This window comes from Pteronotus mesoamericanus, unplaced genomic scaffold (assembly GCF_021234165.1).
Source record: "Pteronotus mesoamericanus isolate MK-2021 breed Mesoamerican mustached bat unplaced genomic scaffold, CSHL_Meso_final contig_20, whole genome shotgun sequence".
Lineage (NCBI taxonomy): Eukaryota > Metazoa > Chordata > Mammalia > Chiroptera > Mormoopidae > Pteronotus > Pteronotus mesoamericanus.
Window position 1 is genome coordinate 2,766,501 of NW_026555085.1, and position 71,927 is coordinate 2,838,427.

The 71,927-nt window shown below is 39.6% G+C and overlaps 3 protein-coding genes across 6 annotated transcripts in view; 1 reads left to right on the forward strand and 2 right to left on the reverse strand.

Annotated features, from left to right (window-relative positions):
• Window positions 1-6,459: 6,459 nt before the first annotated feature.
• On the reverse strand, window positions 6,460-22,473 carry BTNL2 (butyrophilin like 2). Of its 4 annotated transcripts, none has more exons than XM_054569167.1 (9): window positions 22,204-22,473; window positions 19,400-19,483; window positions 17,466-17,816; window positions 15,537-15,818; window positions 14,501-14,521; window positions 10,213-10,553; window positions 8,925-9,186; window positions 8,101-8,196; window positions 6,460-7,513 (listed from the first exon to the last, which is right to left on the reverse strand). In XM_054569167.1, exons 2-9 carry the CDS (start codon window positions 19,476-19,478, stop codon window positions 7,353-7,355), a joined length of 1,593 nt encoding a protein of 530 aa, XP_054425142.1. In that variant the 5' UTR covers window positions 19,479-19,483; window positions 22,204-22,473; the 3' UTR covers window positions 6,460-7,352. The 4 variants fall into 4 exon arrangements, with proteins under 4 accessions (XP_054425142.1, XP_054425141.1, XP_054425144.1 ...); XM_054569166.1 differs by having other exon boundaries at window positions 8,925-9,206; window positions 10,206-10,553; XM_054569168.1 differs by having other exon boundaries at window positions 7,383-7,513; window positions 10,206-10,553.
• A 12,117-nt stretch (window positions 22,474-34,590) lies between these two features.
• On the forward strand, window positions 34,591-40,708 carry LOC129067350 (HLA class II histocompatibility antigen, DR alpha chain). Its single transcript, XM_054569171.1, has 5 exons — window positions 34,591-34,735; window positions 37,011-37,256; window positions 37,706-37,987; window positions 38,247-38,412; window positions 39,082-40,708. The coding sequence occupies exons 1-4, from the start codon at window positions 34,654-34,656 to the stop codon at window positions 38,399-38,401; spliced, it is 765 nt and encodes a 254-aa protein (XP_054425146.1). The 5' UTR covers window positions 34,591-34,653; the 3' UTR covers window positions 38,402-38,412; window positions 39,082-40,708.
• Window positions 40,709-65,534: 24,826 nt separating this feature from the next.
• The window catches only part of LOC129067351 (DLA class II histocompatibility antigen, DR-1 beta chain), an 11,152-nt gene continuing 4,759 nt past the window's right edge, over window positions 65,535-71,927 (reverse strand). Inside the window, exons 2-6 of the mRNA XM_054569172.1 lie at window positions 69,731-70,000; window positions 67,149-67,430; window positions 66,338-66,448; window positions 65,858-65,881; window positions 65,535-65,571 (exon numbers count right to left, since the gene is read on the reverse strand). Coding sequence (XP_054425147.1) covers window positions 65,558-65,571; window positions 65,858-65,881; window positions 66,338-66,448; window positions 67,149-67,430; window positions 69,731-70,000 — 701 coding nt within the window. The 3' untranslated portion in view covers window positions 65,535-65,557. The remainder of the gene's footprint in view (window positions 65,572-65,857; window positions 65,882-66,337; window positions 66,449-67,148; window positions 67,431-69,730; window positions 70,001-71,927) is intronic.

Sequence of the window (71,927 nt, forward strand, 5' to 3'; positions counted from 1 at the left end):
TCTTCCCTATGTTCTCCTTTAGGTCTTTAATGGTGTTGTGACTTACATTTAAGTCTTTTATCCATCTTGACTTTACTTTTGTGTGTGGTGTAAGTTGGTGGTCAAGTTTCATTTTTTTCGCATGTAGCTGTCCAGCTCTCCCAACATCATTTGTTGAAGAGGCTATTTTTACTCCACTTCACGCTTCTGGCTCCTTTGTCAAATATTAATTGACCATAAAGACATGAGTTTATTTCTGGGCTCTCTATTCTGTTCCACTGATCTATGTGTCTGTTCTTATGCCAATACTAGACTGTTTTGATGATAGTGGCCTTATAATATAGTTTGATATCAGGTATTGTGATCCCTCCTATTTGTTCTTTCTCAAAATTGCTAAGGCTATTTGGGGTTGTTGATGGTTCCATATAAATTTTTGAAATGTTTGTCTATATCTGTGAAATATGTCATTTTAATAAGGAATGCATTCAATCTATAAATTGCTTTGGATAGTATGGACATTTTGATGATGTTAATTCTTCCAATCCATGAACACAATATATGCTTCCATTTATTTGTGTATTTCTTAATTCCTTCTTTCAGTATTGTGTAGTTTTCTGAGTACAAGTATTTTAACTGCTTTGTAAGGTTTATTCCTAGGTATTTATACTTTTCTTGTTGCTATAGCAAGTGGGATTTTTTTCCCTGATTTCTGCTTCTGATATTTCATTGTTGGTGTATAAAAAATGCCTTTGATTTCTGAATACTGACTTTGTTTCCCACTCTTTTGCCAATTCACTTATTAGGCTGAGTAGTTTTTCAGTGGAGTCTATAGAGTTTTCTAAGTACACTATCCTGTCACTTTCAGACAATGATAATACTACATCCTTCTTTCCAATTTGGATGCCTTTTATTTTTTTCTTGTCTGATTGCTGTGGCAAGATTTTCCAATGCTATGCTGAATAGAAGTGGTGAAAGCAGACACCCTTGTCTTGTGCCTGATCTAAAATTTAGTTATTGTCCATCGAGTATGATGTTGGATGTAGGTTTCTCGTATATGGCCATTCTCGCTGTACTCCCACTTGGCTGAGTGTTTTTGTCATAGATGGGTGCTATACTTATCAAATGCTTTTTCTGCATCTATTGATAAGATCATGTGATTTTTGTCTTTCCTTTTGTTTATGTGATGTATTATTTTTATTGATTTGAGAATATTGTACTCTCCTTATGTCTCTGGGATGAATCCCACTTGATCATGGTGCATGATCATTTTAATGTATTGCTGGATGTGGTTTGCCAATATTTTGTTGAGGGTTTTAGTGTCTTTGTTCATCAGCCATATTAGCCTGTAGCTTTCTTTCTTTGTTGTGTCTTTATCTGATTTTGGGATTAAGATGATGCTGGCCTCATAAAAAGAGTTTGGGAGTCTTCCCTCTTCTTGGATTTTTTGAAATAGTCTGAGAAGGAAAAGGGTTAGCTCTTCCTTAAATGTTTTGTAAAATTCTCCTGTGAAACCATCCAGTACAGGGCTTCTGTGTGCCAGGAGTTTTCTGATTACTGCTTCAATTTCACCAGCTGTTATCAGTGTGTTCAGGTTTTCTGTTTCTTCTTGATTTAGTTTTGGAATACTATGTTTTTCTAGAAATTTGTCCATTTCACCCAGGTTTTCAAATTTCTTGTCATATAGTTGTTTGTAGAAATTTCTTATAATCATTTTTATTTCTGTGCTATCAGTTATTATCACTTCATTCATTTCTGATTTTATTTATTTGGGTCCTCTCTTTTTTTTTTTTTTCCTGTGGGGTCTGGATAAAGGCTTGTCGATTTTATCTTTTCAAAGAACCAGCTCCTGATTTATTGATACTTTGAATTGTTCTTTTAATCTCTGTGTCATTTAATTCTGCTTTGATCTTGGTTATTTCTTTCCTTCTGCTCTGCTCGTTTGTTGCTGTTCCTCCCATTCTTATAGCTATAGGGTTAGGTTGTTTATTTGAGATTTTTCCGTCTTTTTTAAATAGGCCTGTATTGCTATGACCTTCTCTCTTAGGACCACATTTTCTGTGTCCCACAGGTTTTGGACTGCTGTGTGTTCATTTTCATTTGTTTTCAGAAACTTTTTTTATTTCTTCCTTGATCACATTATTAACCTATTCATTGTTTAATAGCATGCTATTCAATCTCCATGAATATGAATGTTTTTGAGTTTTTTTCCTTGAGGTTGGTTTCTTGTTTCAGACCATTGTGGTCCAAGAAAATGTTTGTTATAATTTCAATTTTCTTGAATTTGTTGAGGCTTGTTTTCTGTCCTATCATGTGGTCTATCTTTGAAAATATTCCATGTGCATTTGGAAAGAATTTTGCTTCTTTGGGATGAAAGTTTGTATATAGATATCAGTCAAGTCCATTTGATCTAGGGCATTGTTCAGTGCCACAATATTCTTGTTGATATTTCGTTTGGAAGATCTATCCACTGTTGACAGTAGGGTGCTAAAATCCCCTATTATCAGTGTGTTGCTGTCTATATCTTTCTTGAAGTCCTCCAAGATTTTCCTTACATATTTGGGTGCTCCTATGCTGGGTGCATATAGGTTTACAATGTTAATGTATTCTTGATGGAGTCTTCCCTTGAGTATTATGAAGTGTCCTTCTGTGTCTCTTTTTATGGCCTTTGTTTTGAAATCTATTTTGTTTAAGTATTGCTATGCCAGCTTTCTTTTTATCCTATCCATTTGCTTGGAATATTTTTTTCCAACCCTTCACTTTCAGTCTGTGCAAGTCTTTTGTTCTGCTGTGGGTCTCTTGTAGGCAGCACATGTGTGGGTCATATTTTTTTATCCACTCAGCTACCCCTTGTCTTTTGATTAGAGCATTTAATCCATTTTCATTTAAGGCTGTTATTGATAGGTTCTTATTCATTGCCATTTTTTCCCTTTTGTACCTGTGTTCCTCTCTCATTCTTTTTCTTCATCTTCTTAAAGCAGTTCCTTTAGCATATCTTGAAATGCTAATTTTATGGAGGTGTATTCTTTTAGCTTTCCTTTGTCTGGGAAAGTCCTTATTTTGCCTTCCATTTTACTTGAGAGCCTTGCTGGGTAGAGCAGTCTTGGTTTCAGGCCTTTGCTTTTCATTACTTGGAATATTTCTTGACATTCCCTTCTGGCTTGTAGTGGTCCTGTGGAGAGATCAGCTGCTAGCCTTATCGGGGTTCTCTTATATGTTACTTCCTGTCTCCTTTGCTGCCTTTAAGATTTTCTTTGTTTTGATTTTTGCCATTTTAATGATGATGTGTGTTGGAGTGGGCCTCTTTGGGTTCATCTTGATTGGGACTCTCTGTGTTTCCCAGACTTGTGTGACTTTTTCTCTCCTGCAATTAGGGAAATTTTCCATCATTACTTTTTCAAATAGGTTTTCTATCCCTTGCTCCTCTTTTTCTCCTTGTGGTATCTCTGTGATATGGATATTATTATGTTTCATGTTTTCCTACAGATATCTTAGCCCCTCTTCATCCTTTTTGCATCTTTTTTCCTTTTCTTTTTTTTCTGGGAATTTTTTTCTACCTTGTCCTCCAGCTAGCTGATTTGATCCTCTGCTTCACCTAGCCAGCTTTTGATCCCTTTTATTGTGTTCTTCCTTCTACAAGATAAATTGTATTCTCTTTCATTTCCTCTTTGTTCTTTTTGATAGTTTCTATGTCCTTTCACATGCTGATGTAGTTTGCATTAAGTTTCTTGTAGTTTCCCTATCATTTTTGGTAATTCTCACTGAGCTCATTGAGCTTCCTTCTAACCATTGTTTTGAATTCAATATTTGATAGTTTACTAACCTCTATTTCATTTAGCACTATTTCTGAGGATTCCTCCTTTCTTTTAGATTGGGGGTTGTTTCTTAGTCTTCTCATTATTTGTGAGACTCTTTTTGTTTGTCTGCTTCTTAAAATGATTTGCTTGGACTCCCTGATTTTGTAGTATGAACTTCTACGGTAGGAGACCTGTGAGATTCAGTAGTGCAATCTCTTTGACCTACTCAACTTGATGCTTTTGGAATGGCTGTTATGCCATATACATTGGTTTTCTGGATGTAATTGGGTTTTGATAGTTGTCGGGTCACTCTTCTATGGGTCCTTGCCTCCAGCTGGTTGAATCTGGGTCATTTTGCTCACCATATCTTGTATGTTGTTGTGCAGGTGCTGCTGGAACAAAACCACAATGCCCAGGAAAGAAACCCACACCTGCAAAAGTAACCTCTATCCACAATTCTTCTATGAATAGCAAATGAACCAGTAATTAATAAGGGTGTAAAAGATTCAGACTATTATAAGAAAGTAGAATTACTATGAGATGACCTACTGAAAGAAAAAATGATTTTGACAGGGTAGAGGAAGGAGCACTAATTAGAATAGGGAATTGGAGAAATGTGAAGAAAAAGTAAAATTTATACCATAAATAAAAAGGGAATGAAGAAGTCAGAATGAAGTAAGAGAGGGGAAGCATATAGTATTAGGTTTAAACAGAAATTAAAATAAAATAAAATAAAATAAACTGAAAGAAATAGGAAAATAAATAAACAAACAAATAAATAAATAAAGGAACCAAATTGGCAAGAAAGATTCACCGCAGCACTATCAACAACAAATGAGCTAAAGTTAATGTAGGCAGGATGGGAATAAGAGAGAAAAAAGAAAGAAAGAAAAGCTTAAGAGATGTTGAGAGGAACAGAAAATGGTTTTGAGATGATAGAGGGAGAGGGAATACAAAGAGTGAGGAATGAAAACCAGGCTAATGCAGGGAAAAATTAAAATTTGAGATGAAAAGAAAAATAATAAAGAATAAAAGGAAAAATGACAGGATGAAAGGAAAAAAGAGAAAAACAGGCTAAGACAGGGCAAAATTAAAATTTGAGACAAAAAGGGAGTTGAAAAGGGGAATGGTAAAATTTGAGATTTGATATACAAAATTAGTGAAGATCTAGAGATAAAGTGGACAAAATGCAACAACAATTACCCTATCCACAACCAACTAGCAAATATTGCTAAAGGTGGAAAGGGAACGCAGGTATTTTAAGATTGGGAAAAAGAATGTGAGATAACCATTGACAAGAAAATTGGTTTTGAGAGACTGGACAGGGGAGAAAAAGTAAGAGTGCAGAGTGGAAACAAGTTGTGGCAAGAGAGAAAACAACATTTAAAATGAAAATAATAAGAGGAAAGAAGAAGATAAAATGGGGTAAAAGAAGGGAGGGGCAAAATATGTGAACTGAAATAAGCTATAGTATAAAGTCTAGTGACTTAATATGCACAAAGTTGAAAGCCAAGAAAAGAATGTTAAAGAGCTATGCAGGAAAGAAAGAATTGAAAATCATGGAGAAGACGACGGTGGATTTTGTCTCCTTAGCCTCTAGTATTTACCACTGTTTTTTCCTTCTGAATCTGCCTCTGATGATGTTAGATGGTTGTCCCATCTGGCATTAGGCAGCCTGTTTGAGACTGCCTAATGCCAGTCTACTAGCATCTACTTATCTGTGACTCCCTTCAGTTGTTAATCTAGTCACTCTGCATTCAGCAGTCAGGCTTAAGCACAACAGGGTGGGGCAGAATCCTTCATGGGACTAGGGCTATTGTTTCCCTTCAGGCTGCTGCCACTCAGAGGAGTGGTCTGCCTGAGCAGGATGGTTGCTGCCATACGGGGGAGGAGTCAGCACTGGGATCCCACCAGCTACTCTCTCAGTTCTCTCCCCAAAGTCTCTGTCCCTAGTCTCTCCTCTAACATCTCTAGCCCACTCTGCACCTCCCCTTTGTCAGAGGCCAGGGTAAGTGGATGCAAATGAAAATTTATGCATTGGCCCTTTAAATGGCTCTTTGCATCTCCAGCCTTCATCTGTCTCTGGCAGAGAGCAACCTTGCCACTTTTCACAGCTGGATGTTATCTGTATACTTTTCAGGCTCTGGTGCTCTAAGTTGGTGTCCCAGCTTGGAATTCAGACCCCACACTTTTCAGGGGAACCCAACTGACCACTTAAATATCCCTCCTGGTCTTCAGCTGCTGCCTGTGGGCACACAGCCAGGCCTCTCATGTCTCTTTCACACTCCCTACAAGTCACATTGTGCTGAAGCTGATTCCTCTGTCTGTCCATGGTTATAAGGTTTCTTTCTCGCTATTGTTCAGTTGTTTGTTCCAGGTGATTTCTTCACAATTTAGTTGTAATTCCAGACTGGTCCTTGGAGGGGGTTAGTGTAACTTCCACTCACTTCTCTGCCATCTTGGATCCTTCCAAGTAATTCTTTTTTTCACATTATTTCTTCTTCCACATGTAACTTTCCCTCTTCAATTCACTACATGTTACATGTATTGCTTATGTTTGTTTATTTTGTAATTATTAATTTTAAATTATATGTTTTATTTTGCTCTAAAAATAAAGTTGACATTTTCTTTTTTTAATTTTTTATTATGAAAATTTTACACATATACAAAAATACAGATTAGTTGAATAAACTCTCATGTACCCATCACCCAGTTTCATATACATGAAGTTAAATTTCCTCTTAGACCAGAATTTCTAAAAATTGTCTCTACTTCACATTTTCTGTTAACTTACTGAAAAATCCTGGAGCAGGGATTCCACACTTCTAGATTATGTATTAGCAATAGGTTTTTCTCGGTTAATTTGGCTATGTTTTTTCTTACTCTCTTTAAAATGTATTTATCATTTTCTCATGGCTACTTAAATAATTCATTGTGTTCTTTTTAAAGAAACCAATCAAGCACTGCATAATTCCTTGCATGCCCTTCTCTAGGCTAAATTGCATTTTCCATTGGATTTTCTAAGGGTCTTTGGCCATCATATATCAGACTGTGATCAGTAGGCAGAATATCAGAGAACTTGGGGTAAGTTAGATCTCTGAAGGGATCAGTCTCCAGGTCAGATTTGAAACGAGAGTGAGATTAAAGCACGCTTAATTTAGTATGATGGTCTCATGAGTCCCCTTTCAAGGCAAAAAGAGAAAAAAAGCTGAGACTTGGAATCTAATCCTGGTGTCCAGAATCTCAGGGAATGGTGTCAGGAGAAACTACATTAGGGGATCAAAGAATGAAGAGGAGGTGTAGAATTTCAGAGAAGAAAACTGAGGGAGAAGGTGAAGATAGATCACTTAGTCATGTTATAAAACAGGACATGTCCAAATACATAGTCAAGGGAGATTCTGACCCGTCCTGGAACCATCTTCAGGATATAAGGCTTGGAGAAGCGGTAACCATCTGGTACTCATGTCCATAGACACCCATTGCCCAAACTTGTTCTGTGGTGACACAGAAATGAATCATGGTATTGTCCTCGGCCTTAGCCAGAACCCATCCTGTCTTGTCCTCAGTCTCTACCTCCCACTACCACCTCCCTGATGTGAGCCCCCGGACCCGGAGCATGGAGCAGACAGATACATTTCTGTGGGATGTCTGGTTACATGACAGTCTATGGGTCTCATTCTTCTTTCCCTCAGAAATATTCAGTTCTCGGGGAGCTGCATTTGGATCCAGTGTCACATTCACTGTAGATAAAGAAAATCAATTCTGATAATAAGCAATACTATAGAAGTATTAAAAATAGTAATGTCATGAAATTAATATCCAAATGGACAAACAAAAGTTATAGTCATATAAGAAATTTAAGATGGAAGAACTTTCTAGAGCACAGAAAACAGCCTCTCTATCAATACCTGAGAAGTCTTTTATCACTAGTAAGTAAGTCACCATAGAGTTAAAGATCTCAGTGAAATTTTCATGCCAACAGAATCGCAGCTGTCTCAGCTCAGTCTTGAAAGCAAGGATGGCTACTCTATATTTTTCATCCATTCCCTTAACTAGATCACTCGAGAATGTGCACTAGCAGATCAAATCATTGTCTTTTAATCCCTTTGCTTCTATTATCACTGTAAACACTGATCTCATTCAGCGCAGATCCTGATTACAGGAATGTAAGTCATAGACTGTTACATCACTTATTAAATGTTCAGTGAATCATTGACACATGTGATTCCTGAAAAGTAACTGACTGCCACATGTGATTTCTAAGGGAAGTGCACAGTAGGGTTCCCATTGCAAAGTGTATTCCACAGTCTCTGTTTACTTAACTTACCATTTCTACAGCTCTTTCTCTTTATCAGGCCTACAGTTGCAAGAAGAAGCAATCCAAATATAAATAGGATCTTCCATGAAGAGGTCTTCCTGAAATCTAAAATGAAAACCCCCAAATCCCATTAAATTATGCAACTAGGAAAATTTCAAGATAATCCATTATATTTGAACATCTCCTGAACTGGAGAGGAGGATGAGAACTGGGCCTCAGGGAGGAGGTTGGTCTGTTTCTCCCTGCTCTGCAGAAGCTGAAGAGAGACTTGAAGTTTATGCTAACTTTATTGTTTTCTCCTTGCAGACAGTCAGACACACTCACAATAACACACATACTCACTCACATACTCAAACACATATTCACACACACACACATAGTTACGCACACAAATATATTCACACTCTAACACATTCATACACATACTTGCAGTCATACAGTCACATCCACATTCAAATAGTCACACACACACTCACATATACACATACAAACTCATACACAGTTATATACATATGCACAACTCACACTCATACAGAGACACACACATAAAATCACACAAGCACTCATTCACACCAAAATACACACTCTCACACACACATTCATACACACATTCACACATGCATTTCTCTTTCCTCTGTTTTCCAGTTATATTACCACAATCACTGGAAAAACGAAGGTGGTAAAGGATAATATTATCCAATCCATAGCCGTGAAGGCAGTGTTAAGGACAATTAGCTCTTAATCCAAAATAAAATCCACCATGAGAAAAGAAAAGTCATGGTTTGTCTTCATATTTATTTCCCAAAGCTGAGAGGAACACATGAATCACCAACCTGAGGAAGAAAAAGTTGCCATTTTCTCCTCTCCAAGAAGGGGGTTGCTGATGGAGCATGTCAAGTTCACAACAGAACTGTTCGGGACCAACAGAAATGTCTCCACATGGAACAGCCCATGGCTGCCTTGAGTCAGGACCTCGGAAAATGATGGAACTGTCATTCCTTCCATGTCCCTCCACTGCACACGGGGCTGCGGGAACCACCCTTCTGAGCTGCACATCAGCTGCATTTCTCCATCCTTCAGCTCCTCCATGGTGATCTGCGGAGAAGAACCCAGCCCTGGGGAAGAGAGATCAAGATACAAAACCTCCAATTTCTGCAAGTGGCAATTTGGTCAGTGAAGTCTCTGAGGAAAGGGAGATTCAGAGGCCTGGGGGCAGAGTGAGGCACACGGAGCAATTAGACTCCACTTTGGGATGAGACCGGCTAGAGAGGCTTTTGTTTTGTTTTATTGGCTCTTTAAAAAAAAAATATTTCTAAGATCACCCTGGGAGAGATTAAGGGATACAATCAATTTCAAATCTAATCTTTTTTTTCTATACCTGAGAACAAAATGGTGTTGACCAAGGCATAAATGATATGGCCAGGAAGTAAGTAAGTGAATCGGAGAATAGTCTCCAGGATTGAAATCTTGTAAGTACGTCCAATGGCAGAAAATGATGGTGTCCACTTAACTTCTCCACAGGTGCTCCTTTGGCTATTACCTAAAGGTATTCATTAATTTAGACACAAAATCAATGAGAGAACCAAGTAGAGTATACAAGATGTTGGCCTCTGTCTTCGATAGCATTTGCTAGCCTTGGAAAACCAATTGTCATTCACAAATATAGACAGTGGCAAAATATGAGGCAGGGAAAAATTTTGTCTGTCCTCTTCCTTCCTGCCCATTTTGTAAATATTTATTATTTTTGTTTAAATGTGAATCTAGTTTAGTCTTCAAAACATTACATTTCCTAGTAACTACACATTTCCCAGAGTTTTAATAACATTCTGGGAAATAGTCCTGTGTAAAGCTATAGAGTAAAATTCTCATATTCCACAAAATAGGTGGTCACTGTGGATATCCTGGGAAGGGTACAAATTCTGTAGCCAAACATTAAATCGGTTTATTTGAGTTTGTGGACTTTAAGTATCTACAGCAGTAGATACTGCACATCAGAGGGTTGAATATAAATCTGATGAGTGAATGGGCATTTAAAAAATATCAGACCCAGGAAGATTTTCCAGAACTACCATGTCAAGGCAGTAAGAACCAAAACGTCTCTTTGCAATCCATACCTACTACCTTCAGATCCAAACTGCTCTCCTGGTAGACACCGTCTTTTTCAAAAAGGCACCGGTACTGCCCGTCATCTGAAATGCTGGTGTTGCGTATGTGCAGGGTCAGTCTTCCCTCGCTGAGGGCATCAGTCACCAATGCTGTCCTCCCTTTATATTCTGCCATCTGTTCTTTCGACACATGGTCCCCATCCATATACACATAAACAGCAGGGTAGCGGTGGGATCGGACCCACCTCACCTCCATGCTCTGTGCATTAGCCTTGGGGGACAGGTAACAGGTTAATTGTATGTCTTCTCCCACTCTGACAAGAAGAGGCTGGGAAGGTCCAATCACTTTTAAGGAAGCTAGTAAATAAACACAGCAGACAAAAACACAATGAAAGACTCAGAATGGAGCAAATACTGTTACCAGCATGAACATCTCAAGTGGGATTTACAACCCACCAGCATCTAGGGGTAGCTCAAAGCTCAAGGACATCTTTTGTCCTTGACAAGGTCATCCTTTGGAGAGCGGTAAGTTTGGTGTAATCAGGATAGGGAGTGCCCCTGTTCAATGCAGAATCGTCTTGTCTTGTGTGTCAGCCTAAAAAAATCAATAACAGAACTCTCACCTGCCCCTAACTATAATAGTACTCATATTACAGCCCAATAAAATAATTTTGCAATTAAAATTCTTAGAATAAAGTTAATACTTTATCGCTTAAACTCTGCATGAACTAAAGCAACTATTACCAGTGTATGCCTCAGTTTCTTAAACTATAAAACAAATATATCACTATCAAAATCTTAAGGTTGTTCTGGAGTTAAACAAAATAATCTATATAAAGCTCTATGGATGACCATGAAGTATGAGCAGAGATATGTAGGCTGTGAGACCCGAGGGCATTGGAGAAAATCCTACCTCCTGCCTTGATGACGGGAAGGTGATGAAAATGAGTTCCTGTGTATCTTTAGTAATGAAATGTGAAGAATTCTTCCCCTGGTTTGATTTTGTAATACCTTATAAGTCAGATCCAGCCATCACTTCTCAGTTCCCTAAGGTCCCACAAACACGGGGCTCTAAACACACACCAGGTTCAATGTTCCCAGATGATTTTAAGATAAATAAGATCAAGAATTGGGGAGGCTGGCAAAACAGAACGCAACACAATGATGGATAGACAGATCTGCTCTTCCCATTATGGAGAATGGAGGAATTTGAAGGCTTTCCTGGGTCCAAGCTCTGTCACACCTCCAGCTCCCCACGGCCACGGCCAAGTCCAATTTCTTCTATTCTAAATTGAGAATCATCCTTTTCTACCAGATGGTCAGAATGCATACATTTATGATCATTTATAGTAGGAATACAGACATAAATTTGCATATTATCTGAATGGGAGTTAGTAACCAAAGGCAAAATGACCTCATTATGTAATTATTCGAAATTTGCTAGGTGCTTCTCGACAGAAAACTCGCTGTCAACACAATTCTACTTTTCAGATTATTTTCTTCTATTCTACCTAAAAGTTCATTCCCAGCTATTTCTAGCATTTTTTTTGCTTTGTCCTTCAATTGTACCTAAAACAATACTATCTCTATTCCATATGTATCTGTTAAAATCTAAAACTGAATATAAGGGTCATAAAAATGAACAAATAATTCCTGGAAGTAGTGAAGTGATCACATTGTAAGGTATAAATGTCAAATCACTCTATTGTACACCTGAAACTAATAAAACCAGTATAAGGTTGTATACCAACTATGCTTTATAATTTTTAAAATAAAAAATTATTTAGGGTTTATTTTGCTGCTATTTCTCCATCCATGTGTCTTAAAGTAAATTACTTAGTAAAACAGACTGTTTCCTTAGCTCTGTTACCCATGTGAGGATTCTTCCCCCATTTGTGACCCATGGTGTATGTCAAACTCAACACCCGGACAGGCACAGAGTAGTTAAGCGCTCTAATTGAATTTAATAGAAACCAAAGAAAGCAAAATAAGTGTTTGGGGATTAATTAATTAGGTGTGTTATAGACATATGAAACCTCTATTTTTCCAGAATTCAAGTGAAAATAAAGTTTAAAGTACTTGGAAAAATCCTGTAGCCCTCTTTGTTAATAACTGATGTTCTACTAGAATAAGAGCTCTTTGAGAATGACCCTACGCAATCTGTTCTATAGTGTTTTGTACACAGCCTCACACACAATTTGTGCTCATATTTGAGTATTGGATGTATTCTCCTGAAATGTCTCCTGAACACCCACTGAAAAGTTAAATCTTTTCTGGAGTGCGAAGTATAAGGACTTGTACACTAATTCCTTGACACCTGATAATTTCATCATCATCATGTATATTTGATTAAGTGGGCTATCTCATTCCCCAAATATGCTAAATTATATTATATAATACTATATTATGTTATGAACATTTTTAGAACCTGACATATTAAAGATTAAATTCAACATGTTCATTTTAAAGATGAGAAAAATAGGGACTAATGATTTACTTAAATCACACATAAATTATTAAGAACTTGCACTTGTAAGTCAGACATAGATTAGAAAGCAAACATCACAATTTTTGTTTTTTGGCAAAGTATATATGTCTCTAAGATTGTTTCCCAACAGTAAAATGAGGATAAATCTATTAATCTTTATAATTATCATAAGAAAAAAATTTCTGTAAAGCACTGAGCATAATGCCTGGCATATAATGGATATTTCAAAGAATTAGTCATTATTTTTCTAAACCAGTAACACTATTTGCCAGAGTGGGAACTGGAATTTCAGTCTCAGGACTCCCAAGAGCTCAGTTTGCCAGCAGCCCTTTGCCTCTGAGCTCTCATTCCCAAGAGTAACACAGAGGCTGCTGAGAAGCTCCTACCTCTTCAGTCACAACACACCCTTAGAACACCCGAGGGCATAGCCCTTGAACCCCTCCTGATGGGGAGCTTAGGGAACCTCCATCTGCACATCTTATTTTAGCATGTCGCAGAAGGTGAGCACAACTTAGGAGCAACACAACGATGGATTGCATTTTGTGTGCTGGGACTCCAGTGAACATGTCAAGTTGGTTCAGATAACTCAGAGGAATGACTCTTCACCTACAATCTTTCTAAAGATAGAGACATGTGTCAACCTGCCCCATTCCCTGGCGTGGCTTTCTGATCTGTAACTAACAAGCTCTGCTGGTTAAGATTTCTGTCTGATTGTGAGCAGATGTTGCCCCAGACAGAAAGGGATCCAACTTGGAAGGTAAGAGTCACAGGTGTGTAGCTCTCCTCAGATTGCGGAGTTACCTTTGAACTTCTTAAGGCCCTTCCCTTTATTTTTATGGTCCAATGGGGTCAAAAGTGTTACATTAAACTCTGGAAGATATTGGAGATTGTTTGCCACCCTGATATTCCTCAAAAACTCCTACACGGGCTAGGATGCGCGCTTAAGGTCATCGAATGTGCACACAGGTGCACGTACACACACATTCCTGTAACAGGTGACTTGAGGGAGCGCAGAGTATTGATGGAAGAGAAAAGAGTGATGCAAGTTTATATGCACCTGGGCGGGTCTCAGGCTGGTGGTCATGGGCTGGGAGAAGAGGTCACAGAAACGAGGAAGATGGAAAGGAGGCAAAGAAGAAATCAAAAGAGTTTCAAATATAAACTGGTTATTTTTAAACTATTTACGTTAGGTACAGTAAAATACCTGCAATCCAACTATTAAGTAAAAGAGAAAAACAAACAAACAAACAAACAAACAATCAAAAAATCACCATTCCAGGCAGCACAGGGTCCCAGGGTGGTCTGGGAAAGCAACCTCCCAGGAGTGAAGAGGTTAGGAGCACCGGGGTGAGGAGCAGTTGCAGAAACCATAGCAGAGCCAGTGGGTGGAGGTGGTGACTTCCAGTTGTCACTATGATACTTCCATCACTCACACTAAAAATGTTTTACAGGGGCCACCCCACCAGCTGTACTGTGCCATCTCTACACATTCCCACGGTGGCCCCCTTTCCTCCTGCCCAGCAAGCACAGACTATGTCTCTGCCCCTTACTGGTGTCCATCTGAGGCTCATTTAGCTTCCCGTAAACACTGGAAGTGACAGGCGGTACAGTGCAAATGTGCCTAAAGAAGGATGTGGAGTCCTGCACTTTGCCAGTTCCCTCTGGTACTAACTGAAGGTAGGACTTGGGAGAGTCAAGCCTGCAGTTCTCACGGTGATCCCACGGCATCTCAGTAGCTGAGCAGTTTTGCCTGGGAGCCTGTCTCTCTCCAGGCAGCACAGAGGTTGACCCACCCTGGTGCGGCATTGCTACTTACCAAGCTCATTCTGGAGTTTTTCTGGAAAAAGAATGAGAACAACATATTAGGTAAGCAATTTGTTCTAAGGGAAAGGAATAAAATATCTCACAAAAATAAAAGCAAGTCCTATATTTTATTGGAAATCTGGATTCATGTAAAAGAAATAAAACACAGAAAAATATTCTTTTCCAGCTGGTGGCTCAGCTGTTTTTCCTTTTCTCTGCACAACAAAATGTTCTCAGTTCTACCATCTCATAATACATATTCTTTTTATAAATGTATGGAAAGTATAAAATACATGAGCATAGAAAATTATCACCTATAATTCCAAACTGAGAAATAAAACATGTATGTGTATAGCTCATTTTAACATTAACATACAACATTAGTTCAATTTTTCAATATCCATTTATAGTAAGTATAACTATATACTTATATCCTTATATCTAAATGTATGTGGTATCAAAAAAAGAATCTTTACATGATTGGAAATGCCTATAGATAGATAGATAGTTATAATCTTTATCATTAAATACTCCATCATGAGGATATTTTTCAACCATTAAATTTTTTTGAAAATACTTTTTCATCAATGCTATAATAAATAGTAACATAAAACTCTTAACACTCCACTGTTGTACTGGATTGCTTTTGCTGCTCTTTATCAATGAAGCTACAATAAGGATCCCATTGTGTAAATAGTTGTCTCCATCTTTGATTATTTTTATATGATAAGTTCCCAGAAGTAATCAGCACAATACCTCATAAGAAAACATTACAGTTGAAAGAATGTAGCTTTATTTCCTTTACAATGTCATGCATACTTGTGAGTAAAGAAAATCTTGAACTTGGAAATAATTATAATACCATTAACAATAGCTATTCAATCAAAATACAGTGTATATATTTTCAGTCATAAGTGTTTTATAGTTTTTAATACAAATTACTAAATGTAGATAATTTTCTTGGTTAAGAAACTATTAGGTGCTGCGGAACAGTCTCTGGACCCATCCTGCTAATCTAAGCATCATGGTCCTAGAGGCAGAGCACTGACCTGGGATGGAGATGACTGAGCCCTTCTCCTCGTTGAGGATGGGGTTGTGGATGAAACAGGACACAGCCTCTGCAGGGGCGTTCCTGACCATGAGCGTGGCTTCCACATAGAACAAGCCATCTTCATCTTGGATATGATACTCAGAGAAAGTCAGCAGCTTCTGTCCCCTAATGTCTTCCCAATAAACCTGGGGCTCTGGGAACCAGCCTTCTGCAGTGCAAACAAGCTGGATTTCACCTTCCTCAGATCCCTCCATGTGGATGTGAGGGGCAGACCCCAGACCTATGGAGGGAGGACATAGCCCTGAGGCTCAGAGCCTGTGGAGGCACAAATCATACAGACTGAGATCCCAGTGACATTGCTCTGGGGAGAGATTAGAAGTTGAGAGATCTGGGGAGCAAAGACCATGCCCAGATCTTCCTTCCATTCAAATTGGAGTTTCCATACACTGTATTTGTTCCTGAGTCTGATCTTTAAATTTTAGCTGATGAGCAATATTTTTCTTTGGATCCAGACAGGATAATAAGAAAAAAGGACCTATGACATGTGGTTTATGTCTCTAGTACTATAAACAAAGATGTGTTATAATTTACTCATGAACCCACCCATGCCACAAACTGCCTTTTTCATCTTAATATTATTGTGTCAGGCACTTTGCCTGACATTTTGGATGATATCTTCACTCCAATTTAAACAGGATATTTAATATAAAGTCAGGCATCACCTCCATGGGGACTATTCTTTCTATTCTTTTTCTTGGTGGTTGTGATCTTGGGACCTTTATTAGATACCCAGGGCATGTATAATGAGACGCTCCGTGAGGAGTTCCTGTATCTAAATATTCCACTCAGTGGAAAAACGTGTTTGAGAATCCTAGTTTTATACAATGTTGAAGATCTTTCTCATCAACACGGCTCTCAAACCTAAACAAAGGAGACCATACTTTCCCTAAATGGCAATGCTGTCTCTATTGTTCCTTCCACTAAAGGCTTGAAAAAATGTATGGTTTATTTTCAAATGACCCTGACAGTGAAATGCCTTAATATGTGCCCCACCCCCTCCACTCCACGCCTCAGGAACACATGGATTCTTTCATCCATCTTAAATAACTTTGAATATAATAACAATAATATGAGTGTTTAAAAAAATATATTAGGAAACAGCCTCATGGAGAAGTAAAAAGTAAGCAGTATCAGCAAGATACTTCTTTGTCTCCACAGAACTATTTGCCTGAGTTTCCTCTCAGTATGTGAAGGAGTTATTCCTACCAGGGAACCATCTGATCATTTATACTGTTCAGATATTTGTTCTTACTTAAAACAGATCCTTTCTTCAGGGATCCCTTTCTTCCCTTCTTCCTACTTTGCTAATACAAAACCGACATGCAGAACCTGCCATCCACAGTGAGTCCCCAACTCATTGAACACAAGTATATATGATAATCTCCACAGAAGCATAAAGTTCTTAACCACTTTAGCCCCATCACTAGCTTTCTAACTGAAGGCATTACACAAGGGACAAAGTGTTCACATCTCAGTTACTGCATATTTGATGTTAGGTAGAGAACAATCAATTGCATTGCAATACAGATGCTGGGCAGTCAGACAGACTCACTTAGTGATGGACTTGCCCTTACACATCAGCCTATGTGGCACAAATTCTTGTCTCAACAAACTTGCTAATGACCCCATGTCGTGGATTTATGATAATGGTCAAGAATAGTCAAAACCATATAAGTTATATTTGGGAATATTGCTTATGTGAGCTTTAGAGATTTCAGAACTACTTGCTCTTGGATGAATCCAGCTGGATGATTGGGCACTAGGAATTGCCTTGATGATTGAAGAGAGTTCTTTAACTGGTAATAAATTTACCACAAATTAATAGACTTTTCCTTCCAAGATCCTATGTTTTTTCCCAGATGTTTACCTGCTACTTTGATCAGCAAGCTGGTTTCTCCACGAGAGTTCCCCTCTTGGAAACTGCACCAGTATTGCCCATCATCGGATGGTCTGATGTTGTACATCTTCAGAGCTACAGTTCCCTCAGCAAGGTCATCCTCTACCCACTGCACTCGGCCCCTGTAGTCCTCCGTCTGCATCTCGGTCACCTCAGCTCCATCCCGGTATACAAACAGCACGTCCGCACTTGGCTCCCAGCGGTACCACCTCACCTCCATGTGCACCGCGGTTCTCTTGGGGAGGAGCTGACATGTTAGCTGGGCATCTTCCCCCACCCTGGCCAGGATGGGGTGAGCAGGACCAATCACTCTAAAGTCAACTACAAAAGAATGAAAAAGAGGTACCAGGGAAGGCCAACTGGAAGATTAATAAGCTTGCTTTGGATGGCTCAACCTGGTGATTCACAAATTTGGCTGTTACAGAGACAATTTTGTGTACTGAAAATAACACGCAGTTCAAAAACATGAGTGCCTGGGCCAAGTCTGTCACCAGCTATGTGATCTGGGGGCAAATACATTATTTTCAGTGAGATATGAGATTTCTAATCTCAATTTCTTCATCTTTAAGATACTAAAACTATCATTTCTGGGCTGTTTTTATTCTCAAGTTAATGCATAAAGCCATGTTTTCATTGGGAATTTCATTTATTATTTCTACTTTACAGTGATGTATTTTAGTGATTTTTCTTTATATTGTTAATGACTGACATTGCTATTAGTTTTCTTAAAATTTAGGCAATAAATTTATTCAAAAGGTTTTTCAGCTTTTCAGGGTTGCTCTTGCTCTCCCTTTCCTTTTTGGCCTGGAGCAAGCGGGGTTCCTGTTACTTGGGCTATTGTACAAGGCAGTTTTTTCCAAGGACATTTTCTGGCAATTAAGGGAAGTGATTTGTCTAGAGAGTTTCAGCCTTCCAATCAGATTTTGAGTTTTGTCTGATTTCTTCATTGTTATCTGCAAATTGAAAAGATATTTAATAATTCTGTTTGTTGTTATGTTTAATAATTTCATATGCCACACATATCTTTTTCAGCCAAAAATGCTGTGATGATTTTGTGCAGATCCAATCCTCCTCAGAAGGAATCCCACCTTGCTTACTTGTTCAATATCAAGTAGATGCTGTTCGAAAGGTTGCTATAGAACTCAAGTGGAGTCTGTTTTCATTCTTCACTGATGGACTCTAATTACAGAGCTAGAACTGGTCATACCATCTGGTTGACTGCTTTCACAGATGAACTAAATGCATTCCCCAGAGGGGAGGGAGCCTCACCCCTTCACATACTTCGTGGTGCACCCTGTCTGGAGTCCATGGCTTCTGATGCTGTGTCCTGTGTGCTTCCCACTTTGACACGCTGCATTTTCCTTTGGGCTTGGATACTACCACTGACACTGAATTTTCATAATCCTTCCTCAGAGGACAATATTTTGACCAAAGAAATTCAGCTACTAAGATTTCCAAGTTCACTTACTAGAAGTCCCTCCTGCTAGCTTTACATTCCCAAGTGTTTTTATGCTATTTAATATATGGTACAAAGCATTATTCTAGCCCCCAAAGTGCTGTCCTGCACAGAAGCAAGAGAATTAATGAATGCTTTAATGTGCTCCAGGTGGATTCAAGTATTTTCCATGTAAAGCCTCATTTAATCTTAAAGCTCATGCTAACCTATGAGATGTAGGTATGTTGTTATTTTTATTATAAAGATGAGGAAACTAAGGCAGGCGCTACTCAAGCAACTGTCCAAAGATAACACAGCTGGAAGTGGAGGGGCTCTTTTTGGAGCACAGATGTTTGAGCTCCTAGTCCCCACTCTTGATAGTATACTACTCTTTTGAATTAAACCTCTGCACCCAGACTGGGTCTCTGGGACATTCGGGTTTACAGTGGAGCAGGGGAGGGCATCCTACCTGACTGCTTCATGGTGAGCAGTATGAAGAAGAAGGAGGCAACTGCACCAGACAGGCTGTATCCCGGAAAATCCACCATCCTCCCTGGAGCAAACCCAAGAGAAAACATGACTGTACCTAAGTGAGGCAGCAACACTGATGTATTGACCATTCCATCGTTCCCAGTGATTATGCAGTCATAACAAGACATCAACATCCACCCCTCCATGAGCAAACAGTGAAATGGACTTGGCTCCACTTCTCACAGTCATTGAGCATTTCTGATCCCTTCGCCAATGTGTGGTACTAAACTTAATGTTTAGGCCTAAAGGGAGATCTCTGATTGAAATGAAAAGTTTTCATGGGCTAAAGGGACAATATTGTTTACATATTAAAAAAAAAACTCCTTAGTTACATCAATTCTGAGCATGCAGACTTCATAAAGCAGAAGTCAAATATTTTTTTCTCGCCCTCCTCCTAGCCCTCCTGCAAATCCCTTCATCACTAGAGATTCCTAGATGTAGAGGAAGGAGCAGGAGAGCTCTGACCCTTATGCTGCTTCCAGGAAGCCCTCGTCAGTGCCTGGGGAGAAGCCAGAGGCAAAGGGACGCCTTGGAAAACAAAAGAAAGGAGTGGAAATGGTGCTGCACAAAGAGGTGACCAAGGGAGCAACCCTAAATGGCCTTTCAGTATCATTTTGAAGAGGCATAGGAATAAATAAAAGAAATAGCCCAACCAGCAGAAATGGGCAAACTCAGCATGCCTGCTAAACCTGCATTGCAGAAATGTTTTTTTTTTCAGCAGTGAAAATGTTTTAAAGCTACCAGAACAAAACAGAATACTTGCTTTCATTTTGAAAACTAAAAAATTGAGAATGAAAGAAGTCTAAGACTTACTCTAAAAAGACTTGCTTCACATCAACTAGATGAATGTGCTCAGGAGCAATGATAAGTCAGTTGCTATTTCTCTTTCCCCAGAAACTAATGCCAGCAAGATTTTAACAGGGCAGGGAAATCCACAGTCACCTGAATCACATGGTTTAGGAGATTATTTTACTCTATTACGACTTTGATTTTTTAAGTGACGCTTACTGTCATCAAAATATCTCTAAGGAAAATGATATAAGCCCAGTCACAATGCCTAGATCTGACAGAGTCCTAAAATATGTACAGGAAAATGAGACTGAGCTTCTTTACCATGTATGTGTTACTCCCCAGAGACTGAAGGAAATTGCTGATGCCTCCTGGATGCCCCTTGAGATAAGCAGAAACATTCTCTACAAGCAGAATTTCTCATTCTCTGAGAAAGGGCAAAGAGAGCCCACAAAGCCCACGCCAAGAACCATGGCTGGTTGTATGATCTGAGAAGGACCCACGCTTGCTACAAACAAGTTTATAGGTTGTGTACCTTTAGGTCTGTTACATTAAAGCAGCAGGGGAACCTACAAATGCACTCTAGCAAAAATTTGCCTAAATCAATGAGGCTTTTGAAGAAAGTTGTGAAAATACATCTTAACCTTCACTGGTGCTCAGACAGAGATTTGTGCATGAGTATAAAGGAGCAGAAGTACTGCCTTGGACCAGGGTTCCCAATGGGGAAGAGGGCGACTTTGACCTTGGAGGACACTTGGCAATGTCTGTAGATATTGTTGGTTGTCACCCTGAGGGAAGAAACATCTAATAGGTGATAGCTGGGATGTTGATAACCATCCCACAAAGCACAGGAAATCTGAACAGCCCAAAATTATCAAGTAGTGCCAAGGAAAAACATTGCTGTAAATCATCTTCTGTCCACATGATGAAAATCTTTGGCACATTTTTTATACATAAATAACTAACTGGACTTAAATTGTAAATTTAAATTATAACATTTTAATTGTAAGCTTTTTGACATCTCTATTTTACCATTTGAATGTAGGCCATGAATCTTCTAAAACTGCCATTGATGTTAAATATGGTCAACTTTGATATTGTCAAGAGACATGTTCTAACATGTATACGTGTCACCAAATTATGAAAACCCATGTTTCACTTATCTTTTTGGTGAAGTACAAGTGTTAAGCTGCTGTGATAAGTGCTGGTTTATGCTTAGGAATTAGGTGAATGACAATTCTGAATATCAAGGTCTGTTCATACGGTATTAAAATTCACACCAAGGAAAGATACAAAATTACCACATGTCAGGTGTCACTAGAGGGTTATTTTTTTAAAAAAACAAAACAAAACAAAAAAAAAAACCCACCAAAAACTCTTAGTACTTAAATTTAAAATGCTAAGTAACCACAGTAATTATCTGGTGAGGATTAAATCAGTTAATTAAGTTTGGAGTTTATATATCTATGTAACTTAAAAATAGATACAGCTTATCACATGTTAAAAACAACACATTTTTATAGTGACAAAGCAAAGTTCTAAGAGACAAGGTGACCTTGTGTTTCCTTCTGTGACTGAAGAATTTCCTCTTTGATGGAGATGACTATTCCTCACATTTTGCAGCTGTATCATCAGCATGTGACAGACAAGGCAACCAAGGCTCAGAGACACAAACACACATCATGTATGAAAATGATCAATGTGATCCTGGTTTTCTGAGTGTTGATCTTGTGCCCTCCCTCACCCAGTTGCTTCACAGCAATATTGTGAGACTCACATAAGTGCTTTGAAAAATATGAAGTGGAGGAGGAGCATAGAATACAAGTGGGAAGCATTCTAACAGGTGACAGTTGCCCAGGCAGATGCTCACTGTCTACATGTCCTACTTCCTCATCTTAATCGACTTCCCCACTTTGTTTAGTGTCCTCCACTGGGACTCTGCAAACCACTTACCTCTCTCCCTCTCTCCTTCAGGAGGAAACTGGGCTGGTGGGTGTTCTCACTGGAGCTCAGGTGGACCCTTCATCCACACAGCCAGTGTCCAAAGGCTGAGAGCTCTGGCACAGCCAGATGGGGTGGAGGTGACCCTGGTCCCCTAGCTTCAGTGAGGGAAGATATATGCTGCCTCACCGACGCTGAAGGGAGAGCCAAGTCCCCAAGGCCCGTTCTGAAAGTCAGTTTCTAATCAGAATAGTGTGTTCCTCCCACCACTGCTGTCCTCTGAAAAGTGAAACTGACAACGAGTGGACTTTGACTGAGTTTAGTTTTGATAGCGGCGGAAGTGACTAAAAGCCAGCAGAGAGCCAAGCAAGCAGCATCGTTCCCTCTTGGACCCCTCCCCGACACACAGTGTCAAAACGCAGTGATTTGGCTCGCCCTGCCCTGGCGAATACCCAAGGCCCTGCCCCTTCCAATGTAAGAGGCGTGCTAAGACAAAGAAATATGGCCTAAATGAAAGAACAGATGGAAGCTCCAAAAATAGAACTAAGCAATGCAGAGATAGCCAATCTATCAGATGCACAGTTCAAAACTCTGGTAATCTGGATGCTCCTGAATTGCTTGAGAATGGTGACAAAATGGAGGAAAAAGTGAAAGCTACACAAAGTGAAATAAAAAAATATACAGGGAACCAACAGTAAAGGGAAGAAAATCAGGACTAAAATCAACAATTGGGAGCAAGAAGAAGAGATAAACATTCAACCAGAACCGAATGAAGAAACAAGAATTCAAAAAAATGAGGGGAGGCTTAGGAACTTCTGGGACAACTTTAAACATTCCAACATCTGAATCATAGGGGTGCCAGAAGGAGAAAAGGAAGAGCAAGAAATTGAAAACTTATTTGAAAAAATAATGAAGGAAAACTTCCTTAATCTGGTCAAAGAAATAGACTTCCAGGAGATCCAGGAAGCTCAGAGAGTCCCAAAGAAGATGGACCCAAGGAAGCACACACCAAGGCACATCATAATTACATTACCCAAGATTAAAGATAAGGAGACAATCTTAAAAGCAGCAAGAGAAAAGGAGACAGTTACCTACTAAGGAGTTCCCATAAGACTATCAGCTGATTTCTCAAAAGGAACCTTACAAGCAAGATGGGGCTGGCAAGAAGTATTCAAAGTCATGAAAGACAAGGACCTCCATCCAAGATTACTCTATCCAGCAAAGCTATCATTTAGAATGGAAGGGCAGGCAAAGTGCTTCCCAGATAAGGTCAAGTTAAAGGAGTTCATCATCACCAAGCTCTTATCATAAGAAATGTTACAGGGACTTATCTAAGAAAAAGAAGAAGATCAAAAATTTTGAACCCTAGAAGGACAACAAACTCACAACTATCAACATCTGAAACTAAAAAACCAAACAAAAACAAACTAAACAAACAAATAGAACAGGAATAGAATCATAGAAATGGAGATCATAAGGGAAGGGAAGGGGAAAGAATGGGGGAAAAGGTACAGGGAATAAGCAGCATAAATAGCAGGTACAAAATAGGCAGGGGGAGATTAAGAATAGTATAAGAAATGGAGAAGCCAAAGAACTTATATGTATGAGCCATGGACATGAACTAAGAGGTGGGGGAATGCTGGGGGTAGGGGCAGTACAGGGTGGAGGGGAATAAAGGGGAAGAAAAAAATGGGACAACTGGAATAGCATAATCAATGAAATATATACTGAAAAAAAACCCCTCAGTGAGCTACCACTTCACCCTGGTCATAATGTCCATCATAAATAAGTCAACAAGCAACAAGTGCTGGCAAGGTTGTGGAGAAAAGGGAGCCCTAGCACACTGTCAGTGGGAATGTAGACTGGTGCAACTGTGGAAAACAGTATGGAATTTCCTCAAAAAACTAAAAATGGAACTGCCTTTTGACCTAGCAATTCCACTGCTGGGATTATACTCTAAGAATCTTGAAACACCAATTCAAAAGAACTTATGCACCCCAATGTTCATAGCAGAGTTATTTACAATAGTCAAGTTCTGGAAACAGCCTAAGTGCCCATCAGTAAGTGGATACATTAAAAAACTGTGGTACATTTACAAAATGGAATAAAACAGTAGGGAGATTCCTTTGCTGGGTGTATGAACAATAGAAGACAAAATAGCAAACTTACAGGGTAGGAGTCTAGTGTGGGAAAATCTGGGAAAAGGATCCGATTGTAAAATGACACAAAACCTGGTGGATCCAGGAAAGGATAGAATAGAGGGAGCACCCAGCACAAGCCTGTGAAAACTTAGGAAGGAGACTGGTGCATTTGAAAGAAAGCCTGCTTTCTCCTAAGCCCAAGAAAATACAGGGAAGCTTAACAAGAAAGGGTTTTGCGTGCTCTCTCTCTGCAGCAGCCATGTGGGCCTGAGTGCAGCGCCAGTCATGGCCTGGGCACCATCATGCCTTGGCATGCAGATGGGGAAACGAGACACAGGGAAGCGCAGCCTGGAACAGAGGCTGCGCTGGACTACCAGGGCCCAAGGTGATGACGTTGCAGTTCTGGGTCCTGACCTACCTGATGGACACTTGTGCTTACCAGGCTCAGGACTTCTTCCCCAGCAAAATAGAGCTGGGCCACCTGTTGGTGGATGAGACATCAGTCCTTTGTTTTTGCTCCAGAAAATCTTGCTACTACACTTCAAATTTGTTTTATGCATGTATGCTTGAAATGTGTGTCTTGTGATACCATTAAAGAACCCTATTTAATTCAGCAACAATATGGGATAAAAACAGACACACAGATAAATGGAACAGAATAGAGAGCCCAGGAATAAACTCACAACTATGTGGTTAATTAATCTGTGACAGTGGAGGTAAGAATATACAATGGAATAAAGGCCGTCTATTCAATAAATGGTATTGGAAAAACTGAATAGATACCTGCAAAAACAACAACAACAACAAAAAGAAACCAGAATACTTTTTTACACTATATATAAAAGTAAACTCAAAAGGAATTAAAGACCTAAATTTAAAACCTGAAATCATAAAACCTCTAGAAGAAAACACAAGCAAGAAACTCTTTGACATTGCTTTTAGCAACATTTTTTGAATACATCTCTCCAGGCAAGAGAAACAAAAGAAAAAATGCACAAATGGAACTACATCAAACTAAAAAGATTTTTCACAGTACATGAAACCATACCCAAAAGGAAGAAACAACTTATTGAATGGGAGGAGATATTCACCAATGATATATCTTACAAGGGGTTAATACTCAAACTATATAAGGAACTCATACAAATTAACATAAAAAAATAGTCTGATTTAAAAATTAGCATAGGACCCAAACAGACATTTTTCCAAAGAAGACATACATATCCCAACAGACATGTGAAAAGATGTTCAACATCATTAATTATCAGGGAAATGACTATCAAAACCATAATGAGATATCACCTCACCTCTGACAGAATGGCAATCATCAATAAATCAACAAAAAGGTGTTGGTGAGGACGTGGAGTAAAGGTAAGCCTTGTGCACTATTGGTGAGAACACAGATTGGGACAACCTGTTTTTATACTATGAAAAACAGTATAGAGGTTCCTCAAAAAATTAAAATTAGGACTATAATATGACCCAGCAATTCCACTTCTGGGTATTTATCCAAAGAAATTCAAAATACTAATTCAAAAGATATACGCACCCTTATATTCATCGCAGCATTATTTGCAATAGCCAAGATATGGAAGCAACCTGAGTGTCCCCCTACAGATGAATGGATAAAGATTATGTGGTACAATGAAATATTACTCAGCCATAAAAGGAATGAAATCTTGCCATTTTCAGCAACACGGACCTAGAGGATATTGTGCTAATTGAAATAAGTCAAACAGAGGAGGACAAATGCCATATGATTTCACTTATATGTGGAATCTAAACAACAAAATGAACAAAGACAACAGAAACAAAGTTGTAGATACAGAGAACAAACTGATGGTTACCATATGGGAGGGGGATGAGAGCGCTGGGTGAAAATGGCGAAGGGACTGAGAAGTACAAATAGGCAATTACAAAAATAGTCGTGGGGATGTAAAGCACATCATAGGGAATATAGTCAATAATATTGTAATTTTATGTATGGTATCTGGTGGGTACTAGATTATTGGCGTGATTACTTCATGAGTTACATGAATGTCTAATAATTATGTTGTGCCCTTGAAACAAATATGATATTGTATGCCAACTGTAATAAAAAATAAATAAAACTAGAAATAAATCCATAATAAAAGAATTAAATTCATTGACCACAAGAGGGAAGCTTAGTCCCACTTTTACTATGTGTTAGGAAAAAAACAGGAAAGATGTTTCATGAGAACCTTTGAAATACTTACACATAAACACATTTAACAAGACAAGACAACTGTCAGCCCTACCTGAGGCCGCATTCTGGCTGAAGGGGCTTCAGTGTTCTGAGTGGACTCACTCTTGGACTCTATATATAATTACTGCTACAGAGTTAGAGGCTAGATTTAGATGACCAGTTTCCACTTTCAAAACTTGACCAAAAGACTAAATTTCTTTAAAATTCAGATTCCTCAGAATAATAAAATACAATTATTATCTAGTGAATAAAATAGTAAGATTTAATATGATATCTGTTATTAGTAGTATTTTTTAATTGGTGAGGGAAAAAAATGTACTAAAAAGAATTTTAGTGAAAATTACAATCCTCTGACCTATTTCTCACCTTTCTTCTACCTTAAGAGTTTCATAGTTCAAAAGCAACCTCAGAATCCAAAATATGCTGTTATTCTCTATCATCACTCTTGGTTATCCTAAAACACCTTATTGCCTTGACCACTCCTCATGTGTCTTCCTATCTGCTCTTTAGCTGCCCTTTCTCCCCGGTTCTGCTGGCGCTCTGCCGCGGTTTCCCGTCACACCCCCACACTGGACCCATGCTATATTCAAGGCCGCCGAGAGTCACCTTCTCCTCCTGACTTCTGAGTCTTTGTGAAAATCTCCTTCATTTGTTCAGGACATGCAGATTTAAAATCTTAATTATTTCATTACTTTTTAAATTATTTTCTACCACTTTCTTTGTCCTAATCCAGTTAGCAGACCTAGTGATTTAGTCTTCACATTTCTTCTTATCCACACTCTTGTCTTTTTTTGTTGTTGTTGTTCAAGTGCAGTTGTCTCCATTTTCCCACCACCGCTTTCCTGCACCCCACCCACCCTTACCTCCCACCCTTACTCCTTTTCCCCCTTAGCTTTGCACATGGGTCCTTTATACACGTTCTTTGATGATCCTTCCCTTTCTTTCCCGTTATCCCCCTCCCCCTCCCCTCTGGTTACTACTGCTCAACTATGAATGGTTTGTATCTTTAGAACCCAGCTCCTTGGCACTGATTGCTAACCAAATACATTAAATAACCATCTTCAAGCTGTCAATGTCTCATCCTCTGTCGCACTGCTGCAGCTATAGGGGCTTGCTGCCTCCGCAGGGGAGCGCCGCAGAGAGCGCAGCACACCCTGAAACCTGAGGGAAACTGTCTGGGGCCAGCTGAGGTGGGAGCAGGGCTCTGAAACCCTCAGAGCCCGTCCTGGGGTTGTCACGGATGAGGGGGATAAAACACAAAACGTTGCAAACACTTCCCTGTTTGCCGGAAGAGCAGACAGGGGCACTTCCCTCTTACCGGAGAAGGCCGTAGCACATCCCTCTAATGGGGAAGGCCCTGTTGTCCTTTGTTCCAAGGCTTTTATTGAAAATCTTATCAGTGGGGTATGTAAACAGGATAACAGGAAAGCCTACGTACACTCGTTACATTTGCAAGATAAGTTTCACAGAGATTAGATACCTTTAGGAAAACAATTGACAGAAATCACTGATTTATGTGGGTCTGAGAGGAGTTTAGAATCAACAATAGAGACTATAGATGGGGGGAAGTAGACTTAAAGGTGTCTTAAAGATATAGGGTAAAAGGTGTAAATAAAGCAAATGTCTTAACAATGTAAGAGGTGTAAATAATGTGAATGTCCTTCACAGCATGAGCTGACCAGAGATCTGAGGGAGGAACAGAGCACACTCTCAAGAATTTTCTTTTAGGCCTGATTACCCTGGGACCCTCCAGATCTGATTTAGGGTTGCTTTTTGTGCACTGTTTCAAGACTGAGCCAGGCAAGGGGAGGGAGCCAGCAAGGGATAAGGAGACTGCTTCTCAGCTGCAATGAGGACTCTGGCCATGTCCAAGCCAAGTCAAGAGGTGCAGGGACCTTTATGCCCTTTCTCTGTGTCCCCCAATTTCTTGTCTGCTGCTGAAATTGGCCAACACCTGTCTTAGGTTGTTTACCTCAGCGCGAGGCAACTTACCCGTCATTGGCAATTTGATCATCCATGGCAGAGCAGAGAGGCCTGCTTTCCCCAGGCCTCCTGATTATTTCCCGCCTTGGGGCCCTCCAGCCTTTCCGCAGGGTTACAGCTTCTGAAACCAGGCCGAGCATTTCCCAACAATCCTCCATTACATCCACTAGAATAGAGTAAATGTAAAAGAGGACTGTATTATACACATTTTTAACAATCTTCAGAAATGAGCAGAGATCTTGCTCAATGCATAGACATTTCAAATGATGCTGCCCAGACCCAGAGAGTGGAGGCAGGAACTACCATTTTAGGGTCTGGACATGGTCAGTTCTTAAAACTCCAGCCCCTAAATTCCTCCTAGAAAGCCTTCTACTTTCCTCTGAAAGAATAATCTTCAATGCTAAGCAGTTTTATGTGACATCTACCCCACAAGAGCAAGTATCTTTTAGAAGTACACTGTGACTTTAATGCCAAATGCTTCGATAGAACACAGAATTGATTGATGCCCCAAATGCCATTTTTACTTTTGGAACAAAAAGAAGATAACTTTAAAAGAGTTGAAAGAAACAGATTTATTTTTTACCAGAGAGACCCCTTTGTAAAGCTTAATTGAAGAAAAGCCAAGTGAAATGCTTAGTCTTCTCTATTACCCTGGAAAAAACTGGACTAAGGAACAGCTACATTGCTAGATATATGTTCGTTTATTTCACTGTAATATAGTTATGTCTTTGTGAGACTGACACACAATGACTGTGATTTATACTTCTTACTATATAATGTTTAATGTGTATCCTCTTTCTTCAGTTTCACCTAAGGGACCATTAATACAGATATATCTGTAGACTTGTAAGCTGTCCTTTACCTCCTTTGTAGAATTTACAACAGGGAAAATGTGCGTATTATTCTCTCTCCACTGACTAGAAGATGTTCTTAGACTATAGGGGGAGCAGGTTTGTGATCCCTTTGGATACACGTGCTCTCTACTATTAATTCTACCTCTACCCCCAAAGCATGTAGAAAAGAGACTAACTTACTTGCCTGGAACTTAGTGAAATTATTTTCTAGGGGACCTAAGAGTTTTCTTTACCTTCCATAAAGTCAGGTGCCTGATGACAATGCAATTTGTTCCTGATGCTCATCAGCAGACCTAGAGGTCAGGGTGGGTGGAGGAGTTGATGGCAGATCCTGGGAAGTGTGGCTGTGCGGGGAGTGGTCTACATACACAGAGACGTTTTCACTTATGTTTTTCAATTTTTTACTGAATTTGTTGGGATGGCATTGGTTAATAGCATCATATAGGTTTCAAGTGCACATTTCTACTGTGTGCCCATCACCCAAATTCAGACCATCTTCCATCCCCATATATTAGGCCTCCTCCATCTTCCACCCCCACCCCCACCCCCTTCCTTCTGGTAACCACCACCCTGCTGTCTATGTCCATGAATTTCAGTTTTATATGTTACATACGAGTGAAGTCACATGGTTCTTAGCTTTTTCTGATTTATTTCATTTAGCATAACATTCTCAAGGTCCATCTATGTTGTCACAAATGGCAACATTCCATCTTTTCTTGTGGCTGAGTAGTATCCATTGTATATATGTACACCTAGAGTTTTGGGGCACAAAGGATGTTTGAGTGTTTCCTATGCACCAGATTTAGGCCATGAGGGAGTCTTAAGAGCCTACAGAAGCTCACAAGAAAGGAAAGCTCTGCTTTGAACATCAGCCAGGCCCAGAACATGAGGAAGAAGTAACACTAAACTCATTCCTGCCTGCAAAACTCCCCAGCAGGGGGAATAAATGTGTTTATCCTAAATTAAACTGGCACTTTTAATTGTTACATTGTGCTAAGTAATCTAATAGCCAGATTAAGATATGTTTGTGCAATTTAAAGGAATTAAAGGATGGCCTGTTAATTAAAATTGAGCAACTTTCCTGTGGTATGCTACAATTCCTGGACAATGACAGGGGAATAATTCCTCCAATTCTCATTGAAAGGGGCTAGAGCAGACACATGAATTTCAGCTCAATCAAAAATTTCATTAGTGCTTATCCAACCTACTAGTTATTTCCATATACTTCAGATGTTCTAAAATACAACAACAACAAAAACAGTACCTTAAATATAGAGTATGATCAAATAGCATTTAATAAAAGTTGATAAGTAAGCAAAAATTATATAATTTGATTCATTGGAAATAGACTTTTCCAATTCTCTTTCTCCAACTAATATACACAAATGGGGTATTCATGAAATACATCTATATTCTATTAAATCATTCAGACCCAGATGAGAACCCACACTTCACAGCTCATGTGATAGAGCATCATATTTAAGGATGCGGTTTCTGGACTATATCTTCACATGGATAGTGACTAAAATCATTCCCTAATCCCAGGAGAAGAGCTGAAAGGAAGAATCAGTCACAGGCGAGGGCAGGCACATTTGCAAAAGATGAAAAAACTTTGCATTGGAATGCCTGCCCTCTATTCTGAGGATTTGTGCTGCCTTCCGAGTGGCATAGATAATTAAGGAAGTTGAAAGTAGCTCTGAAGTTGCCAGAATGTTTAAAGAATGGGAGGATGTGCTGAGTGACTCAAACTGTTAATTGGCCATGGGCCTCCTAACATGCCCATGTTAGGCAATAGGGGCTAACTATTGAAGGCAACAACTCTTAGACTCCTTGGATGATTTTCCAAATTAATCTTTTCCTTCACAGTCTCTCAGTTATTAAGTTAAACTGTGCTTCTTAGAACAAGCAATAAAATTGGGTATTATAGAACATGATTATAGCTGCTCAAGTTATAGCAATAGAATCTGTGCTTGGCTGGTAGAGAGATGTGCTGAGATGTAGATTCAGTTTCCAAATACTCACACACAGCACAGCAAACATAACAATGAGTGTTTGTGTTTGTATATATATAAATATGCAAATATATGTATATATGTATATATAAAAAACTACCCAAACAAAGAAGGATGATTTTAATCTCTGTGCAAAGAAAACGGATTAAACAAAGAAAACAGATTGTTCCATCTTTTTTTAAAAAAGATTTTATTTATGTATTTTTAGAGAGAGGAGAGGGAATGGAGGAGAGGGAGAGAAACATCACTGTGTGGTTGCCTCTGGTGTTTCCCCAACTGGGGACTTGCAACCCAGGCATGTGCCCTGACTAGGAATCAAACTGGTGACCCTTTGGTTCACAGCCTGGCACTCAATCCACGGAGCCACACTGCCAGGGCTATACAGGCCTTTAGAGTACTAGCTTTCTGGTACAGGTGAAGAGAGAATGAATCAAACTCTCAAACTGTCATCCTCCCAGGTTGAAAGTGAGCCCAAACACCATGGAGCCCTTTGTTCACACACAGGCATGTTAGGAGGCCCATTAACCCACCACTCTAGCACATTTGTTGACATCAACAGTTGGCAGTTTTCAATCTGATAGAGACTTATTTCAGTAGACTAGCTTCTCTGCCTCCTCTCAGGATTGGTAGGAGAAATGATACAGAACAAAGAAAGTTTCTTATCTGGGGATTTGGGAAAGAAGTGCCTAGATCAAAACCCCTCCAGCGGGAAAAATATCAATACGATTCTTATTGCTAGAGGGAAGAAAAAATGGCAGGGAAGGGAGTCTGGAAGAAGGGACTGGGGATTCTCAGAATTCCAACCGCACAGACTTGAAGTAATGAGGTCTCAGGCTTCACCAAGGTCCAGTGTGAAAGCTCTCATTTCCAAGGCCTAACCTTTAATCCAAATGTTATTTTCTCAGGTTCTAAATGTGGTGCTGTGGGGGGAACCAAAGCGAGCTATGGTATATATATAGATCTAGATCAAAATAACATAGGTATAGTATTTGCATTTAGTCTTTTAAAAAAATTTCATTCATTTCTATGGTCTTGTCTGTATTTTTGGAAATAGATTTAAGAATATTATATTTCTTAGATTCTCCTTTCCCCAGGCTTCTAAATGGGGCCAACATTCTGCCACAGTATTATGAGATTTGGGAGGTGGCAGGTAGGCCTAAGTCATCTCATATGGTGGGCACTAAGGCTTCCCAGACAGGGGTCTTGGCCAATCACCTTGTGTTCTGGGAGCATTCCTTTCCTTGGGACTCTAGAGGGGCTGTGACATCAGCAGTGGCTTCTGATCTCTCAAAGGTATGGGTCTGCGCTGACTTGTTCTCCTCCAGAATTCTAACAGCATTAAGGTGCAATTTCCTATAACAGGAAAGAATTGTAATAAAGAGTCCTGTGAGAGTGTCTATTGGGATTTCTATTTCCTGACTGAACTTTGATTTTACAGTGGCTCTTCACCATCTATGTCACCAAGAATAGCTCATTCAGGAGCCCTCAGAAACTTCCTCAAACACGCAGGAGAGAATAGTGTTCAAATAGGAACTACTTTACTATCACAGAGAAAAGGAACTGAAAGTCTTTTTAAAAATCTCCCAAATTTAGAAATCTCAAGAGGAAAACCAATCAGTGTTTTAGGACTAAACACTGTCATAAGTTGCCAAGCAACACCTTGGGTTGAAGATACTATTACAACATATAAAATATTTTTCTGTAAACAATCTCTGATTGCCATATATTTTTAAGCTCCTTATAAAAATGAGGCATTATGGCAGCAAGGGCAGGCATGGAAAAAGTATCCATGTTTTTTCCTCTGAATGGGGAGATGACAAAGCCTAAATCACAGAATCAGACTCACAACAGAGACTGACACTGTTGGGCTTTCCTCTGGCCCATTCCCAGGCCTCCAGGAAATGTATTCCTTAATGATTATAGAACAGAACTGTGCTGTGGGACTCCTCCAAGTGACCTAGAAGGCAGTGTCAGAGAATGTTCAAAGCCCAGATGTCATCAGATAACCAGTAATGCACAGGGCGTTTGCCCTCATGATTTCTGAACGCGGTTAAAGGGCAGGATAAGACCTCAGCACAACAGTGTGGGAAATCCACCCTGAGTGTATGGATTATAACTGATATTAAAAGTGAACTCGTCATCTGATGGGCTGCCTCATTGCTATGCTTTCTCCATTGAAAGTATTTGAATTCCATACCTTTCTATATGTGGTTTAATTTTCCTTTATATTGCACTATGTTTTTTAAAATATGAGGATCATAAGGTCTTAACTTTCAGGATTCTCAATAGTAAACATCAAAATTAATTCTTTGTATTGGAATTTCCATAATCCTATGACATGCTGAAGTAAGAGTAAAGCCCTCCTGCAGGTCAGCCTCTAGCATTCCTAGTAAAATAGCTCTGGCCAATTTACTTCAGCCTATTCATCAGCTCAAGCTCTCAAATAAGGTGTGTCCCCAAAAGTCTACTCCAATCTCTGATCATATTTAAGATGGTAGACATTAGTAAAAGGTATCCCCTTAACAGTTCATTGTCTCTGGTAACCACTACCCATTTCCAAAGGAGTAGCTTTCCATGCCTCTTCACTTTGTGGAGTGTTGACACTCAGAGTTTCCCCTTCAGTGTTCCCTAAGGATAGTACAGTGCCTGGGGTCCTCTTGGACTCAGTTGGCCATCTTGGAGTCCAGGACACTGGAGGAGAAGCCCAAAGCAATGGGAAGCTCCTGAAATGAAGCTCTGTCACCCAGTATTGCCAAGATTCAAGTATTTTCTACAGCCTGGTAATTTACCTTTTTTTTTTTAGAGGATTTGTTGTCCCTTGGAAGAAACTCTCCAGCTGTCATAGCACAGAGGCATGATCTGTTATCAGCTCTCACTTTAGGTTGTTCCACTGATTATACTCTCACTAATGTGCTCCAGGTATATCCCTTTCTAAAACTTGGATTGAGATGGAAGAGTTGAGTGATTGCCTAACATTCTCAAAAACTCCTTTTTTGTTGTTTGTGCTGTGCTTGTTTGATTAAGAACTTTACATTTTTATCTATCTCCTTTCTTAGGCCCCTTACAAGAGTCTTTTCCTTAGCAACAAAGGTGTCATCTGAAGACACTTTGCTGATTGGCTGTAGCTCAACTGATTTGAATTTTAATCAATCAGGCACCATCACACCCTACATTTTCTTTTCTTTTATTCTAGTCTATTCTACCCCACTGGAGCTCTACAGATCCCCATTAAAGCGCTCAAGAAAATGGTCATGACTGGAGTTCCAATGTTAGGATTTTTCATCACAGTTCTCCTGGTGAACCTTCAGGAATTGTGGGCTATCAAAGGTAAGTGCTGAGAGAATCATAACTAGGGACAATAAGCTCTGAGAGCATTAGAGGAATGAACAGTGGACATTTGAGGGACAATATATGGAGTGAAGGAACAGTTTGATCAGTATTCAGTGGACTACTGAAATCTAAAAGTATAATAAATAGTAGATTGAAGACTTCTGTTCTCACCACAGTTTAAAGTAAGTTAAAGTTACTTTAGAGGAGCAAAACTGAGTTTTATATTGGTCAATGACATTGACTTTGAGATAAGCCAGACTTAAGGGAGAAATATTTCCTAACAAGCATTAACAAGCTGCCTTCATGGGCTTTCATTTATTTTTTTTCTAGATAATTAATAAAATTTTAAAAATTCATAAAATTTCGTGAGGATTAAATGAGAAAAATATGAGACATTCTAAGCTGAATACATGGTAGCTATTCTTTGGCATGTGAATCCTGTCAGAATATTTTGAACAATGATATTTATTTTGGAGAACGCTAGAAAGGAAAGTCACCAAGATAAATTAATAATAAATAAATAAATAAATAAATAAACAATAATCTACCCAAAGGATGGGAAAGGATAGGTATGCTGATAGAACTTGCATTTAATTTACTGCCCCTTGGAACAGTGATAAGCCCTATATATTGGATCTTCAGTCACTATTACTTAATGATTTTTCCAAGAGAGTAGAAATGTGAGTAAGGAAGTAAAGAGTCTGATGTTCTCTGCCATCTCTAGAGCAAATATTGTGCTGTAATGAAGATGTGTTGTGAAAAAATATCTTTCACTCAAAGTGACCACCACAGAGGGTGACAGGTAGACTGGAAATAAGTGAAGCAATAACACAACTCCAAGATGCATGATGGCAATTGCACATTTTATATTTCTCAGAAAGGGCCATACATGCACATGAATACCTGGAAGGAGAGAGGCTCTTCCTTTGGCTTGGAAAGGGGCAATTAAATATTTGTGGGCGTGTGTACTTGCATGTGCACACATAGCTGCAAGTGCTAAATAAATCCCTGGCTTCGTCAATGTACAGTCAGACTTTCAAATCCCCCTCTCCTTTATACCACAGAGGCTGCATACTCTCCAACTGCAATTTTCTTATTTCAAATTGATTATTCCCTTGGTATAGATTATCCTCAGTATCAATCCTAATAGAATAGACTCTATAATGACTGTCTTAATGTAAGGAGCTTTATGATATAAGGGCTCATTGCCAAGAGGTATCCACAGGGTGGGTACAGATCCAGGAAAGTGGGTGCTCTACAACACTGCAAGGTCTCAATCTTAATTTGCTGGGTACCTCAGGCCCCAGTTATATTTTCCATGGGTCTACTCCATAAATACAAAGCAGTTTCTGGTATTTGTCTTTCACTGATTGGCTTGTTTCACTTAGCATGAAATACTATATAATCTCATACTATATAATACTACATAATCTAATGAAGAAAATAAACTAATGAGGCAAAATAGAACTAGAGGCATAGAATCACAGAACAGACTGACAGTGTTAAGAAGGGAGGAGTCGGGGGACTATTTGAAAGAAAGTGAAGGGATTAGTCAAGAAACATATATGAAGGATGGACCATGGACACGGACAATGGGGGTGGGGACTGATTATGGAAGTGGGAGAAGGGCTGGGTAGAGGGAAGGCAAAGGGGGAAATAATTGGAACAACTGTAAAACATTAAAATAATAAATAAATAAATAAATAAATAATTTTTGACCCTAAAGGGCTTTTTATAGGCCTGTTGATATACTAAGAAATTACTTACCTTATCTAATTTAATCTTAAAAATAAATCCATGGAAGAAGCAAAACCACAGAAGAAAATAACAGAAAAACTACATATAAGTAGGTGAAGTAATCTGGTCAATTCACTAGGTAAGTAAGTTGCTAAATAAGAATTCAAAATTCGCTTTGATTTCAAAGTTCAGAACCCAACCTATTAGGAGCTGCTACTGGATTTCTAAAGTGGGAATCATTCCTCAGCTAGTAACATGGAGACAAACCACAGCTTCAGGAGACTCTGGGTTTTCAGCCCCCATTTCCTTCAACCCACCATCTCTAACACTGCCCCTAATTTCTCCCCTCCAATCTCTGTTTGGCGCAAACATACTGCACACAGGCCTTATCTTTCCAGTCACCCCTACTCTCCATCACTGCTCTTTGTTCCACTGAGCCTACCTCTTTCAACTGCCACCCACAATTTGTGTATGATCCTGATTCTTCATCTCTCTCTGCTTGTTCCAACCCTAACTCTCTTTTTTACCTTTCTAGAGGATCATGTGATCATCCAGGCCGAGTTCTATATGACTCCACACCCATCAGGCGAATTTATGTTCGACTTTGATGGTGATGAGATTTTCCATGTGGATATGGAAAAGAGGGAGACGGTCTGGCGGCTTAAAGAGTTCGGTGATTTTGCCAGCTTTGAGGCTCAAGGTGCATTGGCTAATATAGCTGTGGAGAAAGCCAACCTGGACATCATGATAAAGCGCTCCAACCACACCCCAAACACTAATGGTACCTGTCCCTGCTGCACTCCTAGATGTGGGAATCAGAGCTTTAAAATAGATGCTTTAGCTCTTTTTGTTATGTCATTGAGAATAACTTTCCCTTCCAAGGGCCTAACTTTGCCATAAGTAAGTCCTCTAGATTCTCATGCTGCAGGCCCAAAAACTTTGTTATTTTTTTTTCATTTCTTGATGTTCTCATATCTTTTCTCTGCCATCCATAGTTATTTACAAAGTTATGACTCTCAATCTATGTAGGGGGAGCCAGGAATGAGGTCCTTGGATATCCCATACCTCAATGTTGGTTGCAGTTTATGAGTGAGGGTACCAGAGATAAGGACCTAAGACTGTGGTGTAGATTCTCAAGACATAATATCAACTTCTGTTTCAGCTTTAGTGGGAGAGAGGGAGGGGCCAAGCCTAAGCATAGAAGGCTAATTTCTATCATGTGTCCCCCAGAACCCCCGGAAGTGACTGTGTTCCCAAACAACCCTGTGGAACTGGGAGAACCCAATGTCCTCATCTGTTTCATCGACAAGTTCTCCCCACCAGTAGTCAATGTCACGTGGCTTCAAAATGGAAAACCTGTCACAACCGGAGTGTCAGAGACAGTCTTCCTGCCCAGGGAGGACCACCTTTTCCGCAAGTTTTACTATCTCCCCTTCCTGCCCTCAACTGAGGACGTCTATGACTGCAAGGTGGAGCACTGGGGTTTGGATGAACCTCTCCTCAAGCACTGGGGTATGGAGCATCCTTCAATTTCCTTATTTTCTGGTTTCCGCCTGTGATGCATGTGTCTGGTCCTTTGGGACACAGCACAGAGTCCTTTGTTTTGTAATAGTTGTTGCAATTCTTATTCTTGTCTTCTCCCATTATCCAGCTTTCCTTTCCTTCTAAGTTGTAATTCCCTTAATACATTATCCTATTTTCGTCTTCTTTAACTGACTAATAATTGTTTGACTTAGTACACCATTCATTACATTGTTTTATATTTCCCCAGAGTTTGAAGCGCGAACTCCCCTCCCAGAGACAACAGAAAATGTGGTGTGTGGCCTGGGCCTGGTTGTGGGTCTGGTGGGCATCATTGTTGGGACCATCTTCATCATCAAGGGCGTGCGCAAAGGCAATGCTGCTGAACGCCAAGGTCCACTGTGAGGCACTTGCAGGTGGGTTTAGTGTGGTCAGAGGAACACATGTATGGAGTTATCAAGGGAAGGAAACACAGTGGGGGAAAGAACATTGGATGCCTTTAAGGGGAAAAACAGGGAAAGTCATGGCTCTTGACTCACCTTTGCTGGGAGAGAATCAGACATAGGCCCTTTCTAGTATGCCAGGGTTTCAAAGTTCGCCATCCCTTCCCATTCATGTGCGCCCAGACCTTCAGTCTTGGAAATTGTCTCCTATACCTAAGACAACTGTTTCACATTAGAATACTGGGTCCAGTGACCTAGGAAAGTTAGCTTCAAGATTTGGAGGATTCTTAGGTTATAGTTTCCGAGGCAGGCCATCAGTTGGGTCAAAGCATCTCCAGAGCTTGTCTCTCTGAGGGTCAGTGAAGATTCATTGTATGAATCCCAATACCTGTTTTTGCTCCTCCGATCTGAAAAGTGGTGTCAGGGGTGCTAATAGAAGGTAAACCATGCTCTGTTCATTCACGCTCACTATGATGGTAGAATATAGCAGTTCATGTTGAAAAGTTTGTATTTATGAGATGTCAGATGAATATTAAGACTTCTCCTAAGTCAAAGGATTAATGGAAAAGGGGAAGGAATCTGAAGGTAAGTACTCAAATATTCATCTTAAGCTCTTTAGAAACTGTGTGTGTCCTTCTACAGGTAATGGGCTTCCTTAGAGAGAAGATCAATGAAGAGATGTCTGCTTTAATATCTTTACAAACCTGGCAATTCTCCAATTGTTCACCTCTGTGAAGACACCATTCTTCAGCACTTTCCAGCTGCCTAGTCATGCTAGGAGTGGTGATGCCTTTTCAACCTCTCCATATTCTATCACCTATTTGGGTGTCCCTGTTCATTATCTTTTTGCTATTAGCATGCAACACCTCTTCGATAGGCCCCATAAGATCCATTCTTTGCTACGGTAACTTTCAGAAGTTCTATGGGAATTTATTGCTTGGGGTTTCTTCAAACAGTGATTGTGATTTTTCTGAATACAGTAAACCATTGGATGGATCTTAGGTGGTTTTTTGTGTACTTCACAACAGCTGGGGAATATGTAAACCTTTCATCCTCTGTAATTAATAAAAAATATCCAGGTTCATTAGAGTGTGGCCTCCCTCAGAGGATCTGTAAGCCATCCAGTGGCTGTGTGCCAGGTCTCACGTGGACATCTCTAGAGTGAGATTTATTGAGAGGTTTCTACAAGCAACCAGTTCAGAGTTTGGTTTTTGTTCTTGAGCCCCCAAGTCAGTAAAATATCTGGATCTTCAGTAGAATGAATCTGAAAGCCTAAGGTTTGGCCTCTGATAATATGAGACAGGTGGTGGGGAGATGAGGTAGAGTGGAGCACAGAAAAGAGGAGGATCCACATACATTACAGAATTTACATATCGGCATCACCCATTCCAGACTTGATAAGGAATGAGATTAGACATTGAGGATTTTATTTAGATAGACATGGATCCCTGTATCATTCCCAGGAGAATGGCCTGACTTATTCTTGGAACTGTCTTATATTTGTAGATGTGATCGTGAGTGGAAAAACTAGGTAAAGTGTTGGGGGAATATGATATTAAACAGGAGAAAAGAATGTTTAAGACACAGTGACACAGATAAACTGTTCATTTATTTGTGAAACTATTACTTGATATTTACTTCTAAAATGGTTATCAGAACCTACCCCAAATCATGAATACTGATAATTCATAACAACGTGGTAGACTGGCATGAAAGGGTTTCTGAAATGAGTTAGACTTGGGCTGCATCTTGATTCTATCATTTACTATCTAAGTATCTATTGTTATCTTTTAAAATTAAATTTATTGGGGTGAATTGGACAATAAGATTATATAGGTTTCAAATGTACATTTCCATGATACATGATTTGTATATTGCCTTGTATGCCCACCACTCAGAGTCAAATCATCTTCTGTCACCATATATTTGACCCCCTTTTCCCATTGGTATCTTACCAAAAGGAGAAATTTATTAAAGTAATAATAGAGACGGTTCTTATATCTTGGTAGCCTACATTAGCAAACCCAAACCTAAGTCAGAATCAAGTCCTATAAATGCACTTGTATCACAGAAGATGAAATTTAAGAACAATCACTCACAAACAGCCAACTAAGCTTTCCCAAGTAAGGCAGCCACTTATGCCATGGCTAATCAAATCATTTCCTTGCTTTGCTCCTTTCTCTTTTCTATAAAAGACTTTCCCCCAGCTCCTGTTGGCAAAGCATTCTTAACCACTTTCAGTTTGATGCTACCAGATTTAAATCAATTTTTTTCTAAAATAAACTCTTGAAAATTTTAGTGTGCCTTACTTTATCTTTCAACAAACTTACAAGAATAACTAGTAAATAGTAATTTTCTGTATCTATGGTTTATAATATTAAAGCAAAGTGTTTAGAAAATTGAAGATACAATAGGCCCAGATTTTTCTTTTACATAGCTCCATTTTTAATTATAAAATATATAGATGTACAATAGAGAATACACTAAAACTCAGACAAGTATGGAATAAAAAATAAAAACAGTAAATCGGTATCTTACCATGTTTAAAAAAGGCATTTTTATTATATAAAACATTTTATTTATTTATTGTTTTATTTTTTATTTTTAATTTATAAATCATGTTTATTCTTTTACAGTTGACTCAATTTTTCCCCTTTACCACCTCCACCCATCCCACCCCCCACACACACACTCCCACAGTCAATTCCCACTCTGTTGTCCATGTCTATGGGTCATTCATACATGTTCTTTGTCTAGTCCCTTCCCCGCTTTCCACCATTGTCCTCTTTCCCCATCCCCTCTGGTCACTTTCAGTCTGCTCCGTGTTTCCATGCCTGTGGTTTATTTTGTTCGTTAGTTTATTCTGTTGAATAGAGCCCACTTACAAGTGAGATCATATTGTATTTGTCTTTCATCAACTGGCTTATTTCACTTAGCTTAATATTCTCCAGTTCCATCCATGTTGTCACAAAAGGTAGGAGTTCTATTTCTCTCTCTTCCTTCCTTCCTTCCTTCCTTCCTTCCTTCCTTCCCTCCCTCCCTCCTTCCTTCCTTCCTTCCTTCCCTCCCTCCCTCCCTCCCTCCCTCCCTTCCTTCCTTCCTTCCTTCCTTCCTTCCTTCCTTTCCCTTCCTTTCTTTCTTTCTTTCTTTCTTTCTTTCTTTCTTTCTTTCTTTCTTTCTTTCTTTCTTTCTTTCTTTCTTCTTTCTCTTTTTTCTTTTTTTCTCTTTCATAAATGCAGATTGATTTTATTATTTTTTAATGTCAAAATCAATTATAAAATATTAAAAAATTTAAAACCATTATAAAGTCACAGCAATTAAAACATGATACCAGCACAGAAATAATCAAGTAGATCAATGAAATATAATGAGCATTCTAGAGACAAGTGTATATATCTGTCTAACAATGTAATATATGATTAAGTTGGTATTTCAAATCAGTGGGTGAAATAAGGCTTATTCAACAAATAAGGTGCATGGACCACTATTACTTGAAATAAAACAAATATAGAGCCCAATTTCACACATTATACAAGAAATATTCAGGTGAGTTAAAAATCAATGTGTAGAATATAAGGAGTTTTAGGAGAAAATACAAACTACTATTTTTCTTACTATGAAGTAAAATATTCAAACCTAGAAGCTATAAAAAAATATACTGACAATATAACTATATTAAACACTTAAGACTGTACAGTAATATACATATAAAAAGTTAAAGGACAAATAATAGAATAGGAAAGTACAACACATCTAAAAAGGGTTAATGCTTTTTTTTTTAGGGAAAATATTCTATAAGCATTTAATCAAAAATTGAATAAAGAATACCAAAAAGTCATTTGAAGCTTTTTAAAAATAATAGAAACAAGCAAGCAATATACAAAAACAGGTTTAGTTTCAACAGATAATAAAGGAACAATTAAAATAACACATCATTGTCACAATCAGATTAATATGTATTAAAAATATTGGTAATATCAAGTATTGGCAACTGTGAAAGGAACGGGGTATTCTTAGACTCTTTTTCTTCATCTTTAAGCAGTCTCTTCAGCATATTTTGCAGTGCTGGTTTGCTGGAGGTGTATTCTTTTAGCCTTCTTTTGTCTGGGAAACTCCTTCCATTTTCACCTTCCATTTTCATTGAGAGCCTTGTCTGTAGAGAGCAGTTTTGGTTGCAGGTCTTTGCTTTTCATGACTTGGAATATTTCTTGTCATTCCCTTCTGGCTTGCAGTGTTTCCACTGAGAAGTCAACTGCTAGCAATATTAGGGATCCCTTCTACGTTACTACCTCTTTCTCTCTTGCTGTCTTGAGGATTCTCTGTTTGTCTTTGATATTTGCCATTTTAATGATGATGTGTCTTGGAGTGGGCCTCATTGAGTTCCTCTTGAATGGGACCCTCTGTGCTTCCTGGACTTGTGTGACTTTTTCTCTCCTCCAATTAAGGAAGTTTTCCATCATGACTTTTTCAATCCGGTTCTCTATCCCTTCCTCTTCTCCTTCTGGTATCCCTGTTATGCGGATATTATTACATTCCAGGTTGTCCTGCATTTCCCTCAATGCCTCTCCATTCTTTTTGAGTCTTTTGTCATTTTCTCGCTCTTTCTGGGAGCTTTTATCTACCTTATCCTCCAGCTCGATGATTTGATCCTCGGCTTCATCTAGCCTTGCTTTTGATTCCTTCTACTGTGTTCTTCAGTTCAGAAATTGGATTCTTCATTTCCTCTTGTTTCTTATTGATAGTTTCTATGTCTTTTTTCATGCTGATGTAGTTTTCCATAAGTTCCTCGTAGTTTCCCTTTATTTTTTGGTAATTCTCTCTGAGCTCACAGAGCTCATTGAGCTTCCTTAGAATCATTGTTTGGAACTCAATATTTGATAGTTTACTTGCCTCTATTTCATTTAGTTCTCTGTGGAGATTCCTCTTTTCCCTTCAAGTGGGGGGTACTTCTTTGTCTTCCCATTATTTGTGAGACTCTTCTTTTTTGCTTCTGCTTCTTAAATTGATCTGTCTTGACTTCCTGACTTTGTGGTGTGAACTTCTATGGTAGGAGACCACTTTTTTACTTTCTGGATCTGCCTCTGATGATGTCAGATGCATTCCTGTCTGACCTTAGGCAGTCTGTTTGAGACTTTCAGGAATCTACTGTCTGTGGCTGTCTCCTTCAGCTGTTAATCTAGTCACTCTGCACTCAGTAGGTCACCTTAGATAGCTCAGGGTGGGGCAGAATCCCTCCTGGAAGCAGGGTTATTGGGTTCTCTCATGCTGCTGCCATATGGGGTAGGAGTCAGCACTGGGATCCCACTGGCTTCTCTCTCTGTTCTCTCCCCAAAGCCTCCATCCTCAGTCTCTCCTTGAGTGTCTCCAGACGTCTCTGTGCCCCCTTTGGCCAGAGATCTACTGTCTGTTGCTGCAACGCTGCACTCAGCAGGCAGCTTAGACAGCACAGGGCAGGGTGGAATCCAACCTGGGGGTGGGGCTATTGGGTCCTCTGATGCTGCTGCCACTCACTGGGAGTGGTCTCTGCCTGAGCAAGATGGCTGCTGCCACATGGGGGATGAATCAGCACTGAGATCCCGCCGGCTACTCTCAGTTCTCTCCCCAGAGCCTCCTTCCCCAGTCTCTCCTCAAGCATCTCTAGCCCACTCTGCCCCTGTCTTTGCTGGAGACCAGGGTAAGTGGCTGCAATAAAAATTTTTGTGTTGGCCCTTTAAACTGTTCTTTGTGTCTCCAGCCTCCTGCCTGTGGCAGAGAGCAACCCTGCCGCTTTTTGCAGCTGGCTGTTTTCTGAATACTTTTTGGGCTCTGGTGCTGTGGGCTAGAGATCCCTGCCTTTGGTTTAGACCCCGCTCTTCTCAGGGGACTCCAAATGGTCATTTCAATATCCTTCTGGTGCTGCCACCTGTGGGGGCCCCGTTTGCCTTCCTTAGTCTGTACTACACTCCTTACCAGTTAGGTTGTGCTAAAGCCGATTCTTCTGTCTCTGAGGTTACAAGGCTCCTCTCTCGCTATTGTTCAGTTGTTTGTTCCAGGTGATTTCTCCACAATTTAGTTGTAATTCCAGGTTGGTCCTGGGGGGAGGTCACTGTGACTTCCACTCACTCCTCCGCTATCTTGATCTATTTATTTATATTTTATTTATTTATTTTTATTGTATTTCAAGTACAGTTGTCTCCATTTTCCCCTCACCACTCCCCCTGCTCTACCCATCGCACCCTCCCAGTCTTGATCCTCTCCACCTTACACTTTGTCCATGTGTCCTTTATATATGTTCCTTGATGATCCTTCCCCCTTTTTCCCCTTTTATCTCTCTCTTCCATCTCCTTTCATTACTGTCAGTTTTTTCTTTATTTCAATGTCTCTGGTTATATTTTTACTTGCCTCAGAAAACTAAAAATGGAACTGCCTTTTGATCTGGCAATTCCACTGCTGCGATTATTCCCTAAGAATCCTGAAACACCAATTCAAAAGAACCTATACATCCCAGTGTTCATAGCAGCACAATTTACAATAGCCAAGTATTGGAGGCAACCTAAATGCCCTTCAGTAGATGAGTGGTTCAAAAAACTGTGGTACATTTACACAATGGAATACTGCACAGCAGGAAGAAAGAAGGAGCCCCTACTCTTCACAACAGCATGGATAGATCTCGAGAACATTATGCTAAGTGAAATAAGCCAGGCGGTGAAAGACAAATACTGTATGATCTCACCTATAAGTGAAACTAATCATCAAAACAAACAAGACAGTAAAAAAGGCATTTAAAAATAGACTTTACTTTTTAGAAAAGCTTTAAGTTTATGGAAAAAATATGCAGAAAGTACAAGAGTCCCCTAACCCTTGTCTTCCCTTTGTTCCACTTAAGGTATATCCTAGTATTAATATCTTGCATTAATGTGGTACATTTGTTACAACTGATGGACCAATATTGGTATGTTATTATTCATTGATGTCCATAGTTTACATTAGGGTTCACTTTTTATATTATAAAGTTCAATGGCTTTTGACAAATACATGATGTCATGTATCCACCATTGCAGTATCAAACAGACAATTCCACCAACCTAAAAATCCTCAGTGCTTTACCTGTTCATCTCTCTCCTCCTCTCTCAGGACCCTGGAAACCAATGATATATTTATCATCTTCATAGTTTTTCCTTTTCCAAAATGTCATATAATTGGATTCAAATAGTAAGTATCTTTTTCAGCTTAAGACAATTCTCACATTTAGCAATATGTATTTAAGTTTTCTCCATGTTTTTCATAGCTTAATAGCTTCTTTATCTTTATCACTAAAATAATACTTAATTGTGTGAATGTACCACAGCTTGTTTATCCATTCACCTATTGAATGACATTTAGGTTACTTCCATGTTTTGACAACTGTAAATAAATCTGCTATAAACATTTGTGTGCAGGTTTTTGTATGGACAAATTTTTAACTCATTTGAGTAAAGCCCTGAGGCTATGACTGCTGAAACATATGGTAAGAGTTTGTTTAGTTTTGTAAGAAACCATCCGAGTGTCTTCCAAAGTGACTGTACCATTTCACATTCCCACCACAAATGAATGAGTCCCTGTTGTACTACACCCTTACTGATATTTGGTGTTTGGATATTCTGTATTTTAGCTAGAAAGCTAATTTTTAAAATATCTTTTTTTAAATTAATTAATTTATTTTTTCAAATACATTTGTCTCTGCCTACCCCGCACCACTTTCCCTTGCCCCCTCTCTCCCTCCCGCCCCCTCCCCCCTCAACTCTTCTTCCATGAGTCCTTGCTATATGTTCCTTGATTTTCCCCTTCCCTTCCTTTTCCCCGACTCCCCCTCCCTCCTTCCCTCTCGTCTCTCTTGGTTTCTTTTCCTTTCAGTGTTGCTGGTCTTATTTTCCTTGAATCTTTGTATTGTTGGTTAGGTTCCGCTTATAGGTGAGATCATATGGTATTTGTCTTTTGCCCCCTGGCTTATTTTGCTTAGCATAATGCTCTCCAGTTCCATCCATGCTGTCGCGAAGTTTAGTAGTTCTTTTTTTCTTTCTGCTGCATAGTATTCCATTGTGTAAATGTACCATAATCTTTTGATCCAATCATCTACTGATGGGCATTTAGGTTGCTTCCAACACTTGGCTATTGTAAATTGTGCTGCTATGAACATTGGGGTGCATAGGTTCTTTTGAATTGGCGTTTTGGGATTCTTAGGGTATAGTCCCAGCAGGGGAATCACAGGATTGAAAGGAAGTTCCATTTTCAGCTTTTTGAGGAAATTCCACACTGCTTTCCACAATGGCTGCACCAGTCTGCATTCCCACCAACAGTGTACTAGGGTTCCCTTTACTCCACAGCCTCACCAGCACCTGTTGTTTGTTGATCTGTTTATGATCCATAGACCAGTGGAACAGAATAGAAAGCCCAGAAATAAGCCCAGGTCTCTATGGGCATCTAATATTTGACAAAGGGGGCAGAAGCATAAAATGGAGCAATAATAGCCTCTTCCACAAATGGTGTTGGGAGAGCTGGACGGCTACATGCAAAAAATTGAAATTGGATCATCAGCTGACACCATACACAAAAATAAACTCAAGATGGATAAAAGACTTAAATATAAGTCACCACACCATCAAAGTCCTAGAGGAGAACATTGGCAGGAAACTCTCAGATATCCCACGCAGCAATTTTTTCACTGATATGTCTCCTAAAGCAAGGGACATAAAGGAAAGAATAAACAAGTGGGACCTCATAAAAATAAGAAGCTTCTGCATGGCAAAAGAAAACATCAGCAAAATGAAAAGGGAGCCAACCATATGGGAAAATATATTCGCTAATGATACATCAGATAGAGGTTTGCTCTCCAAGATATATAAAGAACTCACTCGACTCCACTCCAAGAAGACAAACGACCCAATCAAAAAATGGGCAAAGGACCTGGGCAGACGCTTTTCCAAGGAGGAGATACAGAGGGCCCAGAGACATTTGAAAGGATGCTCAGCATCACTAGCCATCAGAGAAATGCAGATCAAAACCACCATGAGGTACCACCTCACACCGCTCAGAATGGCCATCATAAAATCTTTTTATTTGAACTAATTACAGATTCAAAAAATGCAAAGACAGTACAGAGAGATCCTGTGTACCCATTCACCTATTTTCCCAAGTGGTTATATTTTGAGACTATACTACAGTATCAAAACCAGGAAACTAATATTGGTACATTGTGTGCATATAGTTCTATTCCTATGTTTTATGACATTTTAGATTTGTGTAACCACCACTGAAGTCAAGCAAGAACCATACCATTGCCACAGAGATCTTCATAGCTACTGTTTATAATTACCACTACTTCCCTCCAGACATCATCAGCCTAACATCTGACAACCACTACTGTGTTCTCCATCTATATAATTTTGTGAATTTGACGTTAGATTGTCACTTCCATTCTATACTTCACTTAGTGTAATGCCCTTGAGAGCAATCTAAGCTGTTGCATGTATCAACAGTTTGTTTTTTTTTGTTGCTGAGTAGTATTCCACAACATGGATGTACCGTAACTTGCCTGTTCACCTATTGAAGGGCACTTTTATTGTTTCTCATTTAAGGCTATTACAAATAAAGCTTCTATGAACATTTGTGTAAGGTTACTGTGTAAACATGTTTTCATTTCTCTGGCATAAATGTACAGAAAAGTGATTATTAATCATGTAGTAAGTGCATGTTTGGTTTTTTAAGAAACTGCCAAACTCTTTTCCAGAGGAGCTGTACCACTCTACATCCTCACCTTCGGTGTATGAGGTTCTCACTAACATTTTGTATTGCCAGTATTTTATGTTTTAGCTGTTTTTATAGTGGTGCATCATCATGTTCTTATTTTTCATTTCTCTAATAGGTACTGCAATTAAACATTATTCAGCGTGTTTATCTGCCATTCAGATATTCTCTTTGATGAAATGTCTCTTCATGTCTTATGCCCATTTTGAAATTAGATCTTCTTAGTGTGGAGCTATGAGAGTCCTTTATATATTCCAGATATTGTATATACCCTTTGTAATATTTGGCAAATGCAAATATTTTTCTCCGTAGGTTATCTTTTCATTCTCTTAACAAGATTTTACAGAAAGTTTTTCATTTTGATAAAGCCCCATTTGTTGATGCTTTTTTTTTATGGATTATGCTTTTAGTGTTGCATCTAAAAAGTCTTCACCTGGCCATAGGTCCCAAAGATTTCGTCTTAATTTTCTTTATATTTTACATTTAAAATTTGATGTAATCTGAGTGTGAAAATTGGTCTTACTTTTTCTTTCTGTTTTTCTTTTTTCTTTTCTTTCTTTCTCCTCCTTCCTTCTTTCTTCTCTCCCTTCCTTCTTTTTGTCCTTCCTTCCTTCCTTTTTGAGTTTAAAGTGAAAGAGTTTATTAGTGAAGGAATGAAACAGAGAGGAGGCTACTTCATAGGCTGAACAGCCTGTTTCTTTTTCTTTTCTTTTTTGGGGGCAGAGGGAATTGGAGGGGCATGGATATTCAGTTCCTCCAGCACCATTGCTTGGAGACACCATGAATCCTCCATTCAATTACTTTGCACTTTGTCAAAAGTGACTTGGTATAGGTCTGTTTCTGGATTCTCTATACAGTTGTATTAATCTATGTCCATTCCTCCACAACAACCAAAAGTCTTGATAAGTGTAGCTAGATAAAGTTCTTAAATTTCATTAGAGTGATCTCTCAACTTTATTCTTCTTTATCAAATTTGCTTTATTTATTCTGATTTCTTTGCTTTCTCATATGAATTTTAGAATGACTTTATATATAACTATTAAAGTTGTTGTGGGGATTTAGATTGAAATTTCATTAAAGTGAGATAGTTTAATTGCATTTAAAGTAATATAATTTGTGGGGGATACGTGACATCTTTACTATTTTTCAGCTGATGAACATGGTGTTTACATTTATTTAGATTTTTTTATTACTTTTATCATCATTTAAGCATACAAGCCCTATGTTCTGTTAGAGTTATATTTGTGTTTCTTTTTTACTTTTAGTGATTGTAAATGGCATTGTATTTTTTCATTTTTATTTTATGTTTTCATTATCATATACAGAAATGCAAACTAAAATTTTTGGTTGGTCTTGGATTCTGCAACCTTAATGAACTGCCTTATTAATGGTAGTTGAGTCTTTTGGGGGGGAAGGGGCAGTCTGTGGGATTTTTTATGTAGACATTCACATAGACCGAATAGGAATATTTTTATTTCTTCCTCCCTGATCTTCATGTGTTTTGACCACCTCTCTTGATATTGTATCAAAGGAGGGGTCTTTTACCCTAAATAGTATGAGATGGCTGATGCCACAACACACAAAATAGACAGTTTATATTTGATAACAGTTTATCAAAAGTTCTCACAGCCTGAGGGAGCCGAACTCCAGGTAGGGTCACTTGGGGATTACACTCAGGAACCAATTGAACCAGCAGGGGCTGTGAGAGGTGGGCTTTGTAGTAACAAGAACATGGGTGTCCCTGGTTCCCAGAGAAGGATGTTACTGGTTTGTTTGAATAGTTCCATGGGCTGGGAAGGAACTGAATGAAGCCCTTGGGTTGAGGACCAGTGGAGAGCAGCTGCTCAGGTTAATACAGGAAGTACCTGGGTGGGACTACACCTGGTGAAAGCAGGAGAACTCATAGTTAGGTCCCTCGGGCCCTTTGAGGCTCGAAGGTGTCATAGCAGCTCTTGAAATCTCAGATCTCACAATATAGTATGACACTTTTTCCCCCTCTTCTTGTTTATTGTGCTGGCTAGGACTTCTGTTACTGGGTTAAATAAGGGTGGTGAGAGCCAAAAAGGAGAAGCATTAGTTTTTCACCACCACATGCGATTTTACCTGTCAAATTTTTGTAGAAATTATAAAGTTGAGACATTTTCCTTTAGTACTACTTTTTTTTTAGGGTTTTTTAAAATCATGAATAAGTTTTAAATTTTGTCAAATGCTTTTTCTGCATTAACTGATATGACCATGTGGTTTTTCTTCTCTAGCTTCTTAATATGATGCATTACATTGGTTGATTTTTAACTATTAAACCAGGTTTGCATAGCTGTCTTCCTACTATGGAGAGGTGTTAGAGGGTGGAGGGACTGAGCAAAAAGGAAAAGGACTCATGGACATGGACAACAGTGTGGTGATTGTCGGGGAGGTGGATGGGAGGTATAAGGAGGTAGATGATGATAGAAAAATACAATAAAAAATAAAATAAGATAAAATATCCATATCCTGCACACAAAAAAAGTAAGATGAAATAAACCAGACATGCATCACTAGAATAAATCCCACTTTGAAACAGTGTATAATTCTTGTAAAACTCTGCTGAATTTTTTTGCTAATATTTTGTTAAGGAGTTTTACATCTATAGTCATCCAGGTATATTCTTCTTTAATGCTCTTTTTGTTCTACTGTCTTTGTCATCTTTAGGTATCAGGAAGTGCTGACTTTATAAAATGTGATGGGATGTATTCCCTCATTCTCTATTTTCTGGAGGAATTTGGAGAACTGTTAATTCCATTTAAAATGTTTTGATAGATTTCTCTAGTGAAACTGTCTTAGTCTTCCAATTATGAATTAAATTTCTTCTAAAAGTTATAGAGCTATTCAATTTACTTATTTATATGGAGGTGATTGTACTAGTTTTTTTTTTTAATTAATTTATTTACTTTTTAAATACATTTGTCTCTGCCTTCCCCCCACCTCTTTCCCTTGCCCCCTGCCACCTTCCCTCCCTCAGCTCTTCCCCTTTGGTTTTGTCCATGAGTCCTTGCTATATGTTCCTTGACTTTCCCCTTCCCTTCCCTTACCCTGCCCCCCGCCTTCCCTCTTGTCTCTGTTGATTTCTTTTCCTTTCAGTGTTGCTGGTCATATTTTCCTTGCTTCTTTGCATTGTTGGTTAGGTTCCGCTTATAGGTGAGATCATATGGTATTTGTCTTTCGCCCCCTGGCTTATTTCGCTTAGCATGATGCTCTCCAGTTCCATCCATGCTGTCGCAAAGTTTAGTACTTCTTTTTTTCTTTCTGCTGCGTAGTATTCCATTGTGTATATGTACCATTATTTTTTGATCCAATCATCTACTGATGGCCATTTAGGTTGCTTCCAAGACTTGGCTATTGTAAATTGTGCTGCTATGAACATTGGGGTGCATAGGTTCTTTTGATTTGGCGTTTTGGTGTTCTCAGGGTATAGTCCCAGCAGGGGAATCGCTGGATCAAAAGGCAGTTCCATTTTCAGCTTTCTGAGGAAATTCCACGCTGCTTTCCATAGTGGCTGCACCAGTCTGCATTCCCACCAACAGTGGACTAGAGTTCCCTTTTCTCCACAGCCTCGCCAGCACCTGTTGTTTGTGGATCTGTTTATGATGGCCATTCTGACCGGTGTGAGGTGGTACCTCATGGTGGTTTTGATCTGCATTTCTCTGATGGCTAGTGATGCAGAGCATCCTTTCAAATGCCTCTGGGCCCTCTGTATCTCCTCCTTAGAAAAGCATCTGCCCAGGTCCTTTGCCCATTTTTTGATTGGATCGTTTGTCTTCTTGGAGTAGAGTCGAGTGAGTTCTTTGTATATCTTGGAGATCAAACCTCTATCTGATGTATCATTAGCAAATATATTTTCCCAAATGGTTGGCTCCCTTTTCATTTTGCTGATGTTTTCTTTTGCCGTGCAGAAGCTTCTTATTTTTATGAGGTCCCACTTGTTTATTCTTTCCTTTATGTCCCTTGTTTTAGGAGACATATCAGTGAAAACATTGCTGCGTGGGATATCTGAGAGTTTCCTGCCAATGTTCTCCTCGAGGACTTTGATGGTGTTGCGACTTATATTTAAGTCTTTTATCCATCTTGAGTTTATTTTTGTGTATGGTGTCAGCTGATGATCCAATTTCAATTTTTTGCATGTAGCCGTCCAGCTCTCCCAACACCATTTGTTGAAGAGGCTGTTATTGCCCCATTTTATGCTTCTGCCCCCTTTGTCGAATATTAGATGTCCATAGAAACCTGGGCTTATTTCTGGGCTTTCTATTCTGTTCCACTGGTCTATGGGTCTGTTCTTGTGCCAGTACCAGATTGTTTTGAGTATAGTGGCTTTGTAGTAGAGTTTGATGTCCAGTATTGTGATCCCTCCTACTTTGTGTTTCTTTCTCAAAATTGCTGCGGCTATTCGAGGTCGTTTATGGTTCCATATAAATTTTTGAAATGTCTGTTCTATTTCTGTGAAATACGTCATTGGTATCTTAATAGGGATTGCGTTGAATCTATAAATTGCTTTTGGTAGTATGGACATTTTAAGGATATTAATTCTTCCAATCCATGTGCACGGTATATGCTTCCATTTATTTGTGTCTTCCTTAATTTCTTTTTTGATTGTACTAGTTTTTGATTTTCAAGAAATTAGGTATTTTCACCCAAGTTCTCAAATTTATATGTAAAGTTGTTTTTAGAATTCCCTGACGTCCTTCAATATTCAAGATTACTTGAATTTCCTTCAAAATTCAAGATTTCCTGAATGTCCTTCAAAATTCTAGATTGCTTGAATTGTCTGTAATGATATCCTCTGTTTTATTCTTGAAACTGGTAATTTGCATGTTCTTACTTTTCCTTCCTTCTCTGTCTTCCTAAAAGTTTGTCAATTCCTTTAACCTTTTCAAAGAGTAGCTTTTTCTTTTTTAATTAAAGTATAGTTGGCATACAATATTATATGTTTCAGGTGTACAACATAGTGATTCTACATTTACATGCCTTACAATGTGATCACCGCAATGTATCTAGTAAACCATCTGTCACCAGACAAATTTATTACGATAACCTTGACAATATTCCCTGTGCTATACATTACATCCCCGTTATTTACTTATTTTATAGCTGGCAGTGTGTACTTCTTTATCCTTTTTACCTTTTTCATCCATACCCACAACGCCCCCTCCTATCTCACAACCATCAGTTCTCAAAAATTAAAAACTCACCTATGAGTTTTTTCTGTTTACTTATTTTTGTTTTTTAGATTCCATATATGTGAAATCATATATTTGTCTTTGCCTGACATATGTCACTTAGTAAAATACCCTCTAGCTCCATCCATATTGTCACAAATGACAAGATTTCCATTTTTTTTGGCTCATATTTCATTATCATTATCCATTTTCACTATCCATTTATCTGTCGATGGAATACTAGGTTGTTTCCATTTTGTACCTATTGTAAATAATGCTGCAATGAACATGGGATGCATATACCTGTTCAAATTAGTATTTTTGTTTTCTTCAGAGAAATACCCAGAAGTAGAATTGCTAGATCATATGGTAGTTCTATTTTTAATGTTTTGAGGAACCTCCATACTGTTTTCCATAGTGGTAGCACTAATTTGAATTCCTACTAACAGTTCACAAGGGTTCCCTTTTCTTTGCATCCTTGCCAACATTTGTTATTTGTTGACTTTTTGATAATAGCCATTCATAATGGTGTGAAGTAATATCTCACTGTGGTTTTGATCTGTTGACCATCCTACATCTACTTTATAAAATGTCTATTCAGGTTTTTTGCCTACTTTTAATGAGATTGTTTGGGATTTTTTGCTATTGAGTTGTATGAGGTTTTATATATTTTAGATATTAACCCCTAATCAGATATACAATTTGCAAAGATTTTCTCACATTCAGTAGGTTGCTTTTTCATTTTGTTGGTGATTTTCTCTGCTGTGCAGAAACTTTTTAGTATAATATAGTCCCACATTTATTTCTGTTTTTTGTTACCTTTGTTTTTGCTGTCAGATTTAAAAATCATTGCCAAGACTGATGTCAAGGAGCTTACTGACTGTGTTTTTGTGACAGGATAGTGAGAAGCTAGGAAAATTCCTGGGCAAATGGAATAGGGAAATTGAGACAAGAAAATTAAACAGACAAAACAATTTGAACAACTTACAGCCAGGTGGTAAATCACAAGTCCTTACTCCCCTAGCCAAGGACATTTGAGAATGAATGGCTTATACTTCTCCTCCCTAACCAGAGAATACATAGCTTAAATCTCCCTGGTCTGGGAAATGGAGAACAGAGACCCAGTTAACGCCATTTGTGCCAGCTATAACCAAGGATAGATGAAGTCAGGGCGACAAATAAAAAGAACCTCATTAGAGCCAGACAGACCCAAGATAAAAGTAAAGCAGTAAAGCAGACAAAGAATAATCCCAACACCCACATATGTGCATTTTAATGTATCAACATATTAAAAATGCATCTTGAAAGATGATGAATATTTGGCTGAAACTCTCTCTTAAGATTCTTACCCACAGAATAGATATAAAAACCTCAGGACAAAGACTGGGTATGGGATTGCTTTAGAGCACACAGATGCCCTTTCCTAAACATGACCTTTTTACTTCTTCCTAAACTCTAAGGGTCCCCATGAGCCAGGAAGCAGTGGGAAATGGCAACTTGTCCTGAACTTAACCCCTGATCCTGTCTCTAAGGCTCCCTTTGTCTCTGACTTCCTGGTGAGCTAACAGCAGACCCTTCTTGGCTCACTCCTTTCCTATGACATTTCTGGGGAGCCAGAGCAGAGCACTGCCTAGGCTCTCTCCTGTTACTTCTTCTACCCTAAGTCCTTCCTTTGTTTCACTGTTCCACATTTAATAAGTGTCCTCTCAAACTCACCTGGACTTGTGTTGTGAAATCTTCCCTACATGAAGTCCAGAACCCACACACTACAGGCCAGCCAGGTCCCTGTCTGGTAACATTTTCTTCTAGGAGTTTAATAGTTTCAGATCTTACATTCAAGTTTTTAATCTATTTTGAGTTAATTTTTGTTTATATTGTAAGACATTGGTCGAATTTCATTGTTTTGCATGTAGCTATCCAGTTTTCCCAACACCATTTATTGAAGAGACTGTCTTTATCCCATTGTATATTCTTGGCTCCTTTGTCATAAATTGACCATATTTTTAGGTGTATTTCTGGGCTCTCTATTCTGTTGCATTGATCGATGTGTCTACATTTATGTCAATATCACATAAATTGACTACTATAGCTTTATAATACAGTTTGAAATCAGGGAGCATAATGCCTCCAGTTTTGTTCTTCTTTCTCAGGATTGTTTTAGCTATGTGGGGTTTTTTGTGGTTTCATACAAATTTTTAGTTTGTTCTGTATCTGTGGAAAAAGCCATTGGAATTTTGTTAGGGATTGCATTGAATCTGTAGATTGCTCTGTGTAATATAAACATTTTTAACAATATTAATGCTTTTGATCCATGAGCATAGAATATTTTTCCATTTATTTGTACCTTCTTCAATTTTTCATCAATGTCTTATAGTTTTCGGGGTATAGATCTTTCAACACTTTGGTTAAATTTATTCCTATGTATTTTATTCTTTTTGATGCACATGCTAATATTTATCTGACCCTGTTCCTGACATGGGTCTCTTCAAACCCTTGTAGATTCCTAAGTGATAAGAGCACTAGGATCATCTTTTGTTCTAATAAGACTATTCTGGGGGCTCCTTGATGGCTGGCCTCTGGATGGGTGTTCGTCACCAGGAAAACCAAGCCATGGTTAAAAGCTTGAAATTTTCAGTCTAACCCCCCAATACTCCAAAGAGGGAAGAGAAGCTGGAAATGGGCTTAATAATTGATTATGCCTACATGGAAAAGCCTCCATAAAATCCCAGTAGTAGGCTGTTCAGGGAGCTTCCAGGTTGGTGAACACATTTGCCCTGGGAGGGTGACACAGTCCATCTGCCGGGACAGAAACTCAAACACTTGGTAATCTTCCAGTCCTCACCTTATGAATCACTTCACCTATATATCTTATCATATCCTTTAACAAACTGGTAAATATAAATAACTGTTTTGCTGAATTCTGTGAGTCACTCTAGAAAATCAATCAACAGGAAACCATTGAAACTTTAGATCTATAACTGGTTGGGTTTGCAGCTGAAGTGTGTGTATTGGGGAGGGAGCAGTCTTGTGGGACTGAGCCCTTAACCTATGGGATATGACTCTCTCTCCAGGTTGATATTGTTAAAATTGAATTAAATTGTAGGACGCCCAGCTGGTGTCACAGAGAATTACTTGTTTTGGAGGAAAGCCTCCAGACATTTGATGGTCAGAAGTGTCTAAAGTAAAGTGTGCTCTGTGAGTGGTAAAGAAGACATACAGGGAAGAAAGACATAGTAGGGGAGAACTAGGTTGTTCTCCACGCAGAAGGCTGACTGAACAAGCTTTCCCTTTATACTGCTCTACCAGAAACAAATAAAAACAAAAATCAAGAAAATGTTAACATTCACAATAGCATCAGAAATATCAAATATCTAGAAATAAATCTAACTAAAGATGAACAAGATTTCTATGCTAAAAGCTAGATAACATCATTGAGAGAAATTAATGTGCCTACAAAAATAACACTACACAATTTGGAGGTTATAAGAGTAAATATTTTAAAGATGTCAGTTCTCTCCAAATTGATCTATATTCAGTAGAAATATCATGATAATCATGGCATTAACTTTTCCCTTTTATTGAATTTATTAGGGCGACACTGGTTAATAAAATTATACAGAGTCCAGGTGTACAATTCTATAATACATCATAGCAGTACACAATATAGTACACTGTATTGCCTGTTCACTGCCCCGAGTCAAGTCTCTGTCCATCGCTATGTGATCTCCCTCTACCCTTTTCCACATCCCTCCAACCCACTCCCCGAATCACCAAACTGTTGTCTATGTGCAAGTTTTATTTTCTCTTTTTTCTTTTTTGCACAATTCCTCCACCCCCCACCCCAACCCTCATCTCCCTCTCAACTGCTATCAGCCTGCTCTCTATCTATGAGTATGTCTCTCATTTTCCATGTTAGTTCATTTTGTCCAATAGTGGTATATTTACACAATAGACTACTACTCAGCCATAAAAGGAGGGGAATCTTACTCTTTGTGACAGCATGGATGGACCTGGAGAGCATTACGCTAAGCAAAATAAACCAGTCAGAGAAAGGCACACACCATATGATTTCACTCAAATGTGGAATGTAATGAACAACATGAAATAACAAGCAAGAATTTTTTGTTTGCTTGCTTGTCTTGTTTTGTTTCCTCTGATTTGTTTTTGATTTCTGGTGTGGGAGGACTGTGAAGCTAAATTTAAATTCATATTCACATGTAAATACTGAAGCCTTAAATTAACCAAAGAAATTTTGAAAAATAAGAACAAAACTGGAAGAAATTCAGTACAAAGTAGCAAAATAACGTTAATTAACATTATTGGTAATGATTATATTAGTTAACATCTTGTGGTACACTACTTACCATAGTGTAGAGTTGGCTCAAAAGTAGACAAACTAGACAACAGAACAAAATAGAAATTCTAGAAACAGATCACCTCCGAGTACAATGAGCTGGTTAATGGTGACCCTGCAGTGAAATAGGAGAAAGACGGGCTTTTCAATAAATGCTACTAAGTCATTTGAATGTCCACTGGAGAAAATTTACTGTCTACTCAAATCATCAAGAAAAATCAATTCCATATAAGTTGAAAATATTTAGTAAATTTGACGTTGGAGTAAAGGGGGCCTTGAATTTGCATTGAGGGGTAAATTTTATTAATAGTTGCAGTTTCTTTATCAGAGAGAGGACTATACAGATTTTTTTTGGTCAGTTTTGGTGAATTATGTGGGGTAGAAAACAGGGAGAAAGTGCCATTAATCTCATGGAGAGGTAGACTGTATCCTCCCCCCTTTAAATCTGGACCAGCCCTCTACTCACTCTAAGCCACAGGCTCTGAAACTTGGTCTAAAGGAGTCTGGCAATTCTTTTATTTCTTGGGATTCTTCAGCCATAGGTGACGTAAATTTAATATTGTAATAGTACCTTCATTGCTGATGGGGCCACAAAGGCCACACTAGAGGCACTGGAACTGCATGGTGAGGGAGAGGTGTCTCAGTGTCATGGCTGAGCCTCCTGAGGGCCCAGGCCCAGTTACTTTGGGACTATAACCACATGAGAGGTCCCAAGCAAGAACCATCCACTTAAACTCAGTCAACTCACCGAACTGTGAAACATTAAGCAGTGAAAATGAAAACAAATAAAAAATCATTAAATTTTAAGCCACCAATTTTGGGAGTGATTTATTACAGAGGAATAGATAATAAAATATTATTTTTCAAGGAATTTCAACTAAAATGTCAAATCTACTTATGCAAAATTCTTTACAATATTCTCTTGGTGTCTTTTTTAAAATCCTTACCCAAGGATATATTTATTGACTTAAGAGAGGGAGAGGCAGAGATACAGAAAGAGAGAGAGAGTGAGAGAAACCAGGGACCAGGCCTGAAACACAGGTACATGCCCTGACTGGGAATCGAACCCAAACCTTTGGATGTACAGAACGATGTTCCAACCAACTAAGCCACTGGGCCAGGGCTCTCTTAGTGTCAGATGTCTATAGGATCTGAAAGAATGCCATCACCTTCATTCCAGATGTTAATAATTTGTGACTTGGATTTTTTCTTTCTTATCAAATTTATTTTGCAGGGGGTTTATCAGGAAAAAAAAGTGAAAAGTAGAAAACCTGTTGATTTTCATTATTATGCATCTATTTTCAATTGCATTAAATTCTTCTCTTACCTTTAGTGCTTCCTTTATTTTTTTGTTAAATTCACTTTTCCTAGATTCTTAAGTTAAAGTTTAGGTCTCTAATTTTTATATATTTCTCCATTTATATTATAAACATTTAAACCTATAAGTTTCTCTCTAGAAACTGCTTTGGTTGCATATCACAAACTTTGAAAATCTATTGTAATATTCCCTTATTTTTAAAATATTTATTTTCTCATCCAATTGCTCTTTGATAAACCATAGATTATTCAGATGTATATTATTTCAATCCCCAAAAGTTAGATGTCTCAATTTTATTCATTTGTAATTTAATAAGATTGTGGTAAAATAATACATTATGTGTGATTCCTGTGAAATTGAGGCTTGTTTTATGGCCATAACGTACAGTCTATTTCATGGGTATTCTCTGTGAAATTTAAAGAAATATTTATCTTGTAGTTATTGGATATAGTCAATGTACATGTCAATTTTAAATGTTAATTAGGTCAAGATGATTGAAGTTATTGTTCATATCTTTGATTTCCTTACTGATGCTTGTTTGCAAAAAAACTATAAAGAAACTTTTCTGCCTTCTATCTACCTCCCAAGTTCCCACACCACTACCATGGACTCAGTGACAGTTCTGGGAAGAGAGATCAGCTGTCAGGGAAGATAGCATATATAATATTATACCTCACAGCTCATAGACTCCAATCCATCACATGCCAACAGGATTACTTAAAACTAACTGGTTTGTCTTTATCCATCATCTCCCTTTCTGTGCCAGGACCAATGTCCACCCATGCTGATGTGCAGCAGATGACACAGGATATGCGATTATGGGCACTTGTCCCTCCTCATCTAAGCAGAAAATGTCTACCTCCAGAATTTGGCATTGTTAAACTTCTTTGCATCTATACCTTTTTTAAGTCTTTAAAAATAATATTTCTCCAGATACCTGTTTAGTTTATACATTTTTTTTCTTATTCTTACAGTGGCAGTAATAGCCCTTGCAATTTTCATCGTCTTAACTGGCACTATGATTTATTTTTTCCTAACCGTGTTGGTAGTGCTAGTTAATTTATTTAAAGTCCTGCATATTATTCTTTGCAGGGGGCTGCTTTGAGTCGTATCGGGAACTGCAGTCCTGCGCAAGCTGGGGCCTGGGAGAGGCTCTGTAAGTCCTGAGTGGAAACTGGTAAAGCAGTTGATAGGCAGGACCTGATAACAGCTCTGAGGGCCTCCAGGGGGGAAATCAGGCCTAGAAGTAAATTACGCTCCTTGAAGCATGCTTTGCTTCTCCCTCGAGCTCTGTTAGTCTTATACCAGATAACCAGCTCACGCTGGGAAGGAAATTTACAGAATTCCTGGACCCTGACCCAAACCCATTTGATGCCTTTATGTTTACTCATCTTGGACCCAAGATGCCATTATGTTTACTCATCTTTGTGTGTTTCCTGCCATTTGTCTTCTTCAAACATCACCTATTCTCTGTAAACTTAAGATATTGATGTAATCAGATTACCTATACATCCCCCTCTGGTAACCCTCTCAATAAAAGCCATTGAGCACAGGGGCTCAGTGCACGCCCCACTAGAGGTAACCACGGCCTTGCCCTTTCCTTGACAGGTAAACCATGTCTGGAACGATTCTTCCATCTGCGGTGAATCCAGGGACTTCGCGGGCTGGAGTCCCCCATAATTCTTATGCATGACTATACCATAATTTATCTGTTCTCTTATCTGAAAACTCAGGTTTTTTTCCTCTTCTATTACATTTTTATATGTTATCTTGGGCATATATGTGAGAATTTATAGGCTGTAAACACCTGGGCTGGAGGTATTGGATTATCCAAACTATCAGGAGGGGTGTACCAATGTGTGATACCCAAGTACCATCTAGCAGCATGCTGCCCTTTCACATATTTTACAGTCTTTCAATGTAAAAGTCAAGATAAACATTAGTTTTTATTTTAGAATTTGAAAATGTTTTTATTATCCCAAGTCCTGGAGCAAAAAAAAATTTTTTTTTGAATTTTATGTCTGCTTGGGCTCATGTAGTATTATTTATTTAATAGGCTAAACATGAATGTTCATTGTTGTTAGTCATGTAGCATTTGCATTTTTAATTATAATAGTTACGGCTAAACTGCCACCCACTCAGGATCCTCACAGCAGTGTCTGAGAGAATCCATTCCCATAGATACTTATAAATCCATGACTTAAAGTAAAAAACTAATATACTAAATAGTATGGTAGAAATGTAAAAAACAATTGTGTGGTAAACAATTTGGAGGAAAATATTTAATCCCATTGTTATTTGAATTTGCATTTTTCATATTATTTGTGAGTTTTAATAAATATTTATGTTCATTCGCCATTAATATATTCTCTTTTGTAAGTAGTTTATGCATTGCCCAATTTTTTTGGGGGGGGTTGTTAATTTATTTATTGAGTTGTTGGAAATTTTATATAGTAAATAGACCCACTGTCTATCTTGTGTGTTGCATTTTTCCTGAGTTTTACATATTTATTTTAATTTTAATTTTTCCATGCAAAAAAACTTTCTATTCAAATATATTTTTGGGGTATGTCTTTGAGATTTTGTCTTGTTTACAAAGACTTCTTTTTTAAAAAGTTTGTTTTTAACAGGTTTATTGAGGTATAAATTACATAACACTAAACTCACTCTTTATATGTGTAAAATTCAACAATTTTAGGCCCTGGCAAGGTGGCTTAGTTGGTTGGAGCATTGTCTCATTCACCAAAAGGTTGCAGGATCTATCCCTGGTCAGGGGACATACCTAGATTTCAGGCTTGGTCCGCAGTCCAGGTGGGAGGCAACCAACCAACCAACCAATGTTTCTTTTTCAAATCAATGTTTCCTCTTGACTCTCTCTTCTTTCCCCTCTCTCTAAAATCAGTAAGCATATCCTTGGGTGAGGATTTCAAAAAATCCAATGATTTTAGTAAATATATAAATGTGTGCAGATATCACTACAATCAAGTTTTATAACATATCTACCACCCCCAAAATTTCCTTACTTTCAATTAATTCCCATCCCCATTCCAAGACTTTCTGGGTCTTGCTCTGCTTTCTGAATCTACAAATTTGCTTTTTGTAGCTATAGCTTCTGTACCCTAAAATCATTCTTCCCTGCCCTGTCTACCATTTCTTTCTTTCTAAAGAAAACATGAATTTGCTCCTTTCCTTCCCACGTGCACCAGGAGAGGCAGGCCCGGCCCGGAATGGGTGAGCCATGGTTTGTCTGAGTCTACAGCTGTGGTCCCAGGATCCTCCTAATGTGTGGGAAATGGGCCCACTGGGAAGACTCATTATAAGAAAAACAGTTCTCTTTTTCCACCTGTGGAAGTTGTTGTGAGAGAATAGGAAGCCCGAAGCTGCTGCAGGCATTCTACTATCCTGTTAGAAGCACTGACGTGCATAGTAGAGGTAGGAGGTACACAGTCCCAGGCTCATGGGTGATACCCCTGGCCTGATGAACTGACCAGCTCTGGGGATGCTGCTCTAGGGTCTGTCTTCTCTGTAAGATAATACGATTAAAAAAATAGAGCAAATTATGTTAGATTTTCTACTATTAGCAGAAAGCATCTTTATTAAAATATTCATACCATATACTTTAATTTTACCTTATAATTTCATACCACAGGTCTCAAATAAAATGACATAACTCACTTCTTCATCTCAGAGAACAAAGCAAGAGTAAAATTGCAAAACTGGGTTTAAACGGAATTTGTCTCAAGTGCAGGCATATTGCAGATGTTATTATCAGCTTACTAAGTTCTGGCAGGATGATAACCTTTCACACAACTAATACACGATATAATTAAAATATGCATAAAATAATTTTTAAATTTGCTTGAAAATAAAATAGTTGTCTCTGACAGTAGAGAAATTGTGTTCAAACAACTATTCCTTTTAAATAAACTTCTGAATCATTTATCTATTCTTCAGATTTTAGATTCACATTTTAACTTATTCAAATGAAACACGAGCAGAACTCATCTTCTAACCACATTAGTTGACTTTCTCTGAAACCTGTCCAATTCGCTTATATTATTAAAGTCTATGGAATATAGAACTATATATTGATTTATAATTACAGTTTCATAATGCTTTATGCAAGGATCAAAAAGTTGCGATTTACTTTTTTAGCTTGTTTTCATTAATCCTCTTGCTTACTTGCTTTCATTATGTTTGTCAAGATCATTTCAATTGTTTCTTTTCAGTTTTTATGAATTATCTTTTAGAAATTTTGATTTAAACATTCTATTATATACAATATTTTAATGTTTCTCAAGATAAAATTATGAAATAAGATATATTTTAAAAGTCTACCTTTTATCTCTGACCTCATCAATCCTCATTTTACCCCACAGGCAACCATTTTTTAAAACTCTCCATTGTTTCTATTTACAAATATAGGTAGAGAGAGAGAGAATAGGTATAGCTATGTATTCCTATTATCCTCTATTTTATTAAAAACTTATGTCATATACTATGCAAACACTCCTGTTCCTTGCTCCAAACCCATTTTGAAGATTATTCCATAACAGAGTACTCTTATTTTCCCTCCCATTGCAGAATGTTTCATTGTTTGGATGGTATTTCAGTGGATTCCTACACTCCCCCATTTCTCAGCATTGTCTTTGATTTATGCTAAGATCTGATCCACACAGCAGTTTCCTGTGACAGCCATTCAGTTTGTCACACAATCTGGAGGGACTCAGAAGTCCAACTTTTCCACGAGTTGTGCTTTGTCCTAATGCCTCTGAGATCTATTTACCGATAAGGGTGCATCTTAAGGCAAAGAGGACTGATTTTTATCTGACAGAAAAAGACTGAAGTATTGAAGCCCACAATTAGTCTAATAAAAGGAGACTTCAAGAAGTACCCAGGTTTGTCCTGGCTGTGTAGCTCAGTTGGTTGGAGTATCATCTCAATACACCAATGTTGCTGTTTTGATCCCTGGTCAGGGCACATGCAAGAACCCTAGTACACTGTTGGTGGGAATGAAGACTGGTATGGCCACTGTGGAAAACAGTATGAAATTTCCTCAAAAAACTGAAGATGGTGCTGCCTTTTGATCCAGTGATCCCACTGCTGGGATTATACCCTAAGAATCCTGAAACACCAATTCAAAAGAACCCATGCACCCCAATGTTCATAGCAGCATCATTTACAGTAGCCAAGTACTGGAAACAGCCTAAGTGCCCATCAGTAAATGAGTGGATCAAAAAACTGTGGTACATTTACACAATGGATACTACACAGCAGAAAGAAAGAGCTCCTACTCTTCATGACGGCATGGATGGAACTGGAGAGCATTATGCTAAGTGAAATAAGCCAGGCAGTGAAAGACAAATACCATATGATTTCACCTATAGGTAGAACCTAATCAACAAAACAAATGAGCAAAATAGAACCAGAGACTTGGAAATAAAGAACAAACTGACAATGACCAGAGGGGAAGGGGGAGGAGGATAATGGGGGAAAGAAAGGGAAGGGGCAAGGAGCAGGAATAGAGAACCCATGGGCACAGACAATGGGTGGGGATTGACTGTGGGAGTGGGGAGGAAGCGGGTAGGGGTGATCGATAGGGAAAAAGGCAGGACAATTGTAACTGAACAACAATAAATTTTAAAAAGCAACAAATGAATGCATAAATAAGTGGAAAAACAAGTTGATATATGTTTCTTTCTCTTCCTTCCCCTCCCTCTCTAAAATCAGTAAGTTTTCAGAAATTATAAGCACCCAAGCCTAGACACTTTCTTTTAAAAAAAAAGACTGAAGAACATGATTATAAAAATTTTGAAGACATCACATCTGTGCAAGTGACCTGCATTTCCTTTACTTATTGTTTCCTTCCTGCGTTATATGCTGTGAAGGGAGTTGTGTGTTTGTCCTTGAGAAACAAGACGTAGGAGACCACCATGTACTGCAGGCTTTCTCCTGGCTCAGGGAAACATGCCTCATCACAGAGTGCAGAAAACTCATGAAAAAGCATGGAAGGAAACAAGGAAATCTTCCAGATCCCCATGTGACCAAACTTCAGGACTATAAATGAAAATTATTATGGTATTGTAATGAAATCCTCTCTTTCTCTTTTCTTTCCACTTCTTGTTCTTGAAGCCATATGAAGCAGATGATGTTCACTCCATATTTAATTGAGGAAAATTTTATAAAGAAATGTGGGCACAGGGTGAATTCAGGTGCACAGGAGACAGTAAGGGTTGAATACAAAGGGAGTGGAAAAGGAAGGAAGGTAAGAAAGCACTGCAGGGGATACTGGGACCTCCAGGTCAAGGGCAGGGGCTGAGGAGGCCAGCAGGGAGGGTATGTCCTGCAGGGTCACTGAACCTGGACGTAAGCAGATCCCGAGGAAGCGCTCTCTCTGTGGAGTAAGAGCCAAGTAGGAAAACTTTCCATGCTGCAAAGAAGCCGGGACAGAAGGTTCTTTCTTCCTGCAGTATCACCAGCGTCACCATTGGCACTTCAGCTCAGGAGTCCTGCAGACAGAGGGGAGTGCTGTTTCCAGACCTAGCCAACGAGCGGCTTTTTTCCCTCCCTCCAGGGCCTCCTGCTACAGCTCTAAACATAAGAAGAAGAAAAGTTCTCAGGTCACCCTGAGCCAAAGCTACTCTAGAGCAAGCCTCTTATTAAGTGGTGAGAAGCTTTGGTGTAAACTGCCTGACCTGAGGTCAGATCCAAAATCTTCCCGATTATTGCTGTCACCTCTACATTCTGCTCTAGGGAGACCGAATATGTCTTTAAAATATGATTAAAGAGCATTACCTGTTGGCTGAAGTCCAGAGTGTCCTGGGAAAGAGAAGGAAGATACAGACTTAAAAGACATGAAGGTAAACACAATGGCCCCTGCCCAGGACCACCTGACATTTCTCTAACCCCACAACCCACCTCACATGATACCAGAGTAGAGAGAGCAGAAGCTGAGAGCTGTGACCCATGAAGCTTCTGCCACACAAATCCAGTGCAAGTTTATGAACTATAGTGCCTGTTCCTTCATCTATTCCAGGATCTTGACCCAAACACCCATGCATGTTAACCCTTCTCTGACCTATATAGGCCATAATTCTTTACGTTTCAACCATAAGAAACCATGAACTATTTATTTCTGGGTTTCCAGGAAATTTGAGATCGACCAGGGAAAGGCTTTATACGGGGCCACTGATATACAGAGAACTAACTCGAGCAAAGTCACATTTCTTCTCCCATACAGTCTGTGGGAACTTCAGCTGCCAGCAGGTTCCTTACCTTTCTGATTCCTGCAGTAGATGAACAGCCCCGCCCCAAGGAAGAGCAGACCCAGGATGAAGCCCCCAACTCCACTCAGCATCTTGCTCTGTGCAGATTCAGACTGTGCCCCTGAGGGAAGAAACTGGTTTTAGTGATTTTTATCCCAAATCCAACTTCTCTGATTGAGACTCTGGGACTGGGAGCTTTGAGAGTGGGGAAGAGGCTTCCCTAGAAGAACCAGAACAATTGGCCATTTCTGGAAAAGAGACTTATAATCACACTGAGGAGACAGAGGGTCCAGGCACTGAACTCATTTAAACATCACGGCCCTGACATAAGGCCACTACTTCAATATCTGATGGATGCGGAGCCTGGGACTCAATAAGGTGGAGTCCTTGTCGAGGGTGACAGGGCTAAGGGACGGCAGAGCAGACTGAGCTCTCCCCGTGTCAGGAAGGTCCCTACGTTGTGGAGGATGTACCTCTGCTCAGATCTCATTGGACAATTTAGAGCAACAGTGCAGAAGTACCAGCCCAGCCCAAGGCAGGGGACTGGTGCCCAGGACTAAGGAGGAACATGACCTGTGACATCGTGGGAAAGTTCATAAGGACAACCTCTCTTTTGACTGCCAAGAGCAATGGCCTCCCTAAGAACTCTAAGTATTTATAGAGTATTAATTATCACAGGGATATTACCCTCAGTGACCTGGGCTGAAGGAGAGAACACGAGCAAATAAAAACATGGTGTGGGGAGGGAGAACCCTGATGCTCAGGGATAAGCAAAGTCCCTATGGTGGGTGAGGCCTGTGTGAGGTCAGAACACTTCTCACTCCATTCCACGGTGAGAGGGCTCGTCCGGCTTGGGTGCTCCACTTGGCAGGTGTAGACCTCTCCGCCCTGGGGAACTGTTTCCAGCATCACCAGGATCTGGAAGGTCCAGTCTCCATTCCGGATCAGGCCTGTGGAGATGACCCCAGCCTCTTCTTCCTGGCCGTTCCGCAACCACCGGACTTCAATGCGGCCCGGATAGAAACCGTTCACAGAGCAGACCAGGAGGTTGTGGTGCTGCAGCCGCTGGGTCTTTGCAGGATACACAGTCACTGTAGGCTCCGCTAGGAGAGAAAAGGTGGGGGGAACATCAGGGACACAGAGGAAGGCTACCTCGGTTGGCTGCCCTTCAGCCTCAGGCAGGCCTCCCTCAGAGCTGGCCTTGCGGCCCAGCAGGCGTTAGCGCCATGAGCCATGGATCTATTCCTACAGCACTGGCCCAGCAGATCCAAGAGAGGTGGAGGAAATTTGTGGGGGTTTTTAATACCTTGAAGCAGTTATTCATTGTTGAATTGAAGCATTTACAACTATTTTCAAGGCATATAACGTATTAATTAAAAGTGTGACTTCTAGAGTGCAGCTGCTTGAGGTCAAATCCAGGCTCTGCCTCTTACTGGTTGCTTCTAGGAGAATTTTTACATTCATCTGTGCCTGAGCTTTCTTACCTATAAAGGGGGGCAATAATACTAACTTACCTCTTAAGGATATATGAGGATCAATGGATTTAAAATATGTAGAACAATGACTGGAACTTAGCCATCAACATATGTTTGCTATTTATTACCCTTCTCCACTTGGAGAGAAAACATAGTTCAAAGCAGTGTGGATAAACCGGGGAACAGCTTGGGGAAGGTGGGGACACAGGGTATGAAATCCTGGGAATGCAACCCTCGCACCTGAGAACATCACAGATCCTGTTCTACCTGGGAAGCAGGAAAGACACAGGTGATTCTGAGTCCCCAGAAAAGCAAGAGTCCTGAAGGAGAGGGGAAGGAGCAAGGAAAGCCATTCATTTAAAAATTCTTACAATTACCCTGGCTGGTGTGGCTCTGTGGGCTGAGTGCCAGCCTGCGAACCAAAGGGTCACTGGTTCAATTTCCAGTCAGGGCACATGCCTGGGTTGCAGGCCAGGTCCCCAGTGGGGGGCACATGAAAGGCAACCACACACTGATGTTTCTCTCCCTTTCTTTCTCCCTCTCTTCCCCTTTCTCTAAAAATAAATAAATAAAATCTTTTAAAAAATTCTTATAATTACACTCAGTTGAGCAAGCCTCCTCCTTTTCAAAAGAAGCATATCTATTATTGGAATTGTTACCATTTTATAATTATATATTTTTTATTTCTCTTTTTAAGTTGACATTTGAGCTCAGGGTAGGGACCGGGACTCATTAATATGTGTGCTTCCTGCCTGAGATCAAGCTTAATAAATACAGTGGAGGAGGAGGTGGAGCAAGGAGGTAGAGAGGAAGAAAGAGGAGGAGGAAGAAAAGGAGGAGAAGAAACCTGGGAAAAAACATTTTTACAATAGTACAAACTGGTAAATTTAAAATTAATAGTAAAGCATTGTTAACTTTGCAGTACATTTCATTACATTAAAGATGTCTAAATTCTAAATACAGAAAGTCATAAAGCAGAAACAAAATACATACCAGGAACTGGAAAAACTGATGAATCAAACATTGGCAAAGTGTTCACCTTACTGCATAGGGAACCCATAAAATCACTGAGAAAAACACCAGGCCCCCAGAGATGATAGACAATAAAATCAAAGAAGTGTAAATTAAAAATAAAAACAAATAAAATTTCAACTATTTGGTAATATTGAAAACATTCAGAATGTGAGATAAGTTGTCACAACTATGAAAAGATAATGTGTAACTACTTAAATATTGTACTATTAGCATTATAAAAATAGTAACATCCATATGTTAGCTAACAAAATTGTAATTGAAAATTTACAATCATTTACAAAATTGTAAATTTTCATTCATCTTGTTACCTAACAAAGGTAATAAAATTGTAAATTTTCATTCATTTTGTTTCCTAACATCCATATGTAATGGTAACAAAATTACATCCATATGTAATTTAGGTAACAAAATTGTAATTGTAATTTACAATCATTTCAACCACATAAAAATATGTACACTAAAGAAAAAAAGCAAGAAAGACCTGAAAGAAGCCTCAGGGAGATCAGAGGTGCCTCAGAGGCCCCCGACCCCTCAAAACTTAGCCTGATCCTTCTTCTCAAGGAAATGCTTACGCAACAAACACATGACCCTGTGCCGGGGGTTCAGGGTTCAGACGGGTTTGGCCAAGACAGGTGGTGACTCCCCTCCTCACATCTCCCCGACCTTTGCCCGCCTTCCCTCTGCTGCCCGCGACCTTCGCCACAACTGGACAGCACAGTCGGGGTCCCTGACACAGGCCACCATCGCACTGCGTCCCCCGACCCCGACCGGGCCCTCACAGGCCCCCTCACACCTGGGTCTCTCACAGTCACACACACACACACACACACACACACACGCACACGCACACGCACACGCACACGCGCACACACCCCGCCCCCCGCCGCGCTCACTTTGCCGATGCACCAGGAATCCATCCGACACCCCGTAGTTGTATCTGCAGAACGTGTCCACCGCGGCCCGCGCCCGCTCCAGGTCGTCCTTGTTCCGGTTCCAGCTCTCGGCGTCCGGCCGCCCCAGCTCGGTCACCGCGACGTACTCCCCCACGTCGCTGTCGAAGCGCGCGTCCTCCTTCCCGTTGTAGATGTGTCTGTGCAGGTACCGCACCCGCTCCGTCCCGTTGAAGAAGTGACACTCGGCCGTACCCTGCTGCAAGAAATGTGCTGTGGGGACAGGAACGGGAGGTCACACGGGTTAGAGACTGACAGCGACGCAGCCCAAGGCGGGCACCCTGCCTGCCAGCACCCACAGGCCCCCTCTCCTCTGGGGCCGGAGGGCAGAGGAGACCCCTCGGCTCCTCAGCCCCGGGGGGCCCACTCGACTCCCCTGCGGGGCTGCAGGACTCCCTGCGGGGCGAGGGTCTGCGCCGTCACCCCCTCCTCCGAGAGACCGCCACTCCCCCTCCTCTCGCCCCACAGCACCGCCCCGTCCGCTTCCTTAAGCACCTCCGCCTCGGCCTGTGACCTCTCGGTGGGTGGGACCCCGTGCCAGGCCCTGCGCCCCGGGGAACCCGGAGAAGGAAACGGGCAGCTCCCCGCCGTCGGGAGCTCCCCCGGTCAGGACCGGACCCCAGGAGCGTTCAGACAGGAGTGAGAGCTGTCGGGAGGAAAGTGCGGAGCGAAGAGAATAATGACAGGACCGGAATTACCTCCGGGAGACAAGAGGTGGCCTCTGAGTGACCCTGAACCTGTGGCAAGAAGGTTGAGTCGGTGGGAGCTGGAGGAAGACGGGCGTGAGTATAGGTTTGGGGACCGGAGGCACAGGGCAGGGAAAGGCGGCACCCCGAGCCAGAGCCGGAAAGAGGCCGCGAACTTCCTCCCGCAGCCGCAGGCGGAGGGTTCGCGGAGGAGGCCGGGGGAGAGGGCGGAGGCGGAGACGGGGCTGCGGCGGTGGGCGGACGCGTGCGGGGAGCCTGCGGGCGAGCGAGGCTGGGACTCGGTGCCGAACGGAACGGGAACCTACTGACCAGTCGGACGGAGCTTAAACCTTCCTCCCAATAGGCGCGCAACTCCCTTCTGCATTTCCAAATCTAGAAAGCTCAGAAAACCAGAAGAATAAACCGATGGTCCAACGTGAGAGGAATAAACGGAGGCTTCTGATCTCATCAATAGTGTGGAAAGTAGAATTACTGCAGAAATTTGAGACATGTTACTGAAAAAGTTTTGTGACTTGAAAAGACAAGTTGTTGAAAGTTAGAGATGTGATGATCAAGAACCCATGGAACTTTGAAAAACATTGCATAAGGCAAACAGTAAAAATGAGGATTTTAAACTTCCATCGATTGAATGGATTTAACAAGAAAATGGTGAAATTTGTATAACGTTCTGGGTTTTGTTTTGTTTTGTTTTTGTAATGAGCTAAAAATAAACCATGAAGAACTGAATTGGAAGGTGAGTGTGTGTGTATAAATTTTGAGTCCAGAATTTTTAGAAACAGCGAGTATAAAGCAGTGTTCTCAACCTCAACACTATTGACATTTTGGACCAGATAATGCTTTGTGGTTGGGGTGGGTGGGCTGTAAACAGCATCCCTGGCCTCTCTACCCACTAGTTGTCAGAAGAAACCCCCAGGGTAACAACCAGACAAGGCCCAGATACTATCACATGTTCGGGGGTGGGAAGAAGGGGCAGGGGTGGTGAACCTTCACAGGGTGAGCTCCACCGCTGTGAACCAGCTGAAAAATCAGTAGTGAAAAAGTCGTGTGAATTATGGAGCAGCTGAGAATTACATACAAAGTTCTATCAGTATTTTATCTGTTGAAAATCTTGGTCCTGTATGAAATTTGTATCTTTTTGGCAATCTAGCCCCAGTGCACAGTAAATTTTTTAGCAAAATTTTGTTCAGACCAAGGTTTACCTATTTCTTTGCCTTGCCAGCCAATCACTAAGTCATACAATTTATCCTTCACATCATCTTCTGTCTTAATTTCTCTGCCACTGGCCCACCACTTATCTACAGTAGAAAACTAGCCACAGCCATTTGATTCCTGCTCAATGTCCCAGCTAATACATTTTCTAACTGCCTTCTGCTCCCAGTAATACCAGGAGACATCAAATGACCAGCCTCAGCCAGATGTGGAACTCTCATTTT

Bases quoted from the DNA above. Each gene is read 5' to 3' on its own strand.
- LOC129067350 (XM_054569171.1), top strand. From the start codon at position 34,654: ATGGTCATGACTGGAGTTCCAATGTTAGGATTTTTCATCACAGTTCTC. The intron at 37,257-37,705 runs GTACCTGTCCCT...TGTGTCCCCCAG, and splicing joins CCACACCCCAAACACTAATG to AACCCCCGGAAGTGACTGTG. The intron at 37,988-38,246 runs GTATGGAGCATC...ATATTTCCCCAG, and splicing joins ACCTCTCCTCAAGCACTGGG to AGTTTGAAGCGCGAACTCCC.
- BTNL2 (XM_054569166.1), bottom strand. From the start codon at position 19,478: ATGGTGGATTTTCCGGGATACAGCCTGTCTGGTGCAGTTGCCTCCTTC. The intron at 14,522-15,536 runs GTCAGTGCTCTG...TTCTTTTTCCAG, and splicing joins CTCAGTCATCTCCATCCCAG to AAAAACTCCAGAATGAGCTT. The intron at 9,207-10,205 runs GTATGGATTGCA...TCTCTTCCCCAG, and splicing joins TTTGGATCTGAAGGTAGTAG to GGCTGGGTTCTTCTCCGCAG.